At 36.4% G+C, this 72,089-nt stretch overlaps 3 protein-coding genes across 3 annotated transcripts; all 3 read right to left on the bottom strand.

Moving 5' to 3' along the window:
- Positions 1-44,069: 44,069 nt before the first annotated feature.
- LOC132048926 (uncharacterized) lies at positions 44,070-44,891 on the bottom strand. Its single transcript, XM_059439606.1, has 2 exons — positions 44,795-44,891; positions 44,070-44,714 (listed from the first exon to the last, which is right to left on the bottom strand). Exons 1-2 carry the CDS (start codon positions 44,889-44,891, stop codon positions 44,359-44,361), a joined length of 453 nt encoding a protein of 150 aa, XP_059295589.1. The 3' UTR covers positions 44,070-44,358.
- A 563-nt stretch (positions 44,892-45,454) lies between these two features.
- LOC132048925 (uncharacterized) lies at positions 45,455-46,562 on the bottom strand. The gene is made up of 2 exons (XM_059439605.1): positions 45,609-46,562; positions 45,455-45,523 (listed from the first exon to the last, which is right to left on the bottom strand). Exons 1-2 carry the CDS (start codon positions 46,077-46,079, stop codon positions 45,455-45,457), a joined length of 540 nt encoding a protein of 179 aa, XP_059295588.1. The 5' UTR covers positions 46,080-46,562.
- Positions 46,563-52,035: 5,473 nt separating this feature from the next.
- LOC132050286 (uncharacterized) lies at positions 52,036-58,668 on the bottom strand. The gene is made up of 3 exons (XM_059441478.1): positions 58,479-58,668; positions 55,432-55,663; positions 52,036-52,760 (listed from the first exon to the last, which is right to left on the bottom strand). Exons 1-3 carry the CDS (start codon positions 58,592-58,594, stop codon positions 52,464-52,466), a joined length of 645 nt encoding a protein of 214 aa, XP_059297461.1. The 5' UTR covers positions 58,595-58,668; the 3' UTR covers positions 52,036-52,463.
- Between the last annotated feature and the right edge of the window lie 13,421 nt (positions 58,669-72,089).

The raw sequence follows: 72,089 nt of genomic DNA, 5'->3' as shown, positions 1-72,089 counted from the left end.
TGTTTCAATGTCAAAGGCGTGCAGGGGATAGCATTGTTAAAGAGATAGTTCAACAAGTGCACTGTCGAGGCTGTGGTTCAGTGAAGCTTGCCAAATGGTTGGATCATCGTAATTTTTTTTTTTTTTTTTTTTTCCATGATAGTAGTAGAACTTAGCACAGGAAGTGTCTGATAAAGGTGCTATTAAGATGTTGCCCTTTAGATTCTGGTGGGAAAGTTGTAACTGGAGTTCTGGGGCTCAATGTCCAGTACTCAGTTCCTATTACTTCTTTGTATTGTCATATCCCTTTTTTGGTAACAAAACCCTTTTATTTACCAAAAAGAAAGAAAAAAAAGAATTTAACCCCCTTCAAAGAGATAATTTGTACATTAATTTTTCTTTCCAGCATTTTAAGTTTGCAAGAAAAATTGAAATATAAAAATTTCAGATATAACTTCATCTCGCAGCTATTTTTAACCATTCAAAATAAATTTCACATGGAATAAACTGTAATTTAAGTTAGTTTTCTAATATTTAGGACTTTAAAATCAATTAAAATTTTGGTTATTAAATTTTTCTTAACTGAATTAGCTAGGTAGGAACTCCTAATATTTAGAACTTCAAAATCAACAAAAAAATTACCTTAGGTAAACTCCATCCCCTTTTCTTACTCAACTAGGTTAGTGTACGCGCTTTGTGCGTCAATTTCGCGTCTATCAATAAAAAAAAAGTGTAAATATTTATGTAATTATAAATAATATCTATGTAACTTAATTGAAATGAACTATCAAGATTGATGAGATACAATCAAATAACGTTTGTGTACCTTATACAATAAAAGTGATGTAATTAAAAATAATATTTCTCTAACTTAATCTAATTATTCATTTTTTATGTTTCGAATGATATCCAATCACTCCAATTCAAATATTACGAAATCATCAAAATTCACATTTTCTAACTTTAAATAACCAATGGATTTTTTGTATACTTTATCTTCTTTTTTAACTCAAACAATGAGAATATATAAACCAGACTCTCAAATTTGAACTTTTCAGAAACATAAAAATCAAACAAAAGAACAAAAAATAAAAAAAATAAAAAAAAAGGTGTAGCTGCAAGAGATTTTGTCGTAAATTTAACTTTTCAGAAAAAGAAAAAAAAAATCAAGCAAAAGAATAAATAAAAAGATATAGGTGAAATTTTTTATATTAACAGAGTTTATTCATCATAGAATTATATCATTAAAGTCTTACACTCGTGCTTTAAAATCTCTAGGATAAACTTTAGGTTGACAACCCTCTGTTATTAGCTAGACCCATGGATTTTAAACTTGCACGTAGAAGTTTAAGTTGATACGGTAAATTTAAAGTAACATGAAAAAAGAAAAGGAATTTAGATACCTAAAAACTAGGACGTTGTCTTTTAAATAAGAAATAATTTAATACGAAAATTTAGTTGATTTTGAGTTTCTAAATATTAGAAAATAATTAAATGACTATTTCTAAGTAATAGAAAAATAACCAAATGACTATTTGTCTAATGTGAAATATATTATTAAAGAATAAAGGCAATTAGTTTCAATAATTAGCAGATTTACATCCGAAAATTAAAAAGTGGGATTTGTATTTAAAAATTATATTAGTATTAGTTAACTTCAAACACTAAACAATCTTTCCCTACAAGTTTAGATTTTACAACCCGTTTTTTTAGTTTTGTAATCACATCTAATAATAGTAAAATGTATCATTCAAACACTAAACAATCTTTCCCTGCAAGTTTGGATTTTACAGCCCGTCTTTTCAGTTTTGTAACCATATTAAGTAAAACCTACCATTCCATATATATATATATATATATATATACACGAAAATTGGAAACAAACGCACAATAATTTTGTTATATATAAGTGTGATTTCTCCAAAAGAAGTATTGACTTGAATACACACAAAAATTAAAATCAATATGAATGAGAAATAAAATTCAGATAAAACATGTCTTTAAATCCGCTCTTAATTAGCACAAAATACAAAGGAAGAAGTAAAAGAAAGAGTGAATCCCCCTTCACATAATGAACGGGAACGATAACCCCCTTATGTAATACTTTCTGGTAAGATTTTTTTTTTTTTTTGAATAAGATCTTTTCTTTTTCTTTCTAGAATTAAAATATAAAAACAGAAAATGGTCAAATATACCCCTTCTTATACTTTCGGTCCAAATATGCCCCTGGCGTTTTACTTTAGCACAAATTTCCCCACAACTTTAACAGAAAGACACATGTCAAGCTCAAAATCAAATAATCCACCCCCAATTTTAAATACTCAATTCATTTAGAAAACCACCCGTTTATCCGACCCAAAACTTGCAAACAAATGCCAATTGAACATTTATTAAAACAACAAAAATCATTCTACCATTAGCAACATTTCAATATGCTAATATACTGAGATAGAGACTGAATATCACTCAATGTATCTCTGGCAAATTCTAAGGAATATCTAAGAGGAACTGGTATTATTTCATGAACAAGGAAAGTAGAAAATGTTTTGAGGGCTAGTGACGAAAAATAATATGGAGGACACATTCAAACAACCCAAAACGAAAGAAAATGCACAATGACCTGCTCCAACCTTTGAACAATGTCTTGTTAAATCCCAATGAAAATAGCCAACGGTTACAGAGGAGAGGACAAAGTGTAATTAAGAGAATTAAGAGGTGTAATTAAGAGAACTAAGAGAGTGGATTTTTTAGTTTTTGTATACAGCATATTATTAATTTTAAAATGAGGAAAAACTTCAAAAAATAAAAGAAATATAAATGGGTTGGGTCGATTAAACGGGTGATTTTTTAAAGGAATCGGGTATTTAAAGTTGGGGGTGGGTTATTTGATTATGAGCTTGACACGTGTCTTTCCGTTAAATTTGAGGGCAAATTTGTGTCAATGTATAATGTGAGGGGTATATTTGGATCGAAAGTATAATGAGGGATATATTTAACCCTATTCTGATAGTACAGGGTTATATTTGACCCTTTTCATTTTTATATTTTAAATCTAGAAAGAAAGAAAAAAAGATCTTTATTCAAAAAAAAAAAAAAAAACACTCTTACCGGAAAGTATTAGATAAGGGGGTTATTATTTCCATTCAACATGTGAAGAGGGTATTGTTTTCCAACTCTTAAATGTTTGGGGGGGTAAAGTGGGATTCACTCTAAAAGAAACACACGTTTTTCTTAAAATATGATCCAAAATATTACTTAAATAGAATTTTCTTGTATAAAGTAAAATTTTAATTGATTTAAAAGTGTTAAATATTAGGACTTCTTACCTAGTTCAAATAGGATAGATTAAATAAGCAATATTTTATTTGATTACAAAATCCTAACTATTAGGGAGATAATTAAATAGTTTTTTTGTCTAATGTGAAATTAACGGTAGTTTCCTGAAACTCCTAAATATTATTATTAAATGATGAATTTATCCCATATGAAATCTAGTGTTAAAGACCTAAACAAATTTTAGAATAAATTAAATCACAAATATAAGTATACACGACATATTTAAATAGTTTAATTCTAACCAGTGTCACAGTACTTTTTTTCTCTTTTACAAATTACTAAGTTAACTAATTAATTAAGGCTACGTGATTTTGCTTTGGAGTTACAAAACTTATAAATGACTAATTAGGTTTTTCTTTTGCCAAAAATAAGACAGTTTTCTTTTGCCAAAAATAATGCAGTTTTTATTTTGCCAAAAGTAAGGCAGTTTTATTTCGAAAGGAAATATATATATTATAATTGTATTATAGAGATAATTAAATAATTAATTTGAGAAAAGTAGTAAATGATAATTTTGTCTATTGTGGAGTCTTTTAATGAAGGGCAAAAAGTTCAATCAATATTCTAAAACCCTTCGTGCTTTTAATATAATACTAGTCTCTATAGACGTGCGTTGCCACGTCAATCTATAGAAATTTTGTGCAAAAGATGGTAACTTTTAACCGCAATGATATTCAGGAAACATTTAGTTGAGCCATCAACTAATTAATGACCTAAGACGTGCTTTTTTCCTTACTTAGATATAGTTCGCCACGTTATACTTGTCCATAAAAAGTATGAGACAACTTTTGTACAATTTTTTGTTGTTTGTGTTTGTCTCTCTTGGACACTTATATATATTAGAATAGAAATTTTTAGTAATGTGGCTAAGTAATATGGGACGGAGGGAGTACTTCATTTATTGATTCTTAAAGAATGTAAAAAGTCAAAAGTGAACAAGTAAAAGTGCACGGAGGAAATAAATGTGTCAGAGAATTAAAATTGAAGCGTATATGTGTATACATGAGAAGAGAATAATTATTCAGGTACGCGCTTTGCGCGTAAAATTATACATTTTATTTGTCCTATAGTTAGGCTTGACAGTCCCCAATGTCAGATCCAAAATCTTAAATTTTAGTTTCACCAAAAAAAAATTATTAATTATAATGATGGTATTATCCAACATGAAATATACTTATTAATAGTAAACAATATCAATCAACATTTCATGTTAGAAAATTCTGCTTTTATTATGGTATAGATATATCTCAAATAGATCATGCTTGTATATCAAAAAAAAAAAAAAAAAAAAAAAAAGAGTCCAAACATAAATCCTTAAATAACATTCCATCAATATTATCCAAAAATTTAATTAATTGAATTCAAAAGTCTAAATGTTTGACAAAATCTTAACTACAAATATAATATTTTAACATATGTTAATTTGTTGAAGGAATAAATTAGCTTTTAAAGATATAAAAGTGGATATGTCAATCACCTTCAACTATATGACAATTAGCTTCATATAAATCACTCCATAAACTTCTAGAATGTATTAGGTACCTTAAATATTTTTTACTTTTTGTTAGCCTAGAACTTCAGTAGTTAATTTATATTTTCAGAATATTTTTTTTCCAAATTAACATATAACAAATAACCAAATAGGTAGTTTTCAAAAATCATTCGTCCAAATTAACCAGACCGACTATATTTCCAAAGCCAAAATCCTAGTTGTTTTTCAATATCGTCAATCAAACATAGTATAAATTTAATCCCTGACTTAATTTTGAATATCCCACCTTATCCGATTAAACTTGGGATTAAATTATTCCACTTCCCAAATGGAATAAATTAGTCCAAGAATTATAATCCCAGGACTATAATTCCAGGATAATTTAGTCCACAAATAAACGACTCATAAGTGTGCTATAGATATTTAGGTCCATTTGTGTCTTGGGGAAGAAATATACTCATAATTATGAAGTAAACGATCACATAGATTTTTAATTAATTATTTATAGGATTAATTACATTAAATACCCTTATAATATGATTCAGTTCGGATACAAAATCTGTATTTTTGATATATTAAATGAATTTAAAAAAACAAATCAAAAAATTATTAATATCATATTATGATTAAAAGAACGGAATAATTAAATTCGCTTCAACGGTGTAACTCCCTTGTGAGCTTTGGCGCTGAATCATTAAGGTGATTAGAATTTTTTTACCATAATCACTTATATAAAACGAAGAGGAAGAGTGTTTGTTCATGGACATTTCAAATAAAATAAACAGCAAAAGGAAAACTACATAATGACCTCCCTGGATCCCTCAAGACTTCTTCATTAGCAGGGAGACACTATCATCTTCTTTGTTTAATTTTGTTAACAAACAACTTAACGTAACAAAAATATAGAATCATTATATATTTAAAATTTTAAAAAGTATAATTAGAAAATCAAGAAATTTTTACACACACATAAGGTTTGATAATTCCCTCCCGAAAACTTTTAAGTTAAGAAATATTATCATCTTTTCTCTAGAAAAAAAAGAAAGTCTCTATACTCTCTGCCCATGTGTTTTTCTTCTGATCTATTTATTTCTTTTACAATTCATCTCTATTTTTTTTATACTAAAAAGTGATTAACTATTACTCGTATAATAACCTCTAGAATTTCCTTAGAGCAGTTTAAATGCAATAAAATCAAGATAATTTCAATTGACATAAGTACCATCAAATTATTCACATAACTCAAAAACATAAGAAGAAAGAATGAAGCAAATACTACTCTATATATCAAAACCTAGTAATATTTCTAGCAATTAAGACATAAAAAGTATGAAATAAGGAGTATGAATAACAGAAATTAAATGCAAAGGTTACATCTTCATAGACAAATTTCAAGTCGTAAATATTAGGATTTCATACATAACTCAAATTAGGAAAGATTTAATACCAATGTAATATTTTAGTTGATTTTAAAGTTCTAGCTATTATAGAAGTAATTAAATGACTATTTTGTCTAGTCTGAAACAAAATTTTAAAGGGCAAAAAAGGTGAACGACATTGTGTGTTGCATGTGTGCATAGCGTGACACATTAGATGGACTTAATATCTTCTGAACACGTAAAGATGATGTATTTAATTAAAATCAATCATTAATTTTTACAAAAAATTGAACCAAATTTTAAATCAACTTTCACTAATTAGCCTTATGGATTACGCGTGAATGTATATATTTGACATACAAATAAAGATATCCATATTAATAGAACTCTAACAATTAAAAACAACTGCTAACCTTCTTTCTTTGCCTTCGAGCTAGGTAGCAAGGTAGAAAAAACTAGTAGGACAGAGCAATAGAATTTGTGGCATGAATCAACCAATCTATAAAAAAAAATAAGAAAATAATCAAACCATTAATCACAATCAATCATGTGTTGGTTTAACATATGTAAATTAAAGATTATATAATTGAAAACAAGCACAATCTCAAAAGAAAAGGTCATCGAAACATGGTCCTAAGGAGGTTGTTTTTTCACCATTGCTAATATTCTTTTATAGATGTACAAATGCACTTTTCTAACCCTAGTAGGATTTTATGTCATAAAATATGAAAATATAGTGTTTAATAACAACTCTACTTTTAAAATTTAATAATAAAATATTTATTACCCTTGTTCACGTTAGAAGTAACCTTATTAATCTCTTCTAAACTAAGTTGGGAACAAAATTATAGGAATAGAAGTCCTAAGTGGATGGAAAGTAATTGACAGCCATTTTTCATTTTAATATTTTTTATTTTTGTTGATTTGAATTATGGGAATTCTACAAATGGAATGTTAAATAAGAAAAGAATGTAATGGCTGAATTATTAATTAATGACGATGTCCTAAATATTAGGATAATAAATTTAATGGGGAGTGAAAGTCTTCTACTATTTGGTAAGAGAAAACGTGTTTTTATTTTTTCGTTTAGAAGTATTGCTTAAATTCGTTGGTGTCCAAGTAAAAGGAAAGAATTTAATTTAATCTTACTCAATTTCAAATTCCTAAATATTAGGAGTTTGTACATAGGTCAAATAAGAATTTAGTCTTATTTAATTATAAAAATAATTAAATAATAATATGAGAATATAGTAAATGACAACTTTGTCTATTGTGAAGTCTTTTAACGAAGGGTAAAAAATTTAATCAACATTTCTAAGGCCCTTCGTGCTTTTAATATAGTATAGACTAGTCTCTATAGATGTGAGTTGCCACGTCAATCTTTAAAACTTTTATTCAAAAGATAGTAAATTTTTTTCCGCATTAATATTTAGAAAACATTTACTTGAGTTATGAACAAATAATGGCAGAGGCCATATGCTTGTTTCCTTACTTGATATAGTTCATCACACTATACTTGTCCGTAAAAACTATGAGAACTTGTATACTCTCCACTTAGGTTCTAGCCCGAAGTTCAATGAAAAAAGAGACAAATATACCGCTGATTCTAGAAAGACTTACAAAGATAGTGATTGGCTAATAGATTTGTTTTTATATGCTTAGCTATTTTATAAATATATTTTAACTTTTTAGTATGGTACTACCTTTTGCATGAATGATCAGTAACAAAATTCAAATGTTGATATATCACCTTATAGTTGTTGGCTTGTTGCCAGTAAATTAGTTGTTAAAAAATTTAAAGTACATGAGTCTTAAATTATTTATGAATTACAAAGTTCTCGGAAGCATGGCCCTATCTTCTGAGGTCTGCTTATGCATGATTTGTTTTGGATTTTATGCTATTATAATATTAAAAAATGTTATTCTTCTTGACCAGTTGGTTAGGATGGTATGTTCTGACATAATCGATACTCTTTGTAATAGCGTTCCTTATATATCATATTAACAATCGAGATATGGTGCAAAACCATGAAAATAATGACTATCTTTTAAAGGATAATATTATGATAGTCTGTGTCACGACCCAGCCGGAGGGTCATGACGGGCACCCGGAGCTAACTTTCTGAGCACCTCTTAACATACTTCTCATAATCATATCTAGGTGAACCACAAGGATAACTCACAACTATCATAATCTATAAGGGCATGAGTCCAAAAGATAAATGCACATCTATATAATCATCATCAACTATGCTCATATGCGCAAGTCGACAAGGCTGCCAAAAATGATATACAAAAATATGAACCGATGAGGTTATAAGACATCTAAGCATATACATCCGTCTACGAACCTCTATATGGGTGCATAGAATCATAATGACGGGACAGGACCCCGCCATGCCCATATATACACAAAAGAATAGTACCATCTGAACTGTAGCTGCAGAACAAATGGAGCGCTCCTATACAATCTCTGATCAAGCAACCTAGGGGTCTGGTCCGTCTCCCTGTCTACCTGTGGGCATGAACGCAGCGTCCATAAACAAAAAGGACGTCAGTACGAGCAATGTACTGAGTATGTAAGGCATGAATAACAACATAATAAAAATATGAAAGAAACATGAGATAGGAGAAATAACCTGTACATCTGATTTGCCTCTTAAGGCGGATATCATGCATGCTTAGCTTTTTTTTTTTTTTTTTTTTAAAACATTTTCATACGTACATATATAATATAAGTGTTAGTGTTAGTGTTGCAGAACGTGCAACCCGATCCATATATCATATCATCCCGCGTCCGTGGTAACATTATAACGTACCCACTGCAGTGGTGTGCACATCTACGTGTCGTACCCGGCCGACTATAGCGCCGCTCGGTGTGAGAAAATAGGTACATATATATAAAGCATGCATGAGAGCCCAAAAGAAAGCTATAACTCTTATCGAAGTGACATAAGGTCGGTAACCTCCGATGTGTCGTTATGGAGTTATCGTCATCGCTATATCTCATCTTGAAGGAACAACTATCATAAGATGAGATCAACAGCAATGCACAAGATTAATAAGCATGCAACAAGCTCAATAATATCATGAGAACATCAAGAATGTCACGACCCAACCCCGTAGGCCGTGACTGGTGCCCGAGCTGGGCACCCACGCGTACCTGCTACCACAATCAACGCATGACGGCATATACGCAGAATATGCTAACATCGACCGTAACTGACATAATCCGATCTTATACTTACAAAGCAGTGACACGTCGCCCCGTGGCTGTCATAAACAAATGTACATATATATACATATACACTCCGCGGTCACAACATCCAGCGGAGGATATCAAACAGGAGCCAGTAAGGCTAGTATCACAAGGGCGTACGGGCACGGATCACACGTACACGTCGAAACAAACTACCCATAACCCACACGTATATGTCTACGTACTCTATGAATCATAACAATCATATGACGGGATTGGGCCCCGCCGTACCCATGAACACATAAATACCAATAACAAAGATGTCAATACCAAAGGTGCAGGCTCCGGATCAAAGAGCACTCTGTTACAGTAACGTATGTCCTAGACCGACGGACTGCCGGTAAAAATTGCATCGCGCGGTACGGACGCAGCCCCGAAGAAAAGGGTCCGATTTAAAAAATGTACTGAGTATACAAGGCATGAAGTATAGTATAGTAAACGGAGTCATAATCAAAATCCAAGGAGCAGAAAGTAAATGCAATATGCGAAATATCAAAATGCTTTCAAAATATTAAATTGCTTACTCATAAAACATAGATCATGCATAAGGCTCTTAGAACTGTGGTCGCCCCGACATTGGCGCCACAACACATCATACTCCGTAAGGTTTAATGTCTCCGTATCCCGTCATTCACGCACATCAAGTATATACCACGGTGCATTCCGACAATAAAGGGGCGCGGCACGGGACATATCATAACTTCATTATCCACGTTCCCGCCAAAGGGGCTCGGCGAACCGGACACATCATACTCCGGAAATATAACATAATGCGCACGATGACATCCGGCCCCGGACTCGGTGAAAGAAGTGACCATAGTGCACGAGCGTGGTCGTGAGAGACCATATGCAATTTTTAAAACACTTTCCAAAAGGTAGTGAAAAACCAAAACAAATTATCGTTGGGGTCAAGACTTAGTCATGTCAAATGTCCTTCGGACGACCTTCGAAACGTACCAAATATCTTAGACATATCACGGAATTGTAGGAACCATATGCGGAGATCGAAATGAAATAGTATTAAATTTTTCCAAAAAAATCATTATGAATAGTACAAAAGAGCCGTGGGCCCCACGGACGGGTGCCGACCCCCATCCGAGCCCGACTACGAGAGTTAGGGGAAAGTTATGTCTCATGAGTTTACCTATTATGTTTTGGGGCGTTCCGAGCTCGTATGCAAAAGTTACGGACGTTTGAAGATCGGAACTCTTTTTGTAGCAACATTCTTTTCAAGGCTTTTGAAATTCAACCTTTTAAAACATAGGAGCCATAATTGAACTAAGTTGACTTGCGAACATTAAAAGTGAATAAAACTCGTATGCTTGCTCGGATCATAGGAATGGAATCACCCCGAGATTCGTAACTTATCATAACTTAATCGTAGCTAAGACATGCCAACAAAGAAAAGGGTAAGCCTTGCATACCTTGTCTGCTTTCCAAGCTAATCCAAGTTTACGTCGTGAACTTTCCAAGATCTACAATACGTCATTAAATGTCAAACATTAGCCAAAGGCATTTAGAATCCGATTCCAAGCGCACACAAAATTCTACCCGAAATTTCGCAGCACTTCCCCGTAAGTGCGCCCTCCCCGAATATGGCTCGGCCCAATTCATCAACCATAATACCAACAAAACATTCTAATGACATCAACCATTGATTTCAAACGCATTCTAGCATCCACAACCTTCTTTCACATAATGCGACGATATTCACTTGTATTCAATTAAACCGCATAAAATCAATCTAACATCAATATTCACACGTTCAATTATTAACCCAAAGTCATTCAAACAATATTGAAGGACACTATAAGCAATTCATACAATATTTCAAACAATCCAACCAACATGCCAACTAACCCGAAATGCTCTCCAAACCCGGAAACAATACTAACATATTTTCTTCTTCCAAACTCATAAACTACATCAACAATCTAAGCATTAACAATATAATTATCCCAAATATAAAATTCACATAAGAGTTACATTGACTCCCAAATCAGCCCACAACCATCACAACTTCAATTTCATTCATTAAACTTCATTTTACCTCATAGAATCCACAACGACGACAATCAAAATACTAGACAACATGACTTCATTTCTTGCATAACAAGCAGCCCATTTTCGGCCACTCTTCAACATACACCATTCCATGTTTCTCATTCATTATCTACATATTACAACAACACACAAACATGCTAAATACCATGAATTCACTACTCCTTCAATACAACACACACCACACAACCACTACTCCTCCACACGGCTACAACTTCAACTTCCCTATTTTCATGAATTTCATTCATCTCCACACTTAACAACATACATAAACCATGCATGACATATAAAAGAAGAGATTAGAACATACCTTCTTCTCCTAACTTTTCCACACGGCTAGGAGTAACTTTTGCAAGAATAAGTGTTGTGTTTGATCCAACAACTATCTCACGTTGAAGAGCACCTTTCACTTGGTAGGAAAACTAGGAGAAATTATTTTTGGATGGAAAGTTTTTGGTCTCCTTCTTTCTCTAGCTATGGCCGAATATGGCCATGTTCTTTCTCTCCCACTTTCTTGAATTTTCTAGAGATGAAAATGATGAGAACCTTGGTGAATTAATTCATCCAATACCACTTATATTAACCTTCCATGTGGCCATGGCCCACACACATATGTGGCCGGCCACATGGCTAAGTTTTTCATGAAATTTCAACTTTCAAAAAATTAATTTTTGGCCCCAAAATTTTTCATAAGATGTCTAACTTCCCACAATCCAATTTTAATCCCAAACTCCATAATACCTCGTGCTAACAAGATCATACACAACTTAAGCTTTTAACGCTAACAAAAATCTCTACTTCCTCTCTCGGAACGGTCTTGTCCCCAACTTATCGTAATTGACCCGAATTATCCCGACGTGCGAAATACGGGATATAACAAAGAATTATAAGCTTTGGTATCTCTAGAAATGGAATCATCATCATAGAGGACATTTATCAACAATATCATAAGAACCTTGGAAGTCATAAGCTTCTAGCATTTTTAGGAACAGGGACATTATGGATATCATGTGTAGGTTCACAACAAAGGAATCGTGCCTTAAGAAAGAAAGGGTTAGCCTTAACATACCTTTTCATCTCCTTAACGTTTCTCCTCCCAAGCTTCCAAATCTACATTCAAGAGAATTTATGCTAACGTTAAGTCTTGAAAACACTCATAAGTTCAAACTAGAGTAATTTGTGAGTTAGCGAAAATTGGGCAGCATTTCCCCTATTTCATCTACTTCCACCAAATTCCAAATCAACTCCCAAACAATAATAACAACATCAACAATGCCATGATTAAGAGATTTCATTCAAGTTATACTCAATACAATCCCAAAACTTCTTCTCATAATCAATTTATAACAACAACTTCAACAAAACCCCTTGTACACCTGTATACAACACTTGCTCAACATCATTATTATTCCTCATAACGAGATTATGCTCAAACATGCTAATAATTATAGCTCAAGTTAATTTACTACTCAATATATCCTCAAATTCATATTTGAACTTCCTTTTTCACTTTCTTTCCTCAAATATCCTCAACAACATACAATAGATGTGAAAACTTACCTTAATCACCCAAGAGCAAGCTTTGGATCAATTTATTCCACTAGAATAAAACCTCCAAATTCAACACCAAAGGAATACTTGGACTCTATAAACCCTAGTGAAACTTCCAACACTTGAATATCTTGGTTGATGCCTTTTAATCTTTGATTTCACTTGGGGTTGGTTAGATATATTTTGAGGAAAGTTCTACAGCTTTCATGAACTTTGGGAGATGTTGAAATGAGCTAAAGTGAGCAAGGGTCGAAATATATCATAAAAAAATCTGGCACCGACTCAGATTTATGGTCCACCTCTACAGACCGTAAAAATTATATGGTCCGTATAATTGGACCGTAAAATCCAACCAGTGGTTCACCCCTTCTGGAACCAATTTACGGTGGGGGTCAGTCAGATATACAACCGTAAAGCCCAACTTTTTCCTGAAACATGTTCTCGTCGATTTGTTCGGCCTTTAATCCTTCCAACACCTGCTAAACATGAACTTAGCCCCTTACAACTATAAGATAAACTTATCTAATCTCGTTTAACCTTGATAACTCTGGTGTCCATGACTAGAACCACTAACACACGACGAATCTCAATGTACCAAACTACGACTTGTAACAGTATGTATGTGTACTACTTAAGATTTTATCTTAGAAAATTATTTGGACTTCTATCCCCTTGTACGAAATAAATAAATTTTAACTTCGCAATAGTTTTGTAGTCTCTTGTTTCTCCACAATTACATTTTTGTGACCAAAATGCTAACAATGTTTCATAACGAACCAACAACTTAATACGACACCAAATGAATAACTCATTTATCATATCCATTTTAAGAAATAATTTGGATTTGAGAATGGCCTATAAAAGAATCTATTGAAAAATCTAGTTTCTTTTTTATTTTCTGCTGCCTCGTAATATTGATTTATATAGAAGTTCATAGAATTATTTTAATTCAAATCGTAGTTTTTAAAAATAATCTGTTTTGATGTTTGAATAGTTAATTTCAGATTAAAAGTTCTTAACCCAAGAAAGTAATAAAGATTTAGTGCTAACCGTATATAACTGTTTTTTGTTAGTAATCTTTTTTTATTTATTTATAATAGTATACAATTAAAAGATTTGGTGTTTTAATTTCTCCAACAACTTCAATTCATGCTTCTTATAGTAAGTATCTAGTTAAGTCTTAATCATCATCCTAATTGTTTCTTCAAGGAAAGAAGATATAGTTGAGTTGATTTCCTTGTAGTAAAAGGATGACATTCCAAACGTTGAGTAGAGTTCCTAGTAGTAATAGGATAACATTCCTAACCTATATATGTTGAGTAATGTCACGACCCAAACTGATGAGTCGTGATGAGTCGTGATGAGTGTCTGACCTCTAGCGACCAAACACCCCTATACTCATATCTGAATCTTACTGAACATCAAGGGCCCATAAAATGACTTAAACTGATCTCATAATTAGGCGACATCATGAACTCTGAACAATCTGCATATATACATAAACATGCTGAAGAACAGTGCAAGCCAGCTAGGCTGCTACATATACTGTACACAAAAGAATAGAAGCCGACAAGGCTACATCATCTGACTAATACATACAACTGTCTACAGACCTCTACTAGAATAAAAGCGGTAGAAAGGATGGGACAAGGCCCCGTCATACCCATATGCATATACATCTCAAAAGGGTGGCATACCAAAACTGACTACAGCTCCGGATCAAATAGAGCGCACTGACCACTGCTAGATATAGAGGTCCTACTGAGCTGGATCACCTGTCGGTCTACCTGAACCTGCGAGCATGAACGCAGCCCCCCGAGCAACGGGGAGTCAGTACGGATCATGTACTGAGCATGAAAGGCATAAGAACAACATGTATATATATATATATATATATAAGAATCATAATAAGATCGGAACTCATAAGCTGAAATGACTATCTGCATGTACTTGTATGAACTGGTATCTGCATAAATCTGTATAACTGACAATGCCTCTTGTGGGTGCATAATCTGCATGCTCATGCCTATCAATGTAGGTCATATATATGTATATGTGCGTATATAACGCCTGTCAAGCCTTTATGGCATCCCATCATATCATATCGGCCTCTCTGCGGCCATCATCATATACATTGCTGCGATACGTGCAACCCGATCCTTATATCATCATAGTGCACCAGCTGATCAGGTGGTATTGCATGTATAATGCCTATCTCTCTTCTCATACCCTACATATATCTATTATTCGCGTATATAACGCGTTCTGGTCACGGGACAATGTACTTAGATATATATAATGAATGTAATGCATGAATAAACTGTATACATAGAACTGGCTACATAAAATTGGACCCATGAACAGAAGGAACAATCATAAATGGGGTGCATGAACATCAAAGAATGAAGTACTCCTGATGCTTCTAAGAGTAGAGTAATATGGAAGCTCGCTTACTTGCTCATTGGCTCATATCATAGGATCATGCCAAAAGAAAGAAAAGATAGCCTTTACATACCTTGAAGTATATCCAATCGTCTAACTTCTCCCTCTTGAACTCGTAAGTCTACAATCAAGATACCTTAATTAGACTATTTACCTCGCCTACTAATCATTTTGAATACGAATAGAGCTTAACAAATTATGGGCAACATTTCCCTTATAAGCTTAACAATCCTTCAACTTCCCATTCAATCCAACATCAACCACAACAACAATAACAACACTTATATATATAGAAATATACTCAAATCTATTCCCAATCATCTCTTAAAATAGCCCCAAATTACTATCTTAACCTTCATCAACTTACCACTTCCACAAATACCCTCTCTTTGCTTAAAACCACCAAAATCCTTGATAAATAACTTAAATACAAGGGTAGAAATCATTTGCATACCTTGAGGGGTCTAAGATTCCAAGAATCACTTCAACTACAACTTCCTAAGCTTCACAACCTTGAAGAAACCCTAGAAACAACCTTCTTCTTGACAAGCACGGGTTTGCAGGGCTCGGATCTTACCAAATCTCCACTAATAATGATGGAAAACGTTGGGAGAGAAAATACTAGGGTTTCTCTGATCTGGAATGGAGGAAAATGAGAAATAAAGTCGTGGATCATATATTTATACTTGAAAATAAAAAGTTACAGCGGTGCGGTTCGACAAGCGGGTTGACGGCCCGTCGACGTGTCGATGGTCGTCGACGGGCCGTCGACCTGCGCCTGCAAATTCAGGGCTGTAGAAGCCCATCGACGCCGCATTAACGACGGCCCATCGACATGTCGACGGCCCCGTCGACGATGACTGGTGTCTGCAGACTTCTCCGGTTCAGTTCAGATCGCGTCGATTCGATTCGTTCAACTTCTAATCCTGTAAATTGCCAGGAACACCTGCTGGTACTTTTATACGCTCAAATTACACCTATTAATGGTATAACGTGGACGTTGTCAAATATAGTAATCCAACAAGGTTGGGGTCAAATCCCACAGAGAACAATATGTAGGCAATTTAAGCAGATTAGGAATTATCACTAACAATAGCTAGACCGAACGCATCAATGGTGGTTTTTGATAAGGTTTGGATAAAATACGGAAATATAAATTCTAATCTAGAAAGCAAGTAAATTGATCAATGGCCACAAGTAAGGAATTAAGGAATCTATTTCTCAAGTAACGATCAAATCTATTTCACGAATTATAAATAATAGCAAGTTTATGTTAATTAGCCTTGGATAATGACTCTAAATTAACTTCTCCCGAAGATTAACTAGACTACCCAATTGAAGATCCCTTAAGCAATTAGGAGCATTAAGAACACCCGAATATGGCTACAAGTGGTATCGCCTATTCGTAGGTCAATTTCCATTAGATGAGGGTTAACGCCCCAAATTCATGTTAATTATTCTATCCCAATCCCATTCTTCCTCTTCCGAGTTTCAAACAAAATAAATGGGTGAGTCCTAGGGTTAGCTAATCCCTTGAGAAACATTGAAGAACAAGAATAATTAAAATAACAAGAACTTACTTGAATATAAATAATGTCGATGAATAAATAAGCAAAACAAGAGTATCAATCTCAATTGTCACAAAGGAATTTCCATAAACAATGTTCAAATAAAAGAAAGAATATTTACGTAGGAACCCTAGCCTCCAAACTTGAGTATAATGCCAAAGATCCCTAAGAATTGTGGCTTATGAAATATTTATAGGTGTAGGAAAAGGTCCAAATAAAATAACTGAATCCAAAAAAAAAATAGGAAAATACACTAGGCCGAAGCTTGCATATAGCTTCCGTGGATTTTATTTAGGACCCTGACTGCTTCAATTTGACACGTCAATTGGCTGGATCAATTTCCACTTTTGTTACGCCTGCAGCCGCAACAACTTTGGTTCCTCTTGTTTTAATGATTCCACGTAGACAAAATTAAAAGTAACTTTCATTCAGCTGCTTGCTCTTTTCCATTAGTCTAATTTATTTGTTTCGTCCTTTTGCTGCTTCTTCAGTTGTTATAACTTAGAAATTATTTTGCTTCCACTCATTAGCCCATTGATTCATGTCTCTTTTCCTTGTTTCTTTTATTCAAGTTTGCTTCAAATCTCTTCATCTTCACACCGATTTATTCCTACATAATAGAAATATAATATTAAGCACAATTCAATATAATTAATACTCAAAAGACAATTAAAAGTACTAATATGTGAGGCAACAATGGCTAAATATATGCAAATTTGGCCGAACATCAACAGGGCAAAAAACTTTCTATCTCCAAAAGTCGAACTCGAGTCTCTGTTCCCAAGGCATACCTGTCACGCCCCGAACCATGACCTGGGCGAAACACGGCACTCGGTGCCTTACTGCATGTGACCGAGCGAACCACATGACTTGTTGAATCATCATGAGGCATAACATGAGCGGAATATAACATGAATGCATGACGAGCCTTTATAAAATGCAATAAGTCATAATACTTAATCAAAATACTTGTTTAAACATGAGTGCAGAAATAACATGAATGAGACAAAATGGCTATATGACTCCGAAAGTCTGACATAACATAACTGACTTGTCTAGTCTATGAAACCTCTAACATAAGTCTGAACATGGAAAACATACTCCGGGATAGGGCCCCCACATACCTTAGATGTATAGCTAATCATTAAATAAAGAGTTGACTAAACCCCGAATGAGATGGAGCTCACCAATAAGCTGATACGAATGCTGTCCTACTGAGAATATGTGTCGTCCTCGTAACCGCATACGCATCGTGCAATGCAGGCCCCCGGGCAATAAAAGGGGACATCAACACATTGAATGTGCTGGTATGTAAAGCAACTGAAGAAATAACATGGGACATGGAATAACATGATAAGAACTGAAACTGAAAACATGATCATGAACATGAGTACATATACATATATATCATGCGTAAAGTATCGTGAGTAGGGAGAGCGAAGAATATAACCGATAACATGGTCTGGTACTTGCGTCCTACCAGCAAAACACTCATACCTTGCTAGGGACATGAGGTTTAATAATATTATGAAATGATCCAGTCATTATGAGAGATCGTCCGGGACATGGGTGGAGCGATCCTCATCCTACGGTGGCTACGTAGTTTCAGGCTATCTGAAGCCTTCCTCGGTAATTAAAGCAACTCCCAAAACATGAACATGTAAAATAAGTGGCACTTGCTGCCCATGGTTTTCATGATTATAACTTGCTTGTACATAGATATCATGAATTATAGCTTGCTTGCATGAACTTGTAAAACATGTATAGTATTTTCTTGAAAATAGCATAATATATCATAAACTAGCATGCATGAACCCATGGAATGGGATAAATGGGTTTTTCATAGATTAGGGACAGATTCTTAATAATCATAAAGAAATATTAAGGACTCAATGATAGAATTATAACAATTCATACATAATATAATCATGGACATGGACCTAGGGTTATATGAGCATGGTATAGAAACTCTAGTTTTCGTAAAGAATCATAATTTATGGATTATGAAGCGTGGGGAAGAACAATGATGTTCCCACACGTAGATAGTAACTCTACATACCTGGTAATGCTCCAAACTTGAATTAAATACTTTAACTTTGAAGAAGATTTCCAAAATCTTAAGTTCTTGAATCTTGAGATAGGTTTTCTTGAAAACCCTAGTTTATGAATGATGATTTCTTGTTTAGATTACAAGGATATGTATTAGAATTGACTTGGAATAATTAGAGTAAGCTTACCTTGGTGTTCTTGATGATGGAAGAGGATAGGAGGTCGTTCTAGGGCTTGAAGGAATGAAAAATAATGATTTGAATTGACATGGACGAATATACTGTTCTGGAAAATTGAATTTTTCGCCCAGTTAAATACTGGCCGTATTTTGAAATACGGTCCGTATTCCGTATGGACTGCACTGCGTCTCTTCAGTAAAATAGTCATAACTCTTTGTACAGATGTCTGTTTGACCACCATAATATACCATTGGAAAGTTTTTTTAAAGCTCTACAACTTTCATCAAGGAAGTTTTCCCAAATTCCCAAATATGTTTTGAAATACGGGCCGTATTTTAAAATATGGTCCGTTTTTAACAATGTAGCCTCCAAATGTCAAATTTCAGAATGCTCAGAAATCTTTGGTACCAGTTTACGACTTGAAATACGGGCCGTATACTAAAATACGATCACTGTTCATGGGCGTAAACCACCATCTTACAACTGAAGAGGAAATTCCAATTGCCACATTCTTTATCTGGTTTTCTAAGTCTAGAATCATGGTCAAAGCTTAGGTTAAAGGTACGAGGTGTTACAATATCTCCCCCTTGGGATCATTCGTCCTCGAATGATGGGTCATGGTTAAGAATATGGCTGGACATGGCTTGAATACGTGAACATGAAAGAAACATGACATAAAACATAAGAGCCTGACATGGTTACGTGGGAACATGGTCATGGATCATGAGAACTGAATACGTGATTACATGGAAACATGTACATGGGGAACATGAAACTGAGTAGCACCTACATGAATGAGAATCATAAAACATTTGTCCTCGATTTATGACTAGTGGTTAAGAATCGCTACTAACTCTGGAATCTACAAAATTTATGATAGGACTTCCTTCATAATTCGTACCCTCACGACATTTCTCAAACGCCTGCCAGCTAACTAAAGTACCAACACAGAACTCACAGGGTTTCTTAATAGGCATGATGTGACATAACGTGATTACTGAATCTTGAATGTAGCTAACATAAATACTGAGCTAGTTTGAACACATGGATATTGGCTGAATGATTATATGATTACTATACATGGGGTTTGGAAGAAAATCTGTAGGCACGAATGACATGAGTACTGGAATAGGCACGAACATGACATGATTACCTGGGCGTGAGACACATGACGTGGGACATAAATACATGAAAACTGGATGACATGGATACATGAGTGCTAAACTGTCATGAGATACGAATACGTGTAAACATAGATATCGTAACATGGGATCTGAATGTCGAAAACATGATTGTTACAACATGAGGGTTGAATACTAAGCGCGGGTAGGATTTGGATACTTAGAGACTTGATCATAGACGTTCGTATGTCGCCATGGTAATATGAGATAGGAGTATGACTTAGGCTTTGAATGTAAACGCAACTCGATGTGAATGCGACAGACTTGAGTCGTATAACAAGAATATGATCCTAACATAGGTATTCATAAATCTCTAGCATAGGCATGACATGAATACGTCGAATCTGAGTAGAATACTCCTGAGATAAGTACCACAGGGTACATGAAAAGATATCTATTTGAATATAGGAATGCACCTTACTTCTGATTATCTTGTTAGCTGTTAATCATGATTATGAATACCTTAGCTCATCTTGCTCATTCTCGTGAGCGAATTATAGAGGACTGAGAGAAAAGGAATTATTAGTACTATTCACATGAGATACTTTGCTTTAGAGAACAGACATGACATGGTGCATTGTCCATGGAGGACGTAACGTGGAACATGCGTACATGGGAACGTGATTCATATGGAATGAAATGTGAATAGCATGACATGGGGCATGGGACCATGAGAAACCTGACATTTACATGAGTACATCATAGATGCATATCGTGGCGTCTGGACCTGATTTCATGAGTATTGAACTAATAATAAGGCATAAGTGTGATTTGCGTGGAGTACAATTGTAGGTTCACTCTTGGGTACTCAGAGACATAAGGCATGGATAAAGTATTACCTTCAGAACTTAGATATACTGAAATGATGGGACATGATTCAACATAGCTTACTCGTATCACCGTGATTAATTTCCCCTGTTATAAACAAGGCTCATGAAAGAATGGATTGTAGGCATGAATGATTCGTTCCTGGAGCATCTAAGACATGGGTAAAAAGTCACTTTGAACATACAAATGGCATAGGTACTTCGGAAAAGATAAGGGCATCCCTTGTGCCAAGCTATGAGATGGTTTAAAACATTAGCCAGAGAAACATAAGCACAAATTACATAGAATCATGGGTAGGACATCTATCTTGACTCACCTTCGTTATTATCTAACAACATCATTGTTACGATACCGCTATAAGTGGGATGCATAAAGAAATGGATTGGGGCACAAGTACGTGGTAACATGGATAACATAATCATAGGGGTCAAGATCATCATCAGATTCAAAAAGCACTTAGATGCTAGAACATGGACATAATGTCACGACCCGACTAGGGGCCATGACGGGTACCCGGGGCTAACCACCGAGCACCGCTCATTCTATTACTCATTCTGCGGTCATTCATTAGTGTTACACCCCGTACTTTGTATGTCGGAATATTTTAAGTTGTTTGCGACGAGTTGAGAACAAGGCTATTCTTCCGACTTTGTTTCAAGACACAAGTTGCTTATGAATTAGGTTGGATGGAAATATTAAGGAATTTGAGGTTAAAGGTGGAGTTATGGGAACTAATAATATTTCATGAAAGTTGGAAAAATTTGGGACCAAAAAAGGAATTATAGAAAGTTGCCCATTATTTGAAAATGGCCCTAGGTGGCCGGCCATGTGAGTGTGTGTGGGCCATAGGGCCATGTGTTAGATTATATATATATATATGTGTGTGGATAGCTTATAAGACAATTCATCATTTTGGACTTGGAAAGTTCAAGAGAAATCAAGAAAAGAAAAGATAAGGAGAAGAGAGAGAGCACGGCCATGGTGGCCGTGACTTGCTCCACACAAGAGTGGTCAAGAAAAATCTGTTTCTTCATGATTTTCTACTAATTAGAGGGTCCTCTACGACGTGGAGTGGTTGGTGGAACAAGAAAAACACTCTCCTTGCCAAACATGTTCTTAGCCGAGAGTGAAGAAGCAAGAGGAAAGGTATGGTTCAATTCTCTTTTGCATGTTTTGTGGCTGCCTTGGATGTGTTATATTGCATGGAAATGGATAAAAATCATGAAGAGTTGTGTGTTGTAAGTTGTGGCCGTGTGTAGTATGTTGAGGCCGTGTATGTGTGAGGTTGTGTTGGAGTGAAGAATTAATTGTATGTAGCTTGTTTGTGTGTTGTTGTAATGTATAGAAGATGAATAAAATTCATGAGATTGTGTATGTTGGTGTTTGGCGTGACTAGGGCTGTTTGTTATGCTAGAAATGAACTAATGTTACCTAGTAATTTGGTTGTCGTTGTTATGGATTTTATGGTGTAAAATGAAGTTTAATGATCCAAGTTGAAGATTGAAACCGTGTGGGCTGATTCGAGGCATAATGTAATCTTAATGTGGTTTCTTGAATTTGTGAAAATAATGTTGCTAAAGTGTGACTTAGTGGTGTAGTTATGAATTTAGAAAGAAGGGAATGTGTTCATGTTGTGTGGCCGGATTGGAGAAGCTTCGGATAGAATGATGCTTTTGTTGGAGAGTTTGAATTATTGTGAAAGTTGTTTAAAGTATTATTGAATGTGGTTTGAATGGTTTTGAAGGTATGAACTTGAGTTGAAATGAGAATTTTAGCCTTATGTTGGAAAGTTTGTATTTTTATGCATACTTTGCATATATATTGTAAAAATATTATGAAACGCTTCGTATGGCGTTGTAATGATTTTGATTGGTAATGAATGTGAGTATGATGGTGATGGTTTGAAAGTTGAAGTCGGAATGGAAGCGATTGCATTAGGTAAAGAAGACTAGTTGCGGATTGTATTGTGGTTATTGTGGTTGTAGGTGTTGTTGTTTGGTTGTTGTTGATATTTTGAGCCGAGTTGAGTCTCGGGGGTGCCATATTCTTAGGGGAGGTCTTTACTGAATTTCGGTAGTCAAATGCTTAACCAAAGTTGAATGTTAACTTGCATGAATAGTAAATCGGTAAGGATGACCATTTGCAGATTTCTGACGAAACGGGAATTGAAATTGGACGAGCGTGAGGCACAGCAAAGGTATGTAAAGCTTGCCCTTTCCTTCTTTTGGCATGTCCTAGCCCTACTAGGCTAAGATCGGAACCTCGGGGATAATTCTGCTCTCGGAAAGCCGAGTTGATTTTGCCTACTATTCATTCAGCGCAATTGAATTATAATCCTTTTATTTGATCAAAAGAATGCATTAACCTTTGTAACTGTTGTAAGCGTGTCTGGATCGCTCCGACACTTTGATGGATGGCTTTAGGTAGCCTAATGTTTGTAATTTATGTCCGCCGCCTCGGCTCGACCTGAGGTGGGGCCCACGCATCCCGAGATCTCCCAATGTCGCCCTGTTTGGTATACTTGTGTGATTTTGAAAAGAAAACTTTTAACTATTGCTCCGATTGCTATAAAATAGTTATTTTAACTACCTCGTTGGATTTTATAATACACTTTGACTTATAAAAACGATTTCAAAAGATTGTAACTATTGTATACTAATTCCAATAAACCTGAAACTTGTTTCTGTACTTACTAATGATAATAAATATATTTGGTCATCGGATTTTGGAAGGTAATTAAATTGTTTGTTTGCTATTAATATGTTTTCGAATAATGTTTGAAAAAGAACCTGATTTAACTATTGTCTTGGTTTTAAAGAAATGGTGTGCTCTGGGTTGTTTTGTTGAGTTTGTAATAAAAGAAATTACATATGCATGACTACTTATGATTTTGCTCGTGTATTTCGTTACTACCTCTTTCGCCGAGTCCCGGGCCGGTATGTGTGATATTGTCCGCTGGATACTTGACCGCGGGCTGTGACATGACCGCTGGATTCTTGGCCGCGGCATGTGTATGCGTGATATCGTCCGCTGGATACTTGACCGCGGGCTGTGACATGACCGCTGGATTCTTGACCGCGGTATGCGTGTATGTGTGTTTATATATATTTCATGTTATTAACCGCGGGCTCCGGCCGCGTATATGTATATATATTGGTGACATTAGCCGCCGGGTTCCCGGCCGCGGTATGTGTGTGAATGCATGTATGATACGGAGGTCGGATGGAAGAACGTCGGTATTGGGACTATTATTTTCGCGTTTGGTGCATTTTATTTCGTTTTACGTATTTTACTCACTTGCATACTCGGTACATATTCCGCTCGACCCCCCTTTCTTCGGGGGCTGCGTTTCAAATGCCGCGCAGTACCCACGGATGAGCGGATGATGTTAGCGCAGATATTCGCTGGATTGGCGAGCTCCATTTCCTCGGTCTTTGCCGAGTCGAATGTTTGTATGGTATTCGTAGTTATGTTAGAGACTTTGCAGACAGTGTCGTGTGTACGAGATGTCCGTTTGTAAACGGCTATGTAAGTCGGTGTATCAGTATGCATTGTATTATGAATTTCGTGTGTTTACAGATTCGTTATGGTTACGGATTTTGTTTGATTCGAAAAGATGAATAGCATGTATGTTTTCCGAAAAAAATTTTCACCCTGCGCTTATGTTATGCTTTGTGGGCCAGTATGGCTATGAGTATTATGAGAGTCTGCGGGTTCGCTCGGCCCTAGGTAAGGGTCGGGTGCCCATCACACCCTGTCGGATTCAGGGTGTGACAATTAGTCTCATGCTTATAATCATAGAAGAACCATTTCCACTGGAAACATATTTACATTATATACATAATCCGATATATATATATATATACACGTACGAGAAAAAACGGGCAGACCATTTTACCTACGTGCGTATCTACGAGTCTCTGCGGGTACTGACATATGGACGGGACGGACCCCTTCGTGACCAAAACATATATATATGCACAAAAGAATAAACCAATGGCACCTCCGTGAGCAATGGAGTGCTCTCAAGTAGCGTACGCTCCTGGTGGATCACTCACGCCGTAGGGGTACGAACACGGCATCCAAAGGATTCGGTAAAACATTGACCGAGTATGTTATATGAATGAAATGAATATAATTGAGAAATCATAAGACATAAGATGAAGATATAATTTAACTTTTTAGGGGTGGATACATTTCACACCTATATCTTATATAATCGTAGTACATGTATCATCATAGACATCATCGGTATATATATATATATATATATATATATATATATATATATATATATATCATCGTTAACCGCGTCCGGTAACCATCATATGTCACTAGTGGTGCTATGTCCCGTCCTCTGAGCTCGGTGTAAATGATATAACTACCCTTGCCCCGTAACATGCCCGGCCATTTATTCACGGTGGAATCGTATGCAGCCCGCCTTGTTGACATAGCCCATAAACTAGGCACGGTGGAATCGTATAGTCATATAGTCAACGTAAACTTATCATTATCACACATTTCATAGGCATATCATAACCTTATCATTAATCATACATTAAAGCTTGAAGGTAACCATGGCTATGTCGAGGTGACATGAGGTCATGAACCCCCGACTACGTTATGGAGTAATCATAATCGTTATATCTCACCTTGGAGGGACTAACGTTTTAAGGTGAGTGCACACAAAGAAAAACATCAATGGAATTATACTTAGGGTCATTAGATTGTAGAAACATCATATCGTATCCATAGCAAGAACTTTATGGAATTAGCATGTCATGAACTTTAGAACTTTTAGGCTCAACTCATTGTCATCATCATCATACTCACATCGTATCTTTTTTCTTTATCTTATGAAAAGCTCTCTATAACCATAGACTCATAATTTTCGATGTGTAAGAAAGTCATGGAAGTATAGAAGAATTCATGCCATAGGAGTCATGCCTTAGAAAGAAGGGACTAGCCTTACATACCCTTTCGTTTAGCTATTCTATCATGTGATCGTTCCCCTTCGATGCTCGCGTTTCTACCTTCAAGAAAGTTCGTATTAACATTAGCTAATCGATTATAAGAACATTCTTACTAAGGCTAGAGAAAATTGGGCAGCATTTCCTTTGTTTATAAAACATTCCTCATATCACCTATCAACTCCCAAACATCCATAACAACATTCACCATATTATAAGCAACAATCATCATTCATCTATATTATCCACATTTCACAATTTCACTTCAATTCCTCCATAATCATGGTCATAGTTCACTATTGCGTTTTCTCACATATTATACTTATCCCATACTCTAGATGTCACTTATAGCATACTTACATTCACAACATATCAATATTCATGACTCATTCCAAACTACTACTCAAAATCTCATTATTCCTATCTTTGTGATCCATTTTCTATCTCCTTCCATAATCTAAGTCTTTCAACCTCTCATTACCTTAAAAAACATGAAAAGATCATAAAACTTACCTTAGATAGTGTAGGAATAGGCCTTGAGTGGAAATACTTCTCTTGCACCAAAACCCTAGTTCCCTTCCATTGGAATTCCTTGGCTTGGATGAACTTTAATGTGTTTCATACACTTGATTTTGTTGGTTTGATGAAGTTGATCACAAATCCCTCTTGAGTTCTTATGGATGAAGAGTGGAGAGGGTTCTAGAGTGTTCTTGAGGTGTGAGGTGAAAATGAAATGAAATAAATGAACTTGGGTCTCTTATATCATTTTTTAAAAATCTGGCCCGACACCAATCTACGGACCAACATACGGTTCGTATAAATTATATGGATCGTATGTCTGGCCGTATATTTAGTCCAATGGAGTTACCATTCTGGGCAGGATATACGGTTGAACATACGGCCCGAATGTTTTATACGGCCAGTATGTTTGGCCGTATAATGCCCAGCTTTCCGAAGTTCGTTCTCGTCGACTCGTTTGAACTCCAATCCTTATGGAACCTTCTTGACACTTGTTTAACACCTCAATACCAATCTTGTTATGTCCCGTATTTTGTGCATTGGGACAATCCGGTTTAACTATGATAAGTTAGGGTCCAAAACCATTACGGGATGCAAAGTCGATATTTTTGATCTTCGATTTTATTTTGAGACGTAAGTTGTTCATGAATTTGTTGGCATGGAACCCTTAGGAAAATTTGGGACCAAAAGTTATATAATTGGAAGTTGAAAATCATGCAAATTGTGGCCCTTTGGCCGTGTGACTATAGAGAAGGTCCCACCCATTTTGTGTCCAATTTTAATTGCTCCAACACATGTGTGTGGGCCATGGACACATGTATAAGTCCTACTATTATGCAAAAGATGACTACCAATTCATTTATCTCATCCAACACTTAGAAAAAAAATAGAAGTTGAAGAACAACAAGTTGAGGCTCTCGGCCAAGGTTCCAAAATTTCAAGTCCAAAACAAGCCATCCCAAAATTATTTCTTTGATGCTAATCCACTAATTGGAGGTCCCTAAGTAACGTGGAAGTGTTGTTTGGGCCATCAAACCATCCGTTGTGTAGATCGCAAACCCTAGCTTACTTGTGAAGTTGAAGAAGAAAGGTAAGATTTGATCATGTTTTATGTGTTACAAAGGTTGTATGCATGTTGTAGTATGTTAAAATGGATGAAAATCATGAGGTATGGCATGTTGGAGTTGAGGTTGTGTGTGTAGTGTATGGCCGTGTGTGTGTGTTGTGTTATGTTGTGTTGAAACAATGAATTAAAGTCTAGTTAGCATGTTGTGATTGTTGTAGAGTGAAGAAATGGATGAGAATCATCAATATGTATATATGTAGTGTTGGCTAAAATGGGCCATATTATGTGTCAAGGAATGGATTAATGATTAATTAGTATCTTGGTAGTTGTCATTATGAATTCTATGTTGGAAATGAGAGTTTAATGACTCAAGATTGATGTTGTAATTGTATGGGCTGATTTGGAGAATCATGTGTATTTAATGTAATTTTTATATTTAAGAGAATGACATTGTTAGAATGTGGATTGTTGGTGCAAATCATGATTTGGAAGTGAGGGATGGATTATAGTTGGGGTTCTCGGGTTTGGGGACTGTTTTCGGGTAGATTGGAACAATTGTTGGATTGTTGGAAATGTTGTATGACTTGTTTAAGATGTCTTTGAATATTGTTGGTATGGGCTCGGGTTAGTATTTGAATGTATAAGCGTTGATGTTGGCTTGAAGGTAAGCCGTTGAATTGAATATGTTGAAAGTGTTGAATGATGAAAAAAGGAGTTATTAATGTTGTATTGCCTTTCGGATTGATTATTAATGTTGCTAGGTTGGTTGTTGTTGTTGTTGTTGATTTGGCCGAGTTGAATTCTGGGGTTGGTGTATTTACTGGGAAGTGCTGCCCAAATTTACTCGTAGAATTTGATGTTCGTTTGGAAATGAATTCCTAAATACCTTTAGCTAATGTTTGGCATATTATGACGAAATTGTAGATCCTAGAGAGCCCGAAGTTTGAGTTTGGACTAGCTTCGAGGGCGGATAAGGTATGTAAAGCTTACCTTCCTTCTTTTGGCATGTCTTAGATATGGCTAAGTTATGATACGTTATGAGCATCGGGGGTAATTCTATTCTCAAAAATCCGAGTACGTTTATGAGTCGTCTTTGCTTTTGATGTTGGCATCCTTATGTGGACAAGCTATGGTTTATATGTCTTTGTATGGTTGATTTTCAAAAGTTGTATAAAAGTTGGGTTTTATTTCTTAAAAGAATTTCGTTCCTAAACGATTCCGAAAACTACGAACGTCCGTAACTTTCACAGACAGAACCGGATGGCTTTGATATGCTCGTATGTGATTCTATGACGTATAAGGACTATGATTTTCATGGGTGGGCCCGACTTGAGTTGACACCTTTCCGTGGGCCCCGCGACTTTTCTTATGTACTTCTGACGATTTTGAAAGGATATGATATGATTATTATTCCGATTTTAAGTACGATCAGTTTACTTATCTTTTGAGTTTGTAATAATGATTTGATAATATATGGTAACTATGATTTTCGTAGGCGGGCCCGGAATGGGTTAACGCTTGTCCGTGGGTCCCGCGATCTTCTTCTGTATAATTCTAGTGGCTTTTAAAAGAATTCAATATGACTATTTTTTCCGCCCCGAGTATGATTATATACTTATCCGTGAGTCCGAAATGAGGATTTTATGCATATGATTTTGATACGTGACCATGGTTACTGAAGTTCGGTTTGATATGTTCCCGAGTAATATTCGGAAGAAATTTGATTTGACTATTGTCTTGGTTGAAATAATAGTTCGCTTTGGTTATTCAGTTGAGTTTGTAATAAAGATTTGTATGCATATGGCTACCTACGATTCTGCTCGTGCGTTCTGTTGTTACATCTTTCACCGATCCGGCCGGTTGTTATCGTGCGCACTATTCTCAAGTATGATGTGTTTCCGAAGTATGATGTGATACGAAGTATGATGTGACCGGTACGCCGAGCCCCTCCTGGACGGGTACCGTGTATATATGTTATGATGTGTGACGGAGATGTTCGGAGATATAAAACCTTTTGAAGTATGATGTGTTGTGGCGTCCAGATGGAGTGGCGACCACGTTCTGTCCGCCGGGTCCCATTGCGGACCGTATGTGATATGTGATATGATGTTTGATTATATGATAATCTGATACGATATGATATATGATGGTGTGATGTGATGTATGATTATTATATTATATGATATATGGATCGGGCCGTACGTTCCTCGGCATTATTATTTTATTTATGGATCGGGCCGTACGTTCCTCGGCACTATTATTATATGATATATGGATCGGGTCGTACGTTCCTCGGCACTATTATTTTATTTATGGATCGGGCCGTACGTTCCTCGACATTCGGTTACCGTCAATTTATATGATATGTTCTATTTTCTGTATATGTGGGACAGAAATGTTTTTCAAAATAAAGCTAAGCATTTTGGGCATTCCGATGGTTATATTCATGTACTTGCTAACTTATGTATGATTTGTATCTTGGATATAAGTACTTTGGTAATTGGGTGATTACGCTCACATTCTGTATACCTTACTTCGGTTATGACTTCTTTTCTGTACTTCCCGCTTTGCATACTCAGTACATATTCCGTCCGACCCCCCCCCTTTTTCTGGGTCGCGTTTCATGCCCGCCGTACGGATACGCGTTTTGGTGATCCACCGGGCGTAGGATTTCCATTCTCTTGTTCGCAGTGCTCCCTTTGTTCGGGAGCCAATATTTTGGGTATATACTCTTCCGATGTATATGATTATGTTTATTCGGCAGTACGGCGGGCCCCGTCCCGTCATCCGATTCATTGTTACGTATTAGAGGTCCGTAGACATAGATGTGGGTTATGTATAGTTTTGTTCGGATGCGTGAGTCGGTTGTGTTTGGGCGGCCCATCCGCGTGCGCCGACCTATCGGTTTGCGTGTATGTATGCTTTGATATGTTATGTATATTATGATAGCCTCGCCGCTTACACGCGGTATATATATTTATATGCGTCGGTTTGGAGACACGTACGTGCGGTTTATGTACGAGTCGTTTGTATGCCGAATACGATTAGTGAGCGCGTATGGGTGCCCGGCTCGGCACCAGTCACGACTCACGGGGTTGGGTCGTGACGTAGTGGTATCGAGCGATTCGTCCTCGGAATGTCTACGAACCGTGTCTCGTAGAGTCTTGTTTATCGGTGTGTTGTGCACCACATCTATAAACGGAGGCTACGGAACATTTAGGATGTCATCTTTCTTTCTTTCGATCTTAGATCGTGCGATAGAGCCGTGTTATCGGATGACTCTTCTCGACGAAATGTTATGTTTTCAGCGATGCCTCAGAAGGCCCGACTGCCCGAAGGGCAAGTCTACGAGCCCTGCGAGGACCCGGCCGGGCCGAGAGTTACTAGGCCTCGGGCCGGAGTTGAGCCGAGATATCGTGCCTCCAGCGACCCCGATTCTGCACCGGTGTCGGAAGGGATTTGGAGCGGCCACAGGCGGGGACGAGGGGCGGCTCTCCACCGCGGCCCCGAGGGGTTCCGAGCGCCCGCGCCTCCGACTCCCCGCCGGGGCGGATGATGGGGCTATGCGCGAGGCGCTACGGTGCCGGCTCGATTGGTTGCGGGGCGGAGTCCCCGGTGCTTGGGAGTAGGGGATGATCGTGTGTGAACGAGGCACGATAGTCGGAGGGCCCGTGATTTTTTAGCTTTGTGGCCCGCGAGTTTTCGAGTCCAAAGCCCGCGAGAGACCCTCGGCGAGTTCGTCGACGGATGTCGCGTACCTGCTTGATTAGTGCGAGAGACGCAGTGATTGAGTTGGCGTCATCTTCGGTTGCACGATGTAGCGGCTAATCGGTATGAGTCTTGGATGCGCTCCGGTAGGCGAGGTGCCCCTCGGTTTGTATGGGAGAAGTTCTGAGCTTCCCCATTTCCTACCTCCCGGAGGTACGGCGGGCCGGGGTGTAAGCATTATCCCCGCAAGGCTGTGCGGGCGAGCAGGTTCGGAGCGGTTTAGAGTTCGATTCGGCCGGCCGGATACGCGCCCGCATATGCTACCGGCATAGTGACGGTATGCTGCCAGATATATGGTGGGGGCTGGACCGATTTGTTGACCTGCTTGGTGATGGCGGCCCGGTGGGCATGCATATTGCGAGTATACGCACGCGCCCGGGGCATGGAGGACGGGGCATCACCGATAGGGATTATGACGGGGGCCTTTGCAGGGGCCGGATCCGCCCGGGATACCGGGGAGTCTCGGGGGGCGGCCTCGGCGGCGGGGAGCCATCCTCCCCCCGCCCGGCGGAGTACACCCCCCCCCACGCGGCTCCTCGACAGAGGCCGATAGTGCGGGATATTCGGGAGCGGGTCGAGCTCCAGGGCTTCGGAAGGTTCCGAGGTTCGGTGGAGAGGCCACCCATACCTCTGTTCTTATTGTGGGGGGCGATCCGGAGAGTGTTACCGTGCCACGTGTGCTTGTTTTACTTGTGGCGGCCAGTGGTCACCGTATGCGAGAGTGTCCGTACGTGGCGGTCCGGTGGCGCGGACATCGGAAAGCCGTCGGCTCTGGTTCATCTTCTCCTTCTGTAGCTATGCGCCCTACGGGGCGGGGCACGCCGACCACCGGTCGGCCGTGGGAGAGGCCGTGGCGGAGCCTCGGCGGTCCATCGAACCGCCTATATGCGTTGACCGTGGACGGAGATCGGGAGGCGCCACCGTACGCCGGCATGTGTAATTTAAACTCTTTAATTGGTTATGCTGATTGATGTATGAACTGCTTGTGATAATTGCAAAAGAAACTCCCCCGAGTGTTTATAAGATCCCGTAAGGCTAATCTAACATTTGAGGACGAATGTTCTAAAGGGGGGGAGGATGTTATGTCCCGTATTTTGTGCATTGGGAAAATTCGGTTTAACTATGATAAGTTAGGGTCCAAAACCATTCCGGGATGCAAAGTCGAGATTTTTGACCTTCGATTTTATTTTGAGACGTAAGTTGTTCATGAATTTATTGGCATGGAACCCTTAGGAAAATTTGGGACCAAAAGTGATATAATTGGAAGTTGAAAATCATGCAAATTGTGGCCCTTTGGCCGTGTGACTATAGAGAAGGTCCCACCCATTTTGTGTCCAATTTTAATTGCTCCAACACATGTGTGTGGGCCATGGACACATGTATAAGTCCTACTAGTATGCAAAAAGATGATCACTAAGTCATCTCATCTCATCCAACACTTAGAAAAACAAATAGAAGTTGAAGAACAACAAGTTGAGGCCCTCGCCAAGCTCCAAAATTTCAAGTCCAAAACAAGCCATCCCAAAATTATTTCTTTGATGCTAATCCACTAATTGGAGGTCCCTAAGTAACGTGGAAGTGTTGTTTGGGCCATCAAACCATCCGTTGTGTAAATCGCAAACCTTAGCTTACTTGTGAAGTTGAAGAAGAAAGGTAAGATTTGATCATGTTTTTTGTGTTACAAAGGTTGTATGCATGTTGTAGTATGTTAAAATGGATGAAAATCATGAGGTATGGCATGTTGGAGTTGAGGTTGTGTGTGTAGTGTATGGCCGTGTGTGTGTGTTGTGTTATGTTGTGTTGAAACAATGAATTAAAGTCTAGTTAGCATGTTGTGAGTGTTGTAGAGTGAAGAAATGGATGAGAATCATCAATATGTATATATGTAGTGTTGGCCGAAAATGGGCCATATTATGTGTCAAGGAATGGATTAATGATTAATTAGTATCTTGGTAGTTGTCGTTATGAATTCTATGTTGGAAATGAGAGTTTAATGACTCAAGATTGATGTTGTAATTGTATGGGCTGATTTGGAGAATCATGTGTATTTAATGTAATTTTTATATTTAAGAGAATGACATTGTTAGAATGTGGATTGTTGGTGCAAATCATGATTTGGAAGTGAGGGATGGATTATAGTTGGGGTTCTCGGGTTTGGGGACTGTTTTCGGGTATTATTTGTTGGATTGTTGGAAATGTTGTATGACTTGTTTAAGATGTCTTTGAATATTGTTGGTATGGGCTCGGGTTAGTATTTGAATGTATAAGCGTTGATGTTGGCTTGAAGGTAAGCCGTTGAATTGAATATGTTGAAAGTGTTGAATGATGAAAAAAGGAGTTATTAATGTCGTATTGCCTTTCGGATTGATTATTAATGTTGCTAGGTTGGTTGTTGTTGTTGTTGTTATTGATTTGGCCGAGTTAAATTTTCGGGTTGGTGTATTTACAAGTACGCCCAAATTTCTGTAGAATTTGATGTTCGTTTGGAAATGAATTCCTAAATACCTTTAGCTAATGTTTGGCATATTATGACGAAATTGTAGATCTTAGAGAGCCCAAAGTTTGAGTTTGGACTAGCTTCGAGGGCGGATAAAGTATGTAAAGCTTACCTTCCTTCTTTTGGCATGTCTTAGATATGGCTAAGTTATGATACGTTATAAGCTTCGGGGGTAATTCTATTCTCAAAAATCCGAGTACGTTTATGAGTCGTATTTGCTTTTGATGTTGGCATCCTTATGTGGACAAGCTATGGTTTATATGTTTTTGTATGGTTGATTTTCAAAAGTTGTATAAAAGTTGGGTTTTCTTTCTTAAAAGAATTTCGTTCCTAAACGATTCCGAAAACTACGAACGTCCGCAACTTTCACAGACAGAACCGGATGGCTTTAATATGCTCGTATATGATTCTATGACGTATAAGGACTATGATTTTCATGGGCGGGCCCGACTTGAGTCGACACCTTTCCGTGAGCCCCGCGACTTTTCTTATGTACTTCTGACGATTTTGAAAGGATATGATATGATTATTATTCCGATTTTAAGTACGATCAGTTTACTTATCTTTTGAGTTTGTAATAATGATTTGATAATATATGGTAACTATGATTTTCGTAGGCGGGCCCGGAATGGGTTAATGCTCGTCCGTGGGTCCCGCGATCTTCTTCTGTATAATTCTAGTGGCTTTTAAAAGAATTCAATATGACTATTTTTTCCGCCCCCGAGTATGATTATATATTTATCTGTTGAGTCTGAAATGAGGATTTTATGCATATGATTTTGATACGTGACCATGGTTACTGAAGTTCGGTTTGATATGTTCCCGAGTAATATTCGGAAGAAATTTGATTTGACTATTGTCTTGGTTGAAATAATAGTTCGCTTTGGTTATTCAGTCGAGTTTGTAATAAAGATTTGTATGCATATGGCTATCTTACGATTCTCCTCGTGCGTTCGTTGTTACATCTTTCACCTATCCCCGTTGTTATCGTGCGCACTATTCTCAAGTATGATGTGTTTCCGAAGTATGATGTGATACGAAGTATGACGTGACCGGCACGCCGAGCTCCTCCTGGCCGGTACCGTGTATATATGTTATGATGTGTGACGGAGATGTTCGGAGATATAAAACCTTCGAAGTATGATGTGTTTGGCGTCCGTACGGAGTGGCGACCACGTTCTGTCCGCCGGGTCCCATTGCGGACCGTATGTGATATGTGATATGATGTTTGATGATATGATAATCTGATACGATATGATATATGATGGTGTGATGTGATGTATGATTATTATATTATATGATATATGGATCGGGTCGTACGTTCCTCGGCATTATTATTTTATTTATGGATCGGGTCGTACGTTCCTCGGCACTATTATTATATGATATATGGATCGGGCCGTACGTTCCTCGGCACTATTATTTTATTTATGGATCGGGTCGTACGTTCCTCGACATTCGGTTACCGTCAGTTTATATGATATGTTCTATTTTCTGTATATGTGGGACAGAAATGTTTTTCAAAATAAAGCTAAGCATTTTGGGCATTCTGATGGTTATATTCGTCTTCTGCACTGCTTATGTATGATTTGTATCTTGGATATAAGTACTTTGGTAATTGGGTGATTACGCTCACATTCTGTATACCTTACTTCGGTTATGACTTCGTTTCTGTACTTCGCTTTGCATACTCGGTACATATTCCGTATCGACCCCTTTATTCGGGGTCGCGTTTCATGCCCGCAGGTACAGATACGCGTTTTGGTGATCCACCGGCGTAGGATTTCCATTCTCCCGTCGTTCGAGTGCTCCCTTTATTCGGAGCCAATATTTTGGGTATATACTCTTCCGATGTATATGATTATGTTTATTCGGTGGTACGGCGGGGCCCCGTCCCGTCATCCGATTACGTTGTATTAGGAGGTCCGTAGACATAGATGTGGGTTATGTATAGTTTTGTTCGGATGCGTGAGTAAGTTGTGTTTGGGGCGACCCATCCGGCCGTGCGTGTACTTTATCGGTTTGCGTGTATGTATGCTTTGATATGTTATGTATATTATGATAGCCCCCATGACCGCGCGCGATATATATATTTGTATGCGCGGTGGAGACACGTCCGATACCGATTTATGTACGAGTCATTTGTATGCCGAATCTGGTTAGTGAGCGCGTATGGGTGCCCAGCTCGGGCACTAGTCACGGCCTACGGGGTTGGGTCGTGACAAATCTAAGGGACATTATAACTCGTCTCCTAAACATCATTAAGCCATCATTAATTCGATACTCGTAAATCTTACCCGACACAGAACATATACCTTGTTTTCCTTGACAACTTCCGTCTCCTACCTCGAATGTCTTTGAAGTCTCATTTAGAATCATCAGATGCTATTTCTTACTCACCAAGACATCGTATACTTCGTGCCCTTTGATAGTCTATTCACTGTACGTTAACGGGGAATTTTTCTGAGGTGTAACACATGAGTATAAAAGCATGATAGATACGTGAGACATGGTTACGATTTTTAGCTCTTAGACATGAGCACAACCTGATGTGCAAAACATGAAAGAACCTTCCTTTTGCATGGATTACTATCATTATGGAGTCTTGGTTCTTGAATCATAAGCATGGAGTGTAAGACGCTAACTTGGGCATGAAATAGCATGGAGGCATGAGTAGATTACGCCTGGGCATAAGTACCACATGGTACAAAATTACTCTGGAATTGGAACCGTTACACCCTTAAAACCCATTATTCGATCTAGAACTTTATCTCATAACATAATTACCTAGTACTTGAACTCAATGGGCATGACAAAAATCGCATCCTACGCACCTTATCTTGGCTACATGAAATTGTGATCCTCTGACATAATCTCCTTAACACCTATCAACTTACGAAACACATAATCTATAGCGGCTCCTTATCGCACGATCTCCCCCCTAGTTCAAAACCTGACATTTAAAGCCTGTGGATTTCTCGAGTTAGCGATAAGTGGTCTAGTGGTTCCGCTAATTTCCTCTAAAATACTGACGACTTATTTCTTCGGCTTACTTCAAGCAAGCCTTACTTACTGGAAAAACTGGATTACTTAAATGAACGGGTTTCTAATGTACATAATCGTATACTAGCTCTTTACTTCTCGTGGGGAAAACTCTTTTCGATAACTCTTTAAAGGCTCTTCTTCCGTAGCTTGCTCTCATACCTTAGATGGTTTTCTTCTTTCACCAATTTCTATACCTCAAATTTAACTTAAACCCTTTGGGTTCTAACACGCCTTGGTGTATTCGACAGTTATCCACTTAGTAGTGCTAACTTGATTAAGTAACTCAAATCGTACTTCTACTAACTCTGCTAAAAATTTCTAATTCACTGTATCTATTCAAACTTCCTCACTATGCTTCTGTTAACCACTTGCTAGCATCATATTCTCTAATTTTTCTCTGAGTACTAAAGTGAAGCATAAGGTTATTTCTAACTTTCCTCCTTATCCGACTATATTCTCGGGGTTGTATACTATCTTTCCGAACTATAGACATGATCACACTTAGGAAAATTTCATCTATCTCAAACAAGGAATTGAACAACTAACCCAAACTCCCTATACACTTTAAAAATTATATGATACTATTGTAACAACTAACCCCAAACTCCCTATACACTTTCAAAATTATATCATACTATACACATCAGGGATAAATACTTAATCACATAACCTAAGAGGAAATTGTCATATCTTTTATCTCATAGTAATATCTGCTTCTTGTAATAACTTACTAACGTCATACTCTCCGTCCGATCCGAATAAGCTTAAATAATTTAAAACTAACCCTAAAAAAAAATTCAATATCATCTCGCTCGTGGTTTTCTTATCGCATCGTCCCTTCCTAGTCATGTGCATAGATCATATGCCAATATATATATATATATATATATATATATATATATATATATATATATCCTAGAAAAGTCGAGACTTTCTAGTATTACGTGGTTGGCTCTTAGGCTATTTCACTCGCAAAAACTACCGTGGACAATTTATGCCTAATGCGGTTAACTTCATAACATGCTACCTCATGGGGTCTTAAATATGAACCATCACCCTTATACTATAGCTCCATGATCAAAGAGTCCAAATAAACTTACTTTATAGGGTATATAACCTACGTGTGCTACCATACCGAAATTTGTCTTTCAAATGGTACTAACACCTGATAAACACACCATGCACTATTTGGCAAGTCTTGGGTCTCGAATTTCCTTCTTGCCGCTTACACATTTGATACATTCAGAATTCGATGGAAAAAGAATGTTACTTACTGCTCTAAGCTTCATGGCACGAATTAGAATAATTCCTAATGACTCCATCTAAAAGCAACACATCGATAATGATTATATTTACATCTTCCTCATCCATTGAGACGTGGCATATTCGGTAGAATGGGAAATAACACACGAGTCCGAGTGATTTCTGAGAACATAGCTCTATTGCACGATCTAGAGTTGAAAGAAGTGAGACAATCTTAAATGTCTTGGTGGTCAACTGTTTCTATGTGTGGGCGCCACACACATATAAAAGTGACCCCACTGGACACGGTTTCATAGACTCCCTAAGACACTTGAACCTAGGGCTTTGATACCAAGCTTTGTCACACCCCGAATCATGGCCTGGGCCAAACACGGCACTTGGTGCCTTACTGCATGTGACCGAGCGAACCACATGGCTTGTTGAATCATCATGAGGCATAATATGAGCGGAATATAACGTGAATGCATGATGAGCCTTTATAAAACGCAATAAGTCATAATACTTAATCAAAATACTTGTTTAAACATGAGTGCGGAAATAACATGAATGAGCCAAAATGGCTATACGACTCCGAAAGTCTAACATAACATAACTGACTTGTCTAGTCTATGAAACCTCTAACATAAGTCTGAACATGGAAAACATACTGTAGACAAGGCCCCAAGATACCTTAGATGCATAGCTAATCATTAAATAAAGAGTTGACTAAACCCCGAACGAGACGGGGCTCACCAATAAGCCGATACGAACGTTATCCTAAGCGTACGTCGTCCTCCGTAAATCGCACTCGCATCGTGAAACGCAGCCCCGGCAATAAAGGGACGTCAAGCACATTGAATGTACTGGTATGTAAAGCAACTGAAGAAATAACATGGGACATGGAATAACATGATAAGAACTGAAACTGAAAACATGATCATGAACATGAGTACATATACATATATATCATGCGTAAAGTATCGTGAGTAGGGAGAGCAAGAATATAACCGATAGCATGGTCTGGTACTTGCGTCCTACCAGCAGAACACTCATACCTTGCCAAGGACATGAGATTTAATAATATTATGAAAGGATCCAGTCATTATAAGAGATCGTCCGGGACATGGGTAGAGCGATCCTCATCCTACGGTGGCTACGTAGTTTCAAGCTATCTGAAGCCTTCCTCGGTAATTAAAGCAACTCCCAAAACATGAACATGTAAAATAAGTGGCACTTGTTGCCCATGGTTTTCTTGAATATAACTTGCTTGTACATAGATATCATGAATTATAGCTTGCTTGCATGAACTTGTAAAACATGTATAGTATTTTCTTGAAAATAGCATAATATATCATAAACTAGCATGCATGAACCCGTGGAATGGGATATATGGGTTTTTCATAGATTACGGACAGATTCTTAATAATTATAAAGAAATATTAAGAACTCAATGATGGAATTATAACAATTCATACATAATATAATCATGGACATGGACCTAAGGTTATCATGAGAATGGTATAGAAACTCTAGTTTTCGTAAAGAATCATAATTTATGGATTATGAGGCGTGGGGAAGAACAATGATGTTCTCACACGTAGATAGTAACTCTACATACCTGGTAATGCTCTAAACTTGAATTAAATACTTTAACTTTGAAGAAGATTTCCAAAATCTTGAGTTCTTGAACCTTGAGATGGGTTTTCTTGAAAACCCTAGTTTAGGAATGATGATTTATTGTTTAGATTACAAGGATATGTATTAAAATTGACTTGGAATAATTAGAGTAGGCTTACCTTGGTATTCTTGATGATGGAAGAGGGTAGGAGGTCGTTCTAGGGCTTGAAGGAATGAAAAATAATGATTTGAATTGACATGGACGAATATATACCGTTCGGAAAATTGAATTTTACGCCCGCTAAATATCGTCGTATTTTGAAATACGGTCCGTATTCCGTATGGACTGCACTGTGTCTCTTTAGTAAAATGGTCATAACTCTTTGTACAGATGTCCGTTTGACCCTTATAATATACCGTTGGAAAGGTATTTCAAAGCTCTACAACTTTCATCAAGGAAGTTTTCCCAAATTCCAAATATATTTTGAAATACGATCCGTATTTAACAATGTAGCCTCCAAATGTCAAATTCCAGAATGCTCAGAAATCTTTGGTACCAGTTTACGACTTGAAATACGGGCCGTATAATGAAATACGATCACTGTTCATGGGCGTAAACCACCATCTTACAACTAAAGAGGAAATTCCAATTGCCACATTCTTTATCTGGTTTTCTAAGTCTAGGATCATGGTCAAAGCTTAGGTTAAAGGTACGAGGTGTTACAATACCCGACTAGGAAACCATAGGTTCTACTACGACGCAAATGAGAGGCGTAACAAGTAACATTAGTAGTAGTAGATAGTAGCCCTAATTACGTGAAGTAGTTCAATAAGAAATAGAATTATAATAGCTCGTTAAGGGTATAAATGTCGTTCAATATTTGAAGGATATTTTACTCAATCAACATTTATATTCATGTTTTTATAATAACTAGTTTCTATGTTCGTGCTTTGCAGGGCCGGCCCAAAGACAAAGCCACTAAAGCAATGGGTTTGGGCCCCCAAATTTTTGGGGCCCCATTTTTTATCAAGTTTTATGCTAATTTGTTCAAAAAATTATTGTGTCTTGTGGTGCTTTTATGTAGCTTCTAAATATGTAAATTATTTTTCAAAAAACTTAAAGATTGTATGTCTGAATTCATGATAAAATAAAGAAGTTGGACTCTTGAAATTCAAATTGTGTCACATAAATTGAGATAGAGGGAGTGCATACTATTTATAAAAGAAAAAAAGGAGAAAAAAACAATTTAGTTGCGTGATTGATTAGCCATATTGCCAGTTGAATTTTTTGTGAATTAATTTATTTCAAAAAATTGTTAACAACTTTGCATTGTACTTGACGATTATAAAACAAAAAGAATTAATGACTTCGCATCTAAAAAAAAACTAGAAAAGTAGACTTTAAATAAAAGTATATATGTTGATCTTTCTCTTTAAAAATAAAATAAAATTATGCCTCTCTCTGAAGTTTAATTTTAGACCCCCAATCTTGTTGAGACGGCTCTGGTGCTTTGCACGAATATATCTTGCTTTAGATGCTACGAAATGCATACATAAAATATAAATTGTCTACTGCTTCTATATTGTAAAAATAATTTTTATCCTCAACTATGTACAAAGTACAATGATCAATTCCCTAAAATAGAAATTAGCTTTTTTTAAAATAAAATTACCTATCAATAGTTTTTTATTTACAAAGATATCATTTATTAATTTCAATATGGAAATCAACCATTAGAATGATGGCTCTTATCTTCTTCACCGTTGCTTTTTCTCCTTTATCTCTCCAAGTCTTTCTTCTGGTTTTTTTCAAATCTCACCAAATCTCAAATAAAAAACTAAACATTTTAATTTTAAAAAATTTGGTAAATTTAATTAAATCCTCTAATAATAAACACTTCTCTTTTCTATTTTTAGACTTGAATTTTTTTACTTATTAATTATTACTATTGTATAAAGATTTATAGTACCAAAAACAATTAGGACAAAAATTAAATATAAACCAAATCAGATCTAACCTTCATCTACAAACAATAATTAATGTTGTTGAAAGTAAGACCATTACTAGAGGTTTTAACTTAAAGAAACGAGGGTCATTGGTAGCTAGCTATTTTATTCTTTTCTTTGAATTAATCTCATCGTTAAATAATACTTAGGAGTTTTCCTTAACTATAACTAAGCGTAAATATTGTATGAGTCCTAGTAGAAAATAACTTTAATTAAATAATATGAATCCTAGCAGGTATGTAATACAAATTCTTAATTTTACAATTATATCCAACATGGAATTGCCTCCTTAGACATAGTATTTTAGTTAAAGGATATAAAAGTCGTTCAATATTTGAATGATATTTTGGTCAATCAACATTTATATTCATGCTTTTAAAATAATATAGACTAGTTTCTACAAACGTGCAGTTGCACGTTATTCCCTAACAAAAAAGAATGTCTGACAATCCCTAATGTAAGTTAAAAAGAACAACAACAACAACCCAGTGAAATCCCACAACGTGGGGTCTGGGGAGGATAGAGTGTACGCAGACCTTACTCCTACCAAGGTAGAACGGCTGTTTCTGAAAGACCGTCGGCTCAATACAAAGCATAAAAAGAGGTCAAATAATGCTAAGAAATTCAAAGCGATATGGAAATGCAAATAACGAAAGCGACACAGATAAAATAGGCTAATCAAAGTACAGGAAATAACAGATAATAGCATAAATCAGAGCACAAGAAATTATATTGTGATAATGTGACTACTAATAAGGAAGGATAACGAGACTATCTACTAGCCTTCTACCCTAATCTGGGTCCTCCAAACCCTCTTATCTAAGGTCATGTCTTCGGTAAGCTGTAGATAGTAGCTGCAATTTAATTTTTTTCCGACATAATTGATCAACTTTTGAATTTTAAAATTTATGTTTATAATTCTCAACTTGAGGTGCTGGCTTCGTTAATAAAGTTTGGATCTTACTATCAAGTACCTTAAATATAATTAGAGCTCCAAAGCGGTAACTCTAATGATAGTGTCAATAGCTAAAGGAGAATCCTAAAAAAGAAACCATGCCGAAGCTTTTGTAAATATACTTAAAAAAAGAATTTAATGGATACATAATACGCAATAACCGCACAACATATTTTCATCTACTAATCATCAAAACTCCATATCTTAATTATTTGAAACTGTTAAGTTTTGTGATTATGTAGGCGAATCTGATTTCTTGTTGTCTTATGTATATTCCTAAAAAAGAAACCATGCCGAAGCTTTTGTAAATATACTTAAAAAAAGAATTTAATGGATACATAATACGCAATAACCGCACAACACATTTTCATCTACTAATCATCAAAACTCCATATCTTAATTATTTGAAACTGTTAAGTTTTGTGATTGTGTAGGCGAATCTGATTTTTTGTTGTCTTATGTACTCAAACAATAGCTTTGTGTTGGTAGGAGAATCTGATTTCTTGTTGTCTCATGTACTCAACAATAGATTTGTGTTGGTTGTGCACCCTAGATTGTCCAAAAGTTCAACGTATAGCGTTTTTCATCATTAATATATTTTTCTGTGTCATAATGTTTGATAATATACATTTCGGTAAAAGAAGACATAAAAAAGTCGTTACATGACAATAATCGAAATGAATAGCAAGAATAATTTACATCATTCAAAACTAAGGCCTCATTTGTTTCCAATAAGATTAAGACGTCTGAATCTGAATACACCTCTGAATATTAAGATGTGTATTAAGATCCAGATGTCTGGATCTGAATGCACATCTGAAAATTAAGATGTGGTCTTTAGATCTGAACACTGAATGATTAAGACTGTTTGTTTTCAATATCTGAATGTGCATGTGAAATTATACTATATCAAAAAAAAAAAAATAAAATCTCATTTCAAAGATAATAAATTTATATTGTTGATAGAAAATAATATTTGAATATTATATTTGATAAAATATTTAAATTATCTGAAATGCAAACTAAAATTTATATATCAACATAAAAAAATGCTACTGTAACAAGGTAACATGATTTTTTTTTTTCCAGAATGCAACGTTAATTTGTTAGCAAAAAAAATCATCCAGCTAAACATAATCTCGTTCCATTTCAAACACTCAAGTATAAGATAATTCAAATAATTAACTACATCAGATCAAATTCTAAGGTTCAAACACTAGAAGTATTTCAAATAATGAAAATATAAAACTCTCAAGTATTTCCTCTTCTTTGCATTAGTTGAAGTGCAAGTTGTTCACGCATATTGTGCATTATCTGCGAATCTTCAGTTGTCCAACTGGGTCCACTTGTTTCATCCAACACTTCTTCCTATTCTCCTTCTTCCTCGTCAAATATTAACTGAGGTGAATCGTATTGATTAAACAGTTCATCATTTATACGCTCCTTCCTGATAAAATTATGAACTGCAAAACATGCAACAACAACATCTCTCTGGACATCAATAGAATATGGAGGCATCTTATCCAATATCGGAAATCTTGCTTTTAGAACTCCATAAGCACGTTCAATAACATTTCTGAGTTGTGCATGAGCACGATTAAACTTTTCCTCCTTATTTATGGCCCTCTTACGCTGATAATCTCCTAACCAATATCGAACATTATGGTACGGTGCTAGAAATCCTCGAGTGTTTGGATATGCCGCATCACATAGATAGTACTTATCTGCCAATTAAAATAAAAGGTTAAATGGTCATAATAAAGAGAAAGTATTGTTTCATAATATTTGAAGTTGCATCACTTACTAGAAGGAGGAAATGGAAGGCCATTTTCTGGATTAGATACAATCTCTGTAAGAACTCGTGCATCATGTGCTACTCCTTCCCATCCAAAGGTAAACATAAGTGAAGACCATGTTAAAATCACATATACCTAATACATTCTGATAACATTTACCCTTTCCTCTTCCTCTATAAACAATTGGCCAAACCCATTGACAGACACCTGTGGTCATTCACTTCTTTCACTTGAGCACCTAAAGTGACCCTTGTTTCATTTAGACACTTCAGGTGAGTCATTTTTATTCCACTTAGACACTTTTTGCACCGTTATCGAAGTAAAACCAACACCAAAGGAGGCGCCACCTCATTGCACATTCAACCAGCCCAAAAGCCCCAATTTTTAATGGTCAAAACACCACGAATTTACAAATTAGTGAATTTACAATTAAAATGATTTGACAAAATTTAATTGAGTTGGCACAATTTAAATGAGCTGACACAATTTAATTGGCCACTTAATTCACGTAGGAGATGACTGATGTTGGTTTTGCTCCGATAACAGTGCAAAAAGTGTCTAAGTGGAATAGGAATGACCCACCTGAAGTGTCTAAATGGAACAAGGGCCACTTTAGGTGCTTAAGTGAAAGAAGTGAACTACCACAGGTGTTTGTCGATGGGTTTGGCCTAAACAATTTGTTGATTAGCGGGAACAATGGCTTGTACTAATGTCCCATCAAGTGCACCGATTGCTCCCTACAAATAAATATATAGATATATATATTAAAAATTATGAGAAATGTTTGTATAAAATTATACAATAGTAGTATAACAAAAGTACCTTAAAAATTTTACGTAGCCTTTTATGAGCGCCGGGAATATCTAGATTTGGATCGGATGTTGTAGATGATATCATCTCTTTTGCAAACTTCATCATTGCTTCAAGAACCTCGTGAAAATATTTGTGAATCGTTTGCGAAGAATGTTGGAATCTCCTCTTGATAACCACAAAACTCTCATTATGCCCTATAATGGATAAAAATATTGCTATCTTTTCTTCTACAGATACATATTTACTATCTGTGAGCCATCCATTATGTCTAAAATTTTGACACAACCGCACATATGCATCACGAGACATGCGCATCAACTCTAAACATTGTCGACTAGAGCCAGACAATAATTCCAATGTGTAACTCTGTCCAGATAAAGATGATGTTAAATCTTTATTTCTTTGAACAGTCTTGAGTCTAAGACGTTTTCTATACCAATATAAGCTCATCAACCATAATATCTGATCTTTAGTGTCCATGTCTAAACTATTTTAACCTGGAAAATGTACAATACACGATAATAAGCATAACATGTTATATATTTGGTCAACATAAAAGTTACATAACGACAAATTATCCATAATTCTCAAGCATAACCCAAAAAAGGCATTTAAAAAATATATCACTAACCAAAATGGTTCCAACATAATATAATACCGAAAAGGTTCAATAAGCATAATAGATACTAGTAGAAAAATAATAAAGAAGGTTTCACATTATCAACGCCTAATGCATATTTTAGCTAATTAGCAAAGTTGAAGAAGTCCCTTTTGTTTCCCCAAGAGCTTAACCCAATTCTCTAACTTGTCATCCTCTAGTTTCATCCATGCTTTCCTGTAGCTCTCACTCTCACAAATTATAGCAAGAGTTGTACTGTTTAATGGATCTTTCCAGCCAAGTCCTTGTAATTTGTCCATACATTCTTCGACGTCAGGTCCACTACTTTTTTTAATCAATAACCACACAAAGATGAAAAATGGGGAAGCCTCACAATCTAGTAAAGCTGACTATGTAAATACGAAAAACAAGAAAAGAGAATCAATTATGTCAAAGGAGAAATTTGGGGATTCTGTAAATAATAATGGCAAAGATTGGGAGAAAGAAGGGAAGGCTTAATGAGTACTTGCTTCATTCATAAAATAAACTTTTCCATCCAAAAGATGCAAAGTTGAAAAACATCAATACATCCGAAAATATTATGAACATAAAAGATATTAGAAAAAATACTTGTAATGATTATGAAAACTTACCAGTTCAAGAGGGGAAAAAAATTGTATTTTGGTTGAAGAAGCAGAGAGGCAGGCGTGGAAATTTTGCTAGAGAAATAAGCCGTATTTTGTTAATAGCGTGTATTATTTAATGAGTCTGAATGGAATAAGACTCTTTTATGGATCTGATTTGTTCAGACCTATTCAGATCCATTAAGTGGTTTTATAAGGAAACAAAAAAAATGCACTTAATGGGCTGAATCTGAATAACTAAAATTCAGACCTTAAAAACAAATGCACTTAATGGGCTGAATCTGAATGATTAAGATTCAGACCTCCATTAAGTGCAAACAAATGAGGCCTAAAAGTCGTTGCCCAAAATTAAAAAAATTACAAAAAATAAAATAAAGAGAAAAACCGAACCTGTACTAAGCCGACGGTGAATTAGGGCAGCCATGGATAGTTGGAGTTCGTTGAAGAGGATTACTGGGAAATAAGTGGGAGACAATATGTAATCCTTCTTTTGAATTCATATCATTAGTATACTATGATCAAGTAATACAGTATGTCTCAAACTACAATTTGTACAAATTTGTTAGTGTAGAGTAGTCATTACTTCTTGAATTGGGAGTTCTTTAGCAAAATTTTGAAGTTCCCTAATATGTATGAAAATCAAAATTTTGGACGTTGACTTCAAATCCCAATAAGGTCTATAATATGACAATTTTATCGAACGTAGAATAGTCACTATAAACGTGCAATTTGCATGTTATTTCCAGTCAATCTCGATCATAGTAAAAAATATTAGACAATATTATTTGTAATTATATATATTTATTTTATGAATTACAAAAATATTACTCTAGTATAGGATTGTATCTACTTAATACTTCTTTGAAATTTATGTTTTCGGTATTTATCTTTTTCTTCTTTTTCCCTATATAGAAAATATGTCATAACTAAGATAATTTAATATTAGAGATTAAGTGATCCTAAAGCCTACATGTGGCAATCAACGTCTAGAGGTTAATTAAAATTAGGTAATTCACTTGTTTGTGACCTTATTTTATAAATTCAATTGTTAATCTTTAATTTAGATTTTAGGTTAAATTTGTCAGAAAAAGCTATATAAAAACATAAAATCTATCGAGAAGTTTGCCGAATTTTGTTAATTTCTTTCTGAAGTGGTAGTACCAAAGCTTACGATGGAGAATGTGGAACAATGAGCTTATTTTATAGAAGTGTTTGGCTCGCATATCCTATTAAAGTGAGAGTACAATTCATTTAAAAAAGAAAAGGAGTTCAGTAGAAATAGAATTAGTTAAAAAGTTAGTAGTACTAGACATTATTATTATTATTAGTACTAAGAAGCCATTTGGACATGCAATTTGAACCCATGGTTTGAAACCATGAGATGAAATCAGCATTTGAACATGCATTCCATCTCATGGTTTCAAACCAAGGTTTGAAATTCCAAATCATCCAAAAAGGCACGATTTGGGGTTTCAAACCATGGTTTCAAAAATTTTAAATATAAAACTTGATCCATAAGTTTATATTTTGTAAAAAAAAGACCCATAAGTTGGTAGATATTTTTAACAATTACTCCCACCAACCATTTACCAACCTTTATTTATGTCTACCATGTAAGAGGATTATATTAAAGAGTAGTTACATTACAATTCATGTTAAATTTTCTTTTTTATTGAACTAAAGTTTGATCAATTAATGTTGTATTTTTTAGAAAGGTCTTCTAGTAGCGTATTAATTTTGCTATGAACTATGACTTGCTCATTTGGTAAGATTGTATAAGAATTGAGAATATTTTGATAGTTTTCACAATTTGTGGGGTTTTTATATCTATAAGAAAAAATACAACTTAAGAAATCCAAATTGTATGTCCAAACATGGTTTCAAATCATGGTTAAATCTCATGGTTTCAAACCATGTCCAAACGGCCCCTAATTGATGTTTAGGTAGTTCCATAGAGATAGAATTAGTAAGTAGTAATAGTTAGTAACGTTAGATTAGTAGTAATAGATGTTCTGTTAGGTAGTTCATTAGAAATAGGATTAGTAATAGTTAGGGGTGTACAAAGTAAACCGACAAACCGCACCAAACCGATAAATCGAGTCAAATCGAGAAAAAAAACCGACTAGTGGTTTGGTTTGACTTGGTTTGGTGTTGAGAAAAAAAAATCGATCATAATTGGTTTGGTTTGGTTTTAACTAAAAAAAGTTAAACCGAACCAAACCAACCCGATATTACATGTATTCAATTTTTAAAATATTTTATACATAAAGATATTTATTTGTAATGGAATTTATAAATATTTCTTTTATTTTTTCGTAGTTTTTTTTATCTATTATCATATTATTCAAGCTTGAACTTAGAATTTTGAATGTCAATAAGTTTTATATCCTATGGATATTTGTAACTCAAAGAAAGTTCAAACCAAAACTACCAACACTAACGCTAACAAAAGAAATTCAATTTACCACTAGGAATGACAATAATTTTGGATATCTATTCTTTAGTTTTGCATAATTAGTTTAGAGAGTGAAAATACATAACTTAAGTTTTTTTTCTTTGTCATGTAATTAATACTTATTAGCCGTGCTTATTTTAGCATGACTTCGTATTTTTAGATTATGGTCATTTTCTTTATGGCTTGTTAATTAGCAATATTTATTTTAACCGATTTTATTAGTTTTTGTTGAATATTTTAATACAATGTCATCACTCTTCTCACATTTTGTGTTATTTTCTTAAGAAACACCTTAATTATATAGTTGTATCTTACTAGGACAGAAATATTTGAAGTAAAAGTTATATGTATTGTATCAAGACTATTCCGAAAGAAAAAAAAACCCGAAAAACCCAAGAAAACCGAATAACCCGAAAAAATCCGAGGTTGAAAAACCCGAATTTTATTGGTTTGGTTTGGTGTATAAATTTAAAAACCCGACGCGATTGGTTTGGTTTGGTGTTTAAAAAATCCGAACCAACCCGGTCCATGTACACCCCTAGTAATAGTAATGTTAGTAGCAATAGTAAGGATATAAAAGTCGTTTCAATATTTGAAGGATATTTTGGTCAACCAACATTTATATTCATGCTTTTAAAATAGTATAGGTAGATAGATTAACACTTCTTTATCATTTTCTCATATAGGACATACGAAATAGATTTGAGTCTATACAATTCTATGTACTATATTCTTCCTTATTTAAACTTTTCTAAAAATATAAAAGAAGATAATAAAGAAAATAACCCATTTGTGAGAATATTGTAGCACGAATTTTTTAAGCAAACTACAAATATTGAGCTTTTGCTTTTTGGAAGAAAGCTTCAATATTTGGAACACTGCTACGATTTAACGTCAAATATAAATAAGAACCTATCATGTATTTTTGATTAATTTGAAGTACTGTATATAGAAACCTGTCCTGACGATGAAAGTAATAATTAGTGACCAAAAAAAAAAAAATAGTAAACTTTATAGTACAGTAAGTATATTTTTCTATTTTTACTTTTAATAAATCTAAAATCAAAATTTTGAAAAAATATATGACATTATTTAGATAATATGTCAAACAGTAAGAGCCTGTTTGGATTGACTTATTTTAGGTGTTTTTAAGTCAAAATATCTTGTAAGTATTTTTGTAGTAGTTGGGTAAAACAAAAAGTGCTTTAAACCTTTTATTTTTAAACCAAATTAACAAAAATAAGCCATAAGTTAGAATTTCTAACTTATGACTTTTGGCTTATAAGTCATAAATCATAAGTCCATCCAAACAGGTTCTAAAGTTGACAAATCAAAATGACACAACAGAAAAAAAGGGGAAAAGAATAAAAAATGTCTCTCTATTTTGGGAAAAGGGTTAAAAATATCCTCCATTACAAATTTGGGTCAAAAATACCCCTCTCGTTATTAAAGTTTTCAAATATATCCCTATCTTAATAAAAATCCCCAAATAACTCGATTTCATTTTTAAACCCGACCCAACTACATAAAAAACCCATATGGGTTACCTGCTCCTGTGCCTAGTTGGGTCGGGTTTAAATGAAGCGGGTTTAAAAATAAAATCGGGTTATTTTGGGAATTTCCGTTAAGATAGGGGTATATTTAAAAACTTTAATAACGGGAGGGGTATTTTTTTATATCCAAATTTATAATGAATGATATTTTTAGCCCTTTTCCCAAAGTAGAGGGGTATTTTTGACCCTTTTCCCCAAAAACAAAGAGCATACAAAGAAAGATATGTTAATGTAAGGGTATCAAATTCATATTCTGAAATAATTTTAAAATAAATTAAGTAAATATCAATGCCTAAAAGTATTACTCCATAATTAATCTAAATGATCAAAGAATTTGGACAAAAAAAAAAAAGGTTTAAATATGCATTTTAAAAATCATTTCTTGAATGTTTAAAAATAAAAATAAGAATTTCATGTTGATAATATCATTAATCAAAATTATAACTCAAAATTACATGTTTCAAACAAACAGAAAGAAAATCTAAATACTTATTACACGTAATTCAACAATTAAGTTAATGTAATAACACTGTTTTTCATTTAAATAAATGTTGTCTCTATTCTAATTTCATTGCTATGTTATGTATAGAATTTATTTATTTCTAATAAAAAATTTAGTTTATTGACACGTGCAATACACGTACGCTAAAACTAGTAGTAAGTTAAAACTCTATTACTAGTACGATTGCAGCCAATGATTTTATCCAATAAAAGTTGTTGGTGCCCCATGAATGGTCGTCGAGAACCAGCCAGGAGCTTGAAAAGAGTCAACATGAAGTACTCGTATCACGGCAAAAATTCCTCTTTGTTGCTGCATCCATGCAACCTTGTCTTTGGTACTTTGGTCCAACATGACTAAAAAGTAGAGATAAAGGAAATAACTAATTACGTAATTCGTCTATGATCTGGAGGGTTGATTGGTCAAGTCAGAAAAGTTCATTTCTTGAGTATTTTGTATTACTTTTTGCTAATTTGGCCAAGCGTATGAGTCAAACGATACAGGCATTAAAGATTTGAATGGAAGAAGGCTCGAGTAAGCGGTTAGCTTGTAACTACATGAAGATTTAATCGTCACTCGTCAAAAATCTTAGAAGAGTAATAACCTAAAGCAGTCTGGCGGTGTGCCAAAATCTGCTTCCAACAATCATTTCTCACAATCTCCTTGCAGAAAAAAAGGTAAAAACGATTTAAGATGAAAATAACATCTTGCCAAATCAAATAGTAACATTTTAGAATACAGAACATATTTGTGCTGTGAACTTAAAAATAAGATTATGTTAAGATGAAAATATGTGGATAATTCTAGGTAAACAACAAGCCACATGCACTGTAAATGAAGCCACTTTAAATGGTTTTGCCTTGAGAATGCTCTCTTGAGGATGCTCTCTTTACAGTGAAGTTAGCATACGTAGTTTTCAACCCGGAACTGTTTCATATTTCCTCCTTCTCCCGACAATTACCTCTTCAATCAGAACAAGTCCGTATGAATACATTTCTCAGGATAAAAGGAATGAGAACTAGGACCTCTGCACTGCATAAGCAGTAAGAACTAGGCTGATAAAAAGAGGGGATAGGTATGGAGCTTGTATCCCGTCAAAAGCACGAAACTTATGCTCATCTCAGCTTAGCTTTTGAAGAACTTTGGAGAGGTTTTGCAACAGGTCTAGCTGGGGCACCTCTTGTCACCTTTTTCATATCATACTTGACAGACATGAAAGAACATACCAATGCTAACAACATTGTTGGGTAGACATATACTGCCCTCTCAGGATCCACTGTTGTTGGCTTGTTAAGTATCCCTTCCTTGATAAGGCCCCAAACAATAAGTAGGGTGCCAAACATGCTCATCCTTCCAGGTTTTAGTATGCCAATAAGAGCTCCAGCCACAGAAAAATAGCTTCCAGCAAGAACCTTCCAGAAAGTAATAAAATAGAGACAGCCACTTGATAAACCAAAAGAAAGAATATGTGTGATGGTATAATCAAACAAAACATCATTGCAGATGTGAAGAGAACGTTAAAAACTCAGACAAGATCTCAATATTCTCCCACTGTTACATGGGCAATTTTTTTAATTGTTATCATTATTTGTTGTGAACAAATGATGTGGATGCCCATGTGGCCCACATCACTGTAGCAAGTTCACCCCTTCAAGTATTAAGGCTTATAAATAGCCTTTATGTTCAGCTAGAAAGACACACCAAAAATAGAAAAGTAGCACGAAGCTCCAACATTCTTCAAGTAATTTCTGAATTTCTACTTCAATTATAATAAACAAATGCATAATCTATTTTATTTGTGTGCTAATTCTTACTTACCTATTTAATTTCAGCTAGTTCACTTGATAAATTTTTGTTTGTTAACATATTCGCCTGTGTGGTCATTCACTGAGTTATGTTTAGCTTTAGTACGCAGACTATTTTATTCTAGCTAATATTTGTTTCAACTAATAATAAAAGGATGAATAGTATAAAAGTACTGTCCTCATAATTTAGTTCTCGAACAATTTATGATACTGCCTAAATTTCCATTTATGCCATGTTATTATAACTAATTTTATATGTCTTGCAATAGGACTAATGTCTAATGTATTTTCTCATTGCTGGCTTTACTTTTGGAAGTTGTAATAGATTTAAGACCAGCTTGATAAAACATTGTTATATAATAAAAAGGGAAAACTAACTAGCTACGAGAGGAGAGAGAATAAAAAGGGAAAACTAACTAGCTACAAGAGAGCGAATTTTTTTTTTCTTCTATTTTTGGTGCATCTTTCCATCTAAACAATAAAGGCTATTTATAAGCCTTAATACTTGAAGAGGTGAACTTACTACAGTGATGTAGGCCACATGGGGATCCACATCATTTGTTCACAACACTCCCCCTTGATATCCATGTAAACTAAAAATTCTAGTTCATGAAAAACTTGAGTGCATTAAATGGATGTTGTCACAACTCACAACCTATTTATATGGGACACTAGACAATGATACTTTTATGAAAATCCTAGAAGGATTCAAAATGCCTGAAGCAAATAAAGATTCGCGGGAAAGTTGTTCAATAAAGCTTCAGAAATATTTGTACGGATTAAAACAATCAGGGCGCATGTGGTATAACCGCCGTAGCGAATACCTATTAAAAGAAGGGTATAAAAATGACCCGGTTTGCCCTTGTGTCTTCATGAAAAGGTCAGGATCGAAATTTGTCAGAATAGGTGTATTTGTTGCAGCCGGTGCACTAAGCTTCCACTATGCGCGGGGTCTAGGGAAGAGCCGAACCACGAGGGTCTATTGTACGCAACCTTACCCTGCATTTCTGCAAGAGGCTGTTTCCACGGCTTGAACCCATGACCTCCGGGTCTCATGGCAAAGAACTTTATCAGTTACTCCAAGGCTCCCCTTCAATAGGTGTATTTGTTGATGACTTAGAATATCATTGGAACTCTTGAAGAGCTTCCAAAGGCAATAAAATGTTTGAAAAAGGAATTTGAAATGAAAGATCTTGGAAAGACAAAATTTTGTCTTGGTCTACAAATTGAGCATTTTACAAATGGAATATTTGTCCATCAATCAACATATACTGAAGTCTGAAGATATCTTAAAGAGATTTTACATGGATAAAGCATATCCATTGAATACCCCGATGGTTGTGAGATCACTTTAAATTAATAAAGATCCATTTCGACATTAGTAGTAGTTTAATACTACTAAAAGATCTGATTGTAGCCCCAGTCATCATTCCAAGTCAACCCACCAAAACACTGATGATTACATTATCAAGCAGTCAGAAGGATGACCAAACATTTCAAGAAATCAAGATTAGCACAAGCATCATGAAGCTTGTAATGCATCATCTAAAATTCAGTCCCCGTATCAACTTCCTACTCCATAAAAGATTTTGGATATTTCCTCAAGTTTTGGAGAACTTAAATAAGTTCAGGAAAACACATAAGACGAGAGATTTTAACCTATCTTTTCATTGCATAGCTACTGCCTAAGGTTCTAGCTAGAATCATATCCTTTTCTGCTCTTCACCCCCACACCCCTCAAATACGTACTCCCTAACCCAATTTTGGTATCCTAGAGGGCACTAGTGCTAAGGTAAGGTAAGCATCTTTTATGGTATTTTAATTAAAAAAATCAACTCCAAAGTGGACATAAACTTAATTTTTTGACAAACTTCCTCTATAATCCAAATATAAAACATAGGATTAGTAATTTGAAATAAAGGGAGTAAGCAAATAAATGAAACACAGAGTATTTTTCAAAAACTGTACATTCAAAACTAATCAAGCACGGCAGACACGCCTTGCTTGACTGACCAAGTCCAACAGAAATCAAACAAACACTCAAGATCCAGAAACAGCGACAAATTCATGAAAAAAGATTGACAAATAATATACAGAAGTAACCTTTACCAATCAGCTTCAATAATTTTAATTTGAAACTGTATCATAACAAATATGGGCAGAACCTTACTTGCCTCTCTGTGTGCAAGTGGGTGGGGGTGGTGTTTTGGGGGGGGGGGGGGGGGGGGGACCACAACCAGTACTCAGAAAATGAGAAAAAATAGATTTAAGGCCAAACCTCCAAGCGCTGTAAGTCAGTTACGGCAGACGCCTCCTTCACATTAGTCAGGTTGTAGACATTTAGCAGATTATCCCAGCTTGGAACCGTCCTGCTTGTGATTAAGCCATTAACAATTGCACCAGGATAAAGCATGGCCTTCACTAATGGAAGAGGAAAGATCTCACTGGAAATCAACTGGGAAGATGTGACTTGCATAGGCGTTGAGCACATACCAGATCTGCATGGCACCCTGAAGGAAGACATTTGGAGACAAAGAAGTAAGCAATAATAGAGAATTCTTGTAAAAGATGTTTCTTTTCCAATTACAAAACGTGGTCAAACTACTAAACACCCGATTAACTTTTACGAAAGAAAAGAAACTGTCACACAAAACTTAAAGAGGAAAACTAAACTTCATAATTCAACCCATGCAAGTACTGAGTTTGACCTTATGCTTTTAAGCAGGATGTCACTCCTCTAACCCCTTCAAAAAATCTACCTCCCAACTTACCCAAGGTGGATTATCTGCAAGTTCATATAAGAATGCCTATCAATAACATCAACTAAAATGTTGCACCTTTATTATATTCACAGGTAAATAGAATATGATAATCATTTTGATAATTGGTGGACCCTACTTCATGAAATTTACTAACTCTAGCAGTCACTCCACTTCATAATCCATCCATTTCCATAATAAGCTCATTTCAGGTGCTCAATCACACTCATATTCCATATCAAATAGAGAGGAGTAGCAGAGAGGATATCAGTTTGCCTGGATGAGACAAAATACTCCCAGACACCATGCTCAAAAAATAACTGAGGCGAGTACTCGTTCACCGTGTTAAAAAATAACTGACTCTAGTACTCGTTCGGTGAGACAAGTTATATATGACTCAAAAAACTTAAACAATGTGATTACAAACGTCAACACACCCAATTACTTTTCCAAATGATAATCAATCTAAGCTCAAAATTAATAATCAAAATTCACTCTATTAACAAGCATACAATTGAATCATAGCACTTGGTCGAAGAGGGAAACATAGTATTATCCGAAAAGTGAAGATCAGAGACACCTTACCCCAACCAAAGTTGCAAAAGTACAAGCACATTAACTTCTAACGCAACAGTTGAGATGAAAACAAAGACGTTTCATCTCCTTGTAAACCCCCCCCCCCCCCCCCCATATTGAGATATTAGGTCTTAGGAGGACATTAAACAACAAATGAAATGCACTGGGACTAGAAATATAGATGTATTAGAAAGTGAATGCATGACCAGCTCAACAGCAAGATAAGCAAGATGCTTGCAGCATGTGGGATGTAGTGGAAATATATGATCAAAAGTATGGCATAAATTTTGCTTTAGGCAGCAGAACTAATATTAGAATGACATGCATATCATGAATGAATAAGATTACAGGCACTACTCTCCAAAGTGTTGTGCTAAGATCTAACATCGAACTGCAAAAGATTTCCTCAACATTCAACTCGCAAGGGTGCTACCGTCTGAAGACCACATCTGGAGTATGTAGGACATCCCATTTCATTGCTTTCTTTAGCCCGTCAACAAATTAACTTATAGTCACTTGCCAATGAAGATAGTGTCTACCAAAGTTATGGAGTTACATAAAAAGACGGTACACACTCAATTCTACCGAGGTAGTTAACGGGAATGGTAAAAATAGCAATCAACTATAAACAAATGCATAGAAACACTTAGTAGGCATTTGAACATGAAAAATGTGAAATTTGAAAAAGTGAGTATTTGGAAAAAAGTTGATAAATGGTATTTGCAAATTGGAGTTGTGTTCGGACATGAATACAACTTGGAAAGATGTGGAATTTTTGTGAGTGATTTGGAGTGAAAATATGAAAACAGATATTTGGAGTTTATTGGCTTCCGGAAAATTGCGACAATTCTCTCTCCAAACATGATTCCAGAATAAAATTCCGGAAAAAAGTGAAAATTATCCATGGCCAAACGAGCCCTTAAAATCCAGATAATTTGTTACATTCAAAATTAAGAAATCTTTGTTAGGAATCCCTTATAAAACTTTTTTATCAGTATAAGGAATCCCTTATAATTTTGGAGATATAAATACAACTAACCTAGATCAAAATAATGCCTCAGAAGCTTTGTTTATTTCCCAAATGAAATTAAGCAAATAAATCACCGACCTACTATATATTTAATCAAGATCGACTTCATTAGTCCATATTCAATTACATTAATGCAAGATCGTTGGGAAACAATATTGATACAGGACATACTCATAAGTCAACCTTACAAACAGGGGCGGATTTAGAGAGGGCTGAACACCCTCGGCAAAAAATTTCAGTGTATATGTAGGGTAAATTTTCTCTGTTTATGTGCATATATTAACTTTTGAACACCCTAAATAAAAGCAAAAGACTTCTTCTTCTTTTTTCCGAACCTCCTGAATGAAAATCCTGGATCCGCCACCGCTTACAAAATTGGCATCAATTATAACTTGTACTATCAAGAAACCACTTATGAAAAACTAAGATAAAGCTTCATTTAATTCAATGAACCTCCAGATCTGACTCAACATAAACACGAACATAGTCGCCACTCCTCAGTACATAAATAGACAGAGGAGGATTTGAAGTTTATGGGTGACCTTAAATTAATATTAAAACAATAATTGGGTTCACAGTCAAGTATTTATAAATATTTAGCTGATTTTCTTAGTATAAATACACGTCTGCGCAAAAGCTACTTGAACCTGTAATTGGGCTTCTAGATCCACCCCCGTAAATAGGTATAAAATCAAACTTATATTATCCAAGTAGAATCACAATAAAATGTCCCCGATATCAAATAACAAATCGAACGCAGATGTAGAAAAATGGGCCGTCAAGTTTGCAGTTCAGGGGCGGATGTACGGGTTCATTTGAACCCATAACTTTCCATACGAAGTATAAATACATATGTAAGAACCTAGGAAAATCTCAATAAATATTAGATTGAACCAATAACTTTAAGAATCTAAAAAGTTGAACCCATTAAATTCAAATCTTGAATCCACATGTGGTTACCTAAATAAAGGGACTTGAAGGAAGATGAGGAAAAAGAAGATTCTAGAAGCATATTTGGAGAGGTTGCTCCATCTTCCTTTTGACGATGTTGAAACTGGTGCCACATTATTCGCCATCTCCAATTTGCAGACAAAGGAGAGAGTGGAGGGCCTTTTGGGAATGCAACGTCATTTATAGTCAACCCCCAGATGGATTCCCAGTTAAGCATTACTCAGACAAATATTTGTCGTATTTGCCGCTTAATCATATTTCATACTCAGTCTACCCCGTATTTACGTGACACTTTTTTTTTCCCGAAATTCAAACTCCATAAATTTTTATCATTATTTTAAAATATATTTTTTTATTAAATTAATATGAGAAAAGTTACAATTTATAATACTTTTTATGTAATTTTTAAATATATAAATTTTAATGTTAAAATATCAAATTAATCTAATCCAATTTAATTTTAAAATTTAGTCAAATTGATCAAAGTAAAAAGTGTCATATAAATTGAGACAGAATGAGCAACTAAAAAGGAATCTCATTTGGAAGAGCAACTGTTTGAATAATCATACTTTCTATAAATAAATAAAAAACAGATAGTAGATCAAAATTCCCCTAAACTATTTCATATTTGAAAATTATGTCCGACTTTGATAGATGACAAAATGTGTGTTACACCTCCTTAGAGGCATGTGGCTTTTATAATATCCGTTAAGCATTACTCAACAAATATTGTCCTATTTGCTGCTCAATCATTTCATAACTATTATTGCATTTGGAAGAGAAACTGTTTGAATAAGCATGCTTTTTAAAATAACAAAGAGAGATAATACGTCATAAAATCCTAACCATCACATGTTTATTAGTTTCATAATTAAAATATATCCTTATTACATTATCCCCTGAATTATAATTTTCAAATATTTGATAGATACCAAAAAGTGTGATAACACTTCCTTAGGGGCATGTGGCTTTTACAGCATTAATTAAGCTAGGAAATCAGATTTTCTATTTTTTATTATTTCTTTTTTCTTTCTGTAAATAAGGTCTTCTTCCTCATTCTATTCACTTTATGTACATTGAAATTTTTTGAGAATGTAAATGTTGGTTTATATTTGAAATGTTTCTCTTCTCTTTCAAACTCAAAACATGATAAAATTAAAGATTATAGATAGAAATCACAGTGAAATCAAACTAAATAGGAGCTGATTTGCTTCAATTTATGTAAAAACAGGGACCTCTCAACAAAACAGGAGAAAATAACATTTCTTATGTTTTTCTCTTTATCTCCCTTTTTACTTTATAGTTCCTTTTTTTACTTTTAACTTTTGTTTTCTTTAGTTTTAGTTATTTAATCAGGATTTATATTTAAAATAAAATCATTAGTAATCTAAATAAAATCTGAAACAAAAAATAATAACACATGTAGTGCCACTTGGCACTTTTTTAAAGCTTTTGGGAGAGTGAACACACGTACATAACATATAATGATCAGGAATTTTTAACACCTGGAAGTTATAGTTCAGGGGTAACGTAAACAAGACATAATTTAAGTATGAAACTTATCAAAATGTAATAGTTTAGGAGGGTTTTGGCTCCTGAAAGTTATAGTTCATAGGAGTAATGTAAACATGATATAATTTGAGATGTAATTAATAAAAATGTAATAGTTTAGGAAAATTTTGATTCATTATCCCTAAAAAATGTGTATGATGGAAGACGAATTTTTCTTTGGAAAACATAAAATTACATTTAGGAAACAGTTTTGGGAAAAGATTTTGCAAAAACTTCTTGAACAATACTTTGGGGGGAAACACTTCGAGAAAAATTTATTTTTGAAAATATACTTTACAAAAATTCCAAAAAAAAGAAAGTTACCACAAAAAGATAGTGCAATAGATCTACAGTCTGAGAATTCGAATATTATATTAGATATATAGTGTTACAACTTTTTATAGTCTATTGTTGTGTAAACACTTCAGCCAGTTGAAAATGACTTTGGTGGTTATCATAACAATTTTAGAATAAGTAAACATCGAAAAGCATGTGGTAATTTTCGGATCCGGTCTTCTCTTTATTTGGATGAGACACACTGTAACGAGCTATTTGGTCTTTTTAGACATTTTATTCCTTTTTTCCTAAAATACCCTTCTCGTAGTCTCTTTTCGGTATTCATGACTTGCAGGGATGGGTAGTATGGTTTTCAAGGAAATTGGATTGGTCTTGGTTGGTTTTGAGGATTTTAAAGATTTCTAGGTTGAATAAGCTAATAAGAATTGACCAATAGTTGACTTGGGGAAATGCATCCAGAATCTAATTCTGTTAGTTCCGTTAGCTCTGGGACGTGATTTTTGACTTAGTTGAGCTTTTGGTTCGGGTCCCGATGCATCTGTTTGTGTTATGGGTCATTGGTTGGAAATGTTGGTTTTGGTTTGGTTGGAGTTGGCTTGGGTCAACACCCGATCAAGGTGACCTCTTTTTGGGAAATCCAAACCCGCGAGCAAGTTCGTAGCGTGTTTTATGATAAGTTTGCATTTTTGGCTTCTGTCTGTAGGACTCCGAACGAGTTTAGAGCGTTTGATCAGATTTGGTAGAAACTAAATTTTTCTGGTTTCTGGTGTGGCGCACCTGCGGAGCCGCACCTGCGCATAGTGGGCTGCATGTGCGAGGTTGGTTGTTTGGAATGGAGCCCATATCTATGAGAAGAGGCTCACAGGTGCGAGGCTGCATCTGTGAGTGATGGGCCAAACCTGCGGCCTTAGGCGAGAATAAGTGAACCTCGCACCTGCAAGATTTGGGCCGCCGAAACGGGCCAGCATGTACGAGTATCTAGGTGCAGAAGCGCTAATCACTGGTCAGAAAGATATTAAATTCCCCAATTCGAACTTATTATTTCATTCACCCATTTAGAAAGTCTAAAGCTCGGTTTAGAGAGTTTTCAAGCACCAAATTCAAGTTTCTTCTTGGGGGTAAGATTCTAAGCTCAATCTCAGTAATAACTAATGGCTTCTTTCATTATTTTATCTTTCTTTCCATGAATTGAAGGTAGAAAACTTAGGGTTTAAACCCAATTTCTTAAGAGTATGTATTACTTGAGATTAACGCTAAGATTTAAGCCTCTGGAATCTATCTTGTAGATTTAGACTTACTAATCAATGGGTAAACTATTCCTAAGCTTGAATTTCATATTCAATCCAAGATTCTTAATATGGGATTAAGGGTTTTTCCATATATATATTTATAATTAATGAAATTGGAGGCTCAATTGGTTAGATTTCCATGAAACTTAGGATTTTGACTTTTTAGATTATGGGAAGCATCTTTCTAATTTAAAATTTCAGTTTTGCCCTTGTGGGCCTGGGGCCACTTATATAAATGTCTTGGGGTTCTGTTTAGAAGTATAGCAATATGAGTGTCTATGGATTCGTGTTCTAACATAGATGTGTACTTGATAGACTTTGATCGTTATGAGGCTCTCCGAAAGGAAAAGTCCTTGGCTTGAGGTTCGTGGCACCTGTTCGGCTTCGAGGTAGGTTACAGTTTACCTTTTTAGACTCCGATTAGAGAATCGTATGTAGTTTGTAGAGATTGACGGGGAAATCGTGATAGGCCTTCGAGCATGGTTGTGGTGATTAATCCATTGGTTGGTATGGATGTTGTTACATAGGCTTGTAGCCATGTTTGCTAATATTTATAATTATTGATTGAATCTGCCTTTGTCACTTGATATCTCATTTACCTCCTGGAAAAGTGAAAGATAATATTATCGACTTGAGTGATGATTTGTATTCATGACATGCATCTATTGATTCTACGATTTGCGATGTTGTTGAAATTTATTCCATGCATTTCATTTTCATATATGACTGATATGATGAGGCGAGAGTGATTGGTAGCCTCCGAGGTCTTTTCCAGAGAGTGAGATATATTGATAGCTTCAGAGATCTTTGCCGGAGAGTGAGAGTGATTGGTAGCTTCTGAGGTCTTTGCTAGAGAGCGAGATATATTGATAGCATCTGAGGTCTTTGCCGGAGAGCAATGTGGTGCATGGCCTTCGCGGGTCCCCCATGGGTCATGGCTTTGAGGCATGGCCCTTAGCATGTGTGTACGGGAGTGGAGAGTTGGCCATTGCATTGCATTACATACATTCATCCACTCATTACTGCTTATTTGATGATTTACATACTCTCTCTGAAACTATAACTGAAGATTGATTTCGTGATTGTACTTGATTGCCTCATTTGCTTTACTTGTTAATTCCTACATCTTATATGCGTTATCTAATAGTTGTCGACCTATGATGCCTACAAGTACTAGTGTTGTACTCATACTACTCCTGTTGCACTTTTTGTGGAGTGTAGAGTTTGATCCAGGTTTAGTTCGCGACCTCATGACTGATCTCGAGGCTACCCATCAGAGACTTTAGGGTGAGCTACTAGTCGGACCTACAGCCCTAGGTCTCTTCTTATGATATGTTGTTTATTACATATTCTACAGACAGTATCCCATATCAGTACCTTGAGTTGTATTTCAGACTATGTATTTTCGATTTAGAAGCTCTTGTACAAGTTTAAGACCAGGTTTTGGGGTTGTAACTATTTAAGCACTTCTGCACTTATTATATATATATATATATATAATGCAAGACTGTTTAGTATAAATTCGGCATTTACTTCTACATGTCTTTTTATAAATGAAAGTAATTAAGGGGATGGTTCGCCCACCCAGAGGGATAGGGTGGGTGACATCATGACTCGCGAAATTGGTCGTGACAAGTTGGTATTAGAGCCCTAGGTTCACCGGTCTTACGAGTACAAGAGCAATGTTTAGTAGTCTTACGGATCGGTACGATGAGCTCTGTACCCATCTTTAAGAGGCTAGGACATTTAGGAAACTTTCATTCTTTCACTCCTTTCGTGCTACTTTATTCAAATTGGTATCTAGTCCTTTCAAATTGGTATCTAACTTCACTTTCTATTCTCACAGATGGTGAGGATACGTGCGAGAGTCGCTAGGAATGAGGTGCTAGCACCTACTGCCAGGGGCGTGGTACGAGGCCAAGGTAGAGGTATGGCCGTAGGGCAGCATCGGCCAGGGGTAGAGCACCCGTGGCTATTCAGGCTCGAGCCAGATCATTATCGCCTGAGCCAGAGATAAAGCATGAAGACGAGCCTATGAAAGAGGAGGAGCTGAGACCAACCCAGGCTCAGCTAGAGGTTATTGCTACTCCATTACTTTAGGATGCTATGATACGCATTTTGAGTCTTCTCGAGGGACTAACTCAGGCGGGCGTCCTTCCAGCTACACCAGATAGGTCACAGACTAGAGCTGGAGGTTAGACTCCCGAGTAGTTCTAGACCTCAGGGGTACAACCTGCTGTTGTTGTGGCTCCCCGTATTGATGAGGTTCCAGCACCTGATTTTTCTTCTAGACCTGTTGTTGGTTCAGTTATGACTCATGCAGAGCAGGATTTGTTTGGGAGGTTTACTAAGATTAAGCCTCCTAGTTTTTATGGTACCCTTGAGGAGAATGTGTATGAGTTCATCATTGATCGTCAAGAGAGGCTTCATAAGATAGGTGTGGTGGAGTCGCATGGAGTTGACTATGTTACTTTTCAGTTGCTTAGGGATGCAAAGCTGTGGTGGAGATCCTCTATTGATTATCGACCATCTAGGTCACCTTCTTTGTCATGGACTCGATTTTATCAGATTTTTCTAGAGAAGTATGTTCGTTCGGACCTTGAGACATGGCGAGGGACGAGTTCGGGCTTAAGCAAGTAGATGCCATTTGCCAAGACCAGTCCGGTGCCCTATGCCTTGGCTCGATATGCAGCTACTCCCCGCGTACAGAGAGGAGGCGGTTCGTCAAGGGTTTGACACTTCCGTTGAAGTTAGCGACTTTATAGCAAGTAGCTTCTGGGCTTCATTCCAGGCCGTGGTAGACCATGCCCACGGCAGAGGTCGAAACAAGGATTCGTGACCATGGCGGTGGGGCGACGATAAGAGATTCGTTAGGTTTGATAGCTTCGCGGGTTCTTCTGTGGCGGGGAGCCGTTTTTGGCAAGAGTTACCGCACCACCTCGGCCGCCCCCATTCGAACAAGACTTCGTATTAGGTGGGGTGGCCCTTTCCGGGCTAACGAGTTCGCCCTCAGATTTCTCGTTCTTACACCTCGGACACTCGGATCACGAGGTATTCTGGTTCCTTTGTATCAGTGTCGCAGCCCAAGACTGGTAAGACTTCCTATGAGTGTGGTGACACAGAGCATTTCGTGAGAGAGTGTCCTAGACCCAAACACGAAGGGGCTCACCAGGGCTTTCGAGTTCAGGCACCCAGGGCTTCAGCGCCATCGGTTAGTAGAGGTGGATCTTCCAGTAAAGGTGGTTCGCGCACCACGATAGCGGTTATCACTGCGGGAAGAGGTGGTCATCGGCCCCGGCAGGGCGGCGCCGGTCGGTGAAAGGCGGAGCTCGCCCAGCCCATGGCGGTCGCGGAGGCACACACCGAGGGCGGGGGGTTCATTGCTATGCTTTTCTCAGTGAGGGCCGCAGCGAAGCTTCGACGCGGTTACCACGTGCACTATTTCGGTCTGTCATCGGGCAGCCTCAATATTATTTGATTCGAGCTCTATTTTCTCGATGTTTCTATGTATTTTCTAGGGGTCTCGATATGATCTGGGATCTACTTGATGTACCTATCCGTGTCTCTACTCCTATCAGAGATTCTGTGGTAGTAGATCGAGTTTATCAGTCTTGCGTGGTTATATTCGTGGGTTACGATACTTGGGTAGATTTGGTGATCCTGGGTATGGTGGATTTTGATATTATCTTGGGCATGAATTGGTTGTCTCCTTATCACGTGATTCTAGACTGTTATGCCAAGACGGTCACGTTGGCCATACTAGGCATTTTGGGACTAGAGTGGAAGGGTACCCCTATCTCTGCTCCCAAAAGATTATATCATTCCTTCGGGCGAAGAAGTTGGTGGAAAAGGGGTGTTTAGCTTACTTGGCGCATATCCGGGATACTAGTGTGGATATTCCTTTCCTGGAGTCAGTACCAGTAGTTAGTGAGTTTTTAAAAGTCTTCCCCACAGATTTTCCTGGTATGCCACCTGATCGAGATATTGATTTTTGCATTGATTTGGAGCCATACACTCGGCCGATTTCTATCCCGCCCTATGGTATGGCTCCGGCAGAGTTAAGAGAGTTGAAAGGGCAATTATAGGACTTATTGAGCAAGGAGTTCATTAGACACAGTGTTTCCCCTTGGGATGCTCCCGTGTTGTTTGTGAAGAAGAAAGATGGTACCATGCGGATGTGTATCGACTATCGACAGTTGAACAAGGTTACAATTAGGAACAAGTATCCGATACTCCGCATTGATGACTTGTTCGATCAGCTTTAAGGTGCGTCGGTGTTCTCTAAGATTGATTTGAAATCGGGCTGCCATTAGTTGAAGATTAGAGAGGAGGATATTCTGAAGACGGCCTTTAGGACCCGCTATGGTCACTATGAGTTCTTGGTGATGTCTTTTGGGCTTAGAAATGCCCCCGCAGCCTTCATTGATTTGATGAATGGGATCTTCAAGCCCTACTTGGATTCGTTTATTATTGTTTTCATCGATGACATTCTAGTCTATTCTTGTGGCAAGGAGGATCATGAGAAGCATTTGAGGATAATACTTGGTTTGTTGAAAAAGAATAAGTTGTATGCTAAATTTTTGAAGTGCGAGTTTTGGCTTAGCTCGGTGGCATTCTTGGGGCATGTTGTGTTAAAGGATGGCATCATGGTGGATCCCAAGAAGATTGAGGCAGTCAGAGTGTTACACCTCGAAAAATTTCCCGTTAGCGTACAGTGAATAGACTAACGAAGGGTATGATGTATACGATGTTTTGATAAGTAGGAATAGCATTTGATGACCCTAAACGAGATTTCAAAGACATTTTGTCACGCCCCGACCTTACTAGGGTGTGATGGGCACCCAACTCTCCTCAGAGCCGAGCGAACCCTTAAACCTTTGCGTTACTAAAACCTGCCATTTCGAAACTTTTCAAAACATAGAACTTTTCAAACAGCAATCATTATCTTTGTACAGATTAAGAAAACTTTTCAATCAAGTACGTGCTTTTTTTCCGGCTAAAATCATCCGAAAATACATACTCTTTTAACATTTACAAATTAACCGCACTTCCCGACGCACTATCCACGTGACACCGTCCGCAAAGTCTCTAACATATACCAAATACCATGACACGAACACTTTGACCCGCAACACTCCGAACCGAGGTGGAGCTCGCCATCTCTCGCGGAACATCTTCTAAAATAACTTCAGCTCATCCGGGAGTACCGCGTGGCATGAAACGCGCCCCCGAAGAAAGGGGGTCGGTATTTTAAAATGTCTCGAGTATGTAAAGCATGAATCAGAAAAGTACAACAGTAAGCAAGTTTAGGATACCCAAAACATGGATTTAATGTCTAAGGAAAATAGTCCCCGCGGACGGCCGCTCCGCCTAGTAATAATAATAGTAGTAATAATAATGATAATAATAATAATCCCCTTCGGGTGTGTCGGTCCCGACATACGTCTATCCCGGCCCCCGGGCATGCCGTCCCGAAATAAAATGATGGCCCCTTCGGGCATACCGGTCCAACATACGTCTATCCTGGCCCCTTCGGACATGCTGGCCCCGATATAAGATGATGGCCCCTTCGGGCATGCCGGTCCAACATACGTCTATCCTAGCCCCTTCGGACATGCTAGCCCCGACATAATATACCTAGCCCCTTCGGGCATGCCACTCGTGACATACGGCTACCCTGGCCCCTTCGGGCATGCCACTCGTGACATAATACTAATCCTAGCCCCTTCGGGCATAATAGTAATAATAATAATAATAATAATAATAATAATAATAAAATTTCACACCCCCTTCAGAGTGGTTTTGGAAAATCTGAGTAATAAAATATCGCACTCCCTTCGGAGTGGTTTTTTTGAAAGTTTAAATAATAAAATATCACACTCCCTTCGGAGTGGTTTGAAAATTAATTTTGTGCTTCTTGTACAAAATTAGTTCCTTTAAAATCATTAGTGCACTACAACGCGCCTCAAATTAATCCGAGTTAGCATAAGCAGGCTAATGACCCTACGCACGCAAACCAATGTTAAAACTTGATAGACGCGTTTACTTACCGACACCTAAAGGTTCAGAAATAGGTTACGAGCATTTGAAGTACGGAACATTCTACGCGTGTTTCAGAAGCTATTTCTTTGGGAACCGAGGCAATAACCATATTAGGAACATTATTACACAACAAAGTATCTTATAATACCCAATGGAACAGTTAAAACAACTATCGTTTAGCAGTCGGGACAATAGCCAAAAGTTTCCTTTAATTATCGTACATACATAAGTCAAATGGAGCAATACAGTAGGGTCTCGGGGATTGTGGGCCCACTTCAGGTCAAGTCGGGTAACGAAAATAAGAACGTGGTCATTATGTCTCACTAAATCATCCTCGAAGGTTTTAAGGCGTTCCACTTTCATTTTCAAAAGTTACGGACGTTTGAACTTTTTTTTTTTCAATAAAGCGTAACTTAGTTAGTTCAATTCTACTGAATGAATAGTAACTAAATTCAACCTCGGATTTCTAGAATTTGAGTGATCCCCGAGGCACATATTCAAGCCTATTACATTTAAGACATGCCAAAGAAGGAAGAGAAAGCCTTACATACCTTCTCCGCTTCTTACGCTTCTCCAATTTCAAGTTCCAACTTCGCTAGAATCTGCAATTTGGTCGCATTTACCAGTTACTATTCATGAGACTTAAAATTCCAATCTTGCCTCAATACTTGTCTACCGAAATTTCGGCAAAGATTTCCCCTGTAAACACACCATCCCGAGGATATGGCTCGGCCCAGAATGTCAACAACAACAACACAACAACATCAACAATACCAAGAGTAGCAATAATCATCACAAAACACACTATAACATAAGTAGTCTTCTTTTCTGCATGAGGCAACAAATTTCATTCCAACTTCACAATATCCAACTAATATCATTATTCTCATATCCACTTGCTAACTCAAGGTTATTCAAACGTATTTCAATGACTTTCCGAATAATATTCACGAATTCGAATATTTCTACCAATTCCATATTCTATCCAAAATTTCCACAATTACCACAACATTAACAACTAGCATCGTTTCCTTCCAAATTCATTCACAACAACATGGTTTGCATTCTAACAAGTCCATTTCCATAATTACATAAATTTCCCATAACATTACTAAACTTCCTACAACAACTTAACAACGATTTTCACGCAAGTTTTGGCTCATATTCTTCCACTTACACCACAAAACTACATCAACACCATTACCATACTAAATAAAATAAATTCATGCCCTCTCCAACCATAATACCACACGGCCACATATACATAAAACACATCCACCCGACCATGCACACACATACACACCATAATTTCATGATTTCTATGCACTTTACACATGCTACATCATATAAGTAATTCTTCCAACATAAAAGAATAAAGTTCTTACCTTTTTCTAATTTTTCCACTTGCCACCAAAGTCTCTTGCTTGCCAAGATAATTATACCACCTTGAAGAGGATCTTGAGCTTGATAAGAATACAAGAGAATTACAATTTTTGGACCAAGATTGAAGGCTAGGAATTTTTTTTTTTTTTTCCCTTTTCTCTTCTCTTTTCTCTTGGCCGTTTTCTTTTTTTTTTTTTTCAATCTTTCTCTCCAATTTTCTTGAACTAAAATGAAGTCATCTCTCTCATATATATAACTTCCACAATCATGTGAGAGGCACATGCCTCTCTCTAGATTTTTCCTTAATTTTTTCTAGAAAAGATGACTTAATTTTGTCATCTTATTATTATTTTCTTTCCTCTTTTTTTTTTCTTTTTGTCACATGGCCAATAGGGCCCTTTTTGGAGCATTCTTGAACCCCTTTTGTGCAATTCCCGTTTTGCCCCTCGACTTTCCTCCATATTACCATTTTGCCCCTAGGCTTCCACATTATTCCAATGACGCCACTTTGCAAATATCCCTTCTCACCCTTAATTTTTTTCAATATTTCCATACTAATAATGTTCATAATTAGTATTCGCCAACGACCCCTGCTCAAAAATAATCTTAGAAAATGGTCTAACCCTTAACTTCTCGCAATTATCCCGACTTATCCAAACGCATAAAATACGGGATATAACACATTTAAGGTAAGAAAAGAAAGTTGTTAAGGAAAGCAAGGCATGTATTGTGTGTCGGGCAAGATTTACGAGTATCAAGTTAATGATGACTTAATGATGCTTTGGAGAAGAGTGATAACGTCCCTTAGATTGTTATTGATGTGTTAAACAAGTGTCAAGAAGGTTCCATAAGGATTGGAGATCAAACGAGTCAACGAGAATGATTCGGAATCCCTGGGCATTATACGGCCCAACATACTGGCCGTATAATCAGCCCAGAATGGCATATCTCTATGGACCGAATCTACGGCCAGACATACATCAGTATAATTTATACGGACCGTATGTTGGTCCGTAGATCATGGTCGGGACAGATTTAATTGTTGATATAAGGGACCCAATTTCATTTTAATTCATTTCATTTCCCCTCCACAACTCAAGAATTCTCTAAAACCTTCTCCACTCTTCATCTACAAGAACACAAAGGAAATTGATGATAAACTTCATCAAACCAACAAAAATCAAGAGTGTGAAACACATTAAAGTCATCTAAGTCAAGGAATCCCAAGAGAAGTGAACTAGGGTTTTGGTGCAAGGAGAGTATTGTCACTCAAGGCTCATTCCTACACTATCTAAGGTAAGTTTTATGGTATTCTTATGATGTTTGAGGTATTGAAAAGTTGAAACACTTGGATTGTAGAAGGAAATAAGAAATGGGTCATGAATGCAAGAATAGTGTCATTTTTTAATAGAAGCTTGAATTGAATTGTGGATATTGATGTGTTGTGATTATGAATATGTTATGAATGACATCTAGAACATGGAATGAGTATTATAAGGGAAAGAACGCGATAGTGAACTATGATCATGATTATGGAGAATTTGAAGTGAAATTGTGAAATGTGGATAATGCAAATGAATGATGATTGTTGTTTGTGATATTGTGATTGTTGTTATGAATGTTTGGGAGTTGATATGGAATATGGAGGAGGTCGTATAAACAAAGGAAATGCTACCCAATTTTCCCTAGCTTAGTAAGCACGTTTTTATAATCGCTTAGCTAATGTTAATGCGAATTCTCTTGAAGGTAAAGACGTGAGCATTAAAGGAGAACGAGCAAGCAATAGAATAGTTAAACGACAAAGGTATGTGAGGCTAGTCCTTTCTTTATAAGGCATGAATCTTATGGCATGATCTTCCTTCTTCTTTATGAATCTCCTATCTTTAAGAAAACTAAGAGTCCTTGTTCATGAATAGCCATATGAGATAAGAGATACACTATGAGTACGATAATGATGATGATAAGCTTAAGTCTAAAGATTCTAGAGTCCATGATATGATGTTCCTATAAAGCTAATGATGCTATCTATAATCTATTGATGTTGATCATTATATACACTCACCTTATGCTAATTCCTTCAAGGTGAGGCAGAATGTTTATGAATGCTCCATAATGGAATCGGGGTTCACGACCTTACGTCACCCCGACAAAGTATAGTTGTCCTTGAGTTTCCATGCACACATTATGATGAGTACATTATGATGAGTATATGATGATGACATTACACCGCGCCTACATGGCTAGGCAGACACCGCTAAGGCGGGCAACGTATACACCATGGCCAGATGGCATGGGCAAACACCACTAGTGGGCGGCATGAGATGGTAACCCGGTCGCGGGAGGCCTGGACGCAGGTTAATGCTAATGATTATCACACTGTACCTATATGGTCGGGCAGCTTATACATATATGCATACATGATATGATGATGATTATGAAAGTAAGCCAGCATGCATTATTTCTTTTATGATTCACAGTCAATTACAGATTGCTCCTCATTTGATGCCTCCTCATTTCATTGATGTATTATTATTGTTTATGCCTTACATACTCAGTACAATGTTCGTACTGACGTCCATTTTCTTTGGACGCTGTGTTCATGCCCACAGGTAGATAGGGAGGCGATCCAGACTCGTAGGAGCTATTAGCTAATTTGAGAGCACTCCATTTTTTCGGAGGTGCCATTGATTATTCTTTTGGTATATATGTATATGTATGTTTTGGGCATGACGGTGTCCTATCCCGTCCCTATGTTTAGCACTTCAGTAGAGGCTCGTAGATACGTATGTGTGGGTAGTATGGTCTCACAGTTTCTTACCATGTGTATATATTATTTTGATAGCCGAAGGGCTTATGTATATAAAGGTAAATTTGTTTCAAATGCAAACAGTTTTCTATGATTATGAGCATAAGAAATATGAATGAACGCAGGATGAGTAATAGAATGAGTGGTGCTCGGTGGTTAGCCCCGGGTGCCCGTCATGGCCCTAGTCGGGTCGTGACACAGAGATTGGGCTAGACCTACTTCGGTGACTGAGATTTAGAATTTTATAGGCTT

The sequence above is a fragment of the Lycium ferocissimum genome, chromosome 3 (assembly GCF_029784015.1).
Source record: "Lycium ferocissimum isolate CSIRO_LF1 chromosome 3, AGI_CSIRO_Lferr_CH_V1, whole genome shotgun sequence".
NCBI lineage: Eukaryota > Viridiplantae > Streptophyta > Magnoliopsida > Solanales > Solanaceae > Lycium > Lycium ferocissimum.
The sequence above is the reverse complement of the archived record's forward strand: the minus strand, read 5'-3'. Positions and strand labels throughout refer to the sequence as shown.

Coding starts and splice junctions, on each gene's coding strand:
- LOC132048926 (XM_059439606.1), bottom strand. CDS start 44,891: ATGTTTACCTTTGGATGGGAAGGAGTAGCACATGATGCACGAGTTCTT. Junction 44,715..44,794: donor CCTTCCATTTCCTCCTTCTA/GTAAGTGATGCA, acceptor TTTAATTGGCAG/ATAAGTACTATCTATGTGAT.
- LOC132050286 (XM_059441478.1), bottom strand. CDS start 58,594: ATGGCGAATAATGTGGCACCAGTTTCAACATCGTCAAAAGGAAGATGG. Junction 55,664..58,478: donor CTTCAAGTCCCTTTATTTAG/GTAACCACATGT, acceptor GTCTTCCTTCAG/GGTGCCATGCAGATCTGGTA. Junction 52,761..55,431: donor CTGACTTACAGCGCTTGGAG/GTTTGGCCTTAA, acceptor ACTTTCTGGAAG/GTTCTTGCTGGAAGCTATTT.
- LOC132048925 (XM_059439605.1), bottom strand. CDS start 46,079: ATGGACACTAAAGATCAGATATTATGGTTGATGAGCTTATATTGGTAT. Junction 45,524..45,608: donor GGCTACGTAAAATTTTTAAG/GTACTTTTGTTA, acceptor ATTTATTTGTAG/GGAGCAATCGGTGCACTTGA.